Consider the following 69,884-nt stretch of genomic DNA (forward strand, 5'->3'; position numbering starts at 1 on the left):
TCGCCCACCCCCCACCCCACCGCGACCCCACTTGGGTGGAGGGGGAGGAGCGAGTCCGGTCCCACTAATGGGCTCGTGATTCATCGCTGGGCTCTTGTCTGCGCTAATTGGCTCTGCCGGCTGCCTGATTCATGGCAGGGAGCCGGGCTCTGGGGGACCCCCGTGTCCCTACCCCGCCTCCCGCGCAGGATGGCTGCGTGAGGCTTTTAGATCCAGGATCCGTTCCAAGGGACTGCTGCGAGGCATCCATCACCGCTGGCAGACTGGGGCTCCGGGGTGGGGGCGGGGACGCCGGGCCCCCAAGCTGCCCGAGGATGCCTCCGACCCCACCCCAGCCACTGAGGGGCATCCGAGGGCAGCAGGAGCTTGGGCTGCATCTTAGGGAGCCACACGGGGTTATTCAGGCAGGTGTGAGTGGTGAGGGCTGGTTTTCTAGAGCAGGGGAGGTGGCAATCCGTGGGCAAAGGGAAGAATGGCAGGCTGAAGAAAAGACTTGGAAGTAGGTGCCGGTGGGGCTCAATGGGAGCCGAGAACTGTGACAGGTGAGTCTGGTGCCTAACAGCAGAGATGTGTGGCATAGAACTCACTCTGAAGCTTCCTCTAAGGCTGCTCAGAAGAAGACTAGAGACCCTAGGCTCTGTCTGAGAAATTGCTGTGCAACCTACGGGGAAATCACTTAACCCATCTGAGCCTCCACATCTCAGGACCTTTTAGCAGGAGACAAGGATGCCCAAGTACTGGCACTCTTGGGGCCCTACCTCTGGCAGTGTCTTGGTCTAGGCATCCAAGATCCCTAGGGGTATTGTCTGTCATTCATTATAATCCTTAATGACAAAAAGTGTATGGTGCTGCCCGGCCTCCTGCCTGCAGGGACTGGTGGGGGACAGTACTCCCTGGACAGGGACATCCACCCCCATACCATCGCCACCAGAGCATCTCAGCGCACAGAGCTTTTCAAGTTGTCCAAGGCCTCTGATGTCTGCCCACATCTGGGTGGAGGTCCTGGGTGAGGCCACACCCACCAGGCTCAAGGCCACCCTGCTATCCACCCTGAGTGGCAGAAGCAGGCTGGGCGCTGGGCAGGGGAGGCCTAGGGGCTGGAAGGAGCCTAGCCTGGAGCTTCAGAACTATGTCCTGCAGAAATTCATGAATGAACAACTGTCCTGCCGCCTCGGCAGAGGGAGGCCTGGGCTCGCAGCCGGAGATGAATGGAGGAGAGTCCGGTGCAAGGCACCAGCGGCGTCTCAGCTGCTCCAGCCAGAAGCCCAGGCGTCGTCTCCCCTCTTTTGACCCTCAGCCACATCCAGTTGTCAGTGGGGCCTATTGGCTCTCGTTCTAAACCAAACCCGTTTCGGGTTCTTCTGTCTGTCTCCACTGCCGCCAGCCCGGTCCAGCCTCCCCTCCCAGCCCTGACGCTGGCACCTCCAATCCATTCTCCACTCAACAGCCGGATCTTTTAAAGACATAAATCAGATCTCATCCCTCGCCTATGCAAAACTCTCTCGTGGTTTTCTATCACATTCAGCAGAGAATTCAACCTCTTACCTTACCTTATGAGGCCCTTGGTGATCTAGCCTTTGGCTACTTCTTGGACCCGCCCCTTACTCTGGCCTTCCTGTTCTAGTTCAAAATCTAGCCACTTTATTTCCATCTCAGGGCCTTTGCACTGGTGCTCCTTCTGCCCAGAATGCTTCCCCCCACACCCCCGCCCCCCGACACACCCTCAGTTCTGCACACGTCTGGCTCCTTCTTGACCTTCAGGGGTCACTTCAAATGTCACCTCCTCAAAGAGGTCCTCCAGGACTGCTCCATCTGTCATAGCCCCCAGGCATTCTCTACCTAACATTGCAATCTTATGGTCTTCAACCCTTAAAACTACCTGATAAATTCTCATTTATTTGTTGAACTGCCTCTCAGCCCCCTCCCCACTCCACGAGTCCTGTCTCCTGAAGTTTCCCTGCCCTGGCCACTGTGTTTCAGGGATGACTGGGGATCTGCTAGCATTCTGAGGCTTGAATGAAGGACTCACAGGGCAGGCCTTGCCACCAGCTTTTCCCCATGGAACGTTTTTCTTTCTGTATGTGGAAAAGTCGTCCTCCCTGTGTCCTGCCCCTGTAGCTGGACAGCTGGCTTCACCTTGTTTCTCCCTACCTCACCTCGCCCCACTGCCACCCCCTGGCAGGAAATCTGGGGTCAGAGCTGTGCTGGGAGGACAGTCACAGTCACGGGAGGGCAGGGGAGTCCCCCTCCCCTCCGCTCAAGGTCTCTGTGGCTTTGTAATGGGACAGGTGGCTTGTGGTTTTGTGAAGCTGATGGGAGAGGCATCCCAGCAGTGTCCCAGAGCCTAGCACTCTCCACCATGCCACACCCTCCCCTGCGCGCAGGGAGGAGGAGCAAAAGGAGACCGTCTGGAGAGAGGATCTCTGTCCCAACGGGAGTGGCCATGCCTAGCAAGGTCACTGCCGACTAAGCCAGGAAGTCCTTCTAACCTAGTATCCATCCACTCTGCAATCTGAGCTCTCAAACGACCTCCTGAGTGACTCTAATCCTCACATAGGATTTATTTCCCATCCCTGGACCCCGTCATGGAGGAAACTGGAGGTCAGGGGTCAGGAGAGAGGAGGCCAAGTTCGAGTCCTCAGGGCTTAGAGGCCAGGGTCTACAGGGAAAAGCTCTGATCTACGATTAGCAGTACGGCCACACTGGAAAAACACATCCCCATTTTCCAGATGGAAAGACCAAGGCCCAGAGGGTTCCTTCTACCTGTCTAAAGCTGGAGGACTGAGTTCCACCTGCTGCTCCTGCCTGCCCCTCCCCCACGGGCTCCAACTTCTTCAGGCTTCCCCTGTACACCCCACACCAACCCTGCCTTCCCAAGGGGATGTCCCTGAGATTTCTGTCCCCCTGTGCTTCTTCCTCCTTCTCTCTCTCCTCACGAGGGTCAGGCTTTCTGAAGAAACGTGAACTATTTGAACCCTGACGGTGGCCACGGCTGTCTCGGCCCAGTGTAGACACTTGGGGAAGGCTGCTTGGCTCTGTGGCTGACTCATTGACACCTTGACACAAGCGTTCCTTCTCTGAGCCTCAGTTTCTCCATTTGCACATGGCTCCAAGGATGCCTTCTAGTTCTGGGAGTCTTCCTTCTCTGAAGTCCATCTAGCTGGGGTTGTGGGGGAGGGAGGTCAATGCGCGTAATGGGGATGGGGTGCAGAATGCTCATGAAAAGGGACAGTCGGGGCAACAGAGACTGTTACCCACCATGGTCACTCTCTGCTCTCTCTGTAGTCTCTGTCTTTTTTTTTTTTTTTTTTTTACCAACCCTCTTCTTCTCTAATTGGGAGAAAGGAAACCAGGCAGAGGGCTATGGAGGAAAGTAGCAGAAGGATCCTGATCACCCCCCATCTTGCTCTAGCTGCCAGCCAATGACCTTCCCCCCGCCCCCCGCTGTCCACTGAGGAAGGAGGTGTGGCCCCACCCTGGGGGCTCCCACTGATCGGGACACACAGACCCTGCCCTTGCAGGAACCTCAGTCTAGTTGGGGAGGCCCAACCCCAGCCCTCTGGTCCTTTTGAAATCAGACGTCTCCGGGGCCTAAGGCAGCTCTTCCTCAAAGTCTTCTGACTTCAAGACAGGAAGACCGAAGTTGCGCCAACACAAGGAGAGACTTGGCAGCCGCCCCAGCTCCGGGGGGCTCAGAGAGGGTGAGACAGGGGTCTGAGACCACCCTGCGAGTGAGCCACGAAGGCTAGGGCGGGTGGGATAAGCTCACTCTCGGGGGCACCAGGAAAGGGGCAAGAAACCCAACAGGTTGAATTTCTGAAAAATGCACCAGGATCACGCATGTTTTCCCAGCCTTCCGAAGTGTGGTTTTACAATGGGAGACACAGCCCATCAGGGCAGAAGCATGTTTAGACGAAGCGAGCCCTCTCCCTCCCCCACCTCCGCCTGGAAGCTTTCTTTCTGTCTAAGCGAACATGTGATTATATTTATTTCACAGGCCTGGGAGGCCTGATTGTCACCCCTCCCCTCCACCCAGCTGGGGGCAAGCAGATCTAGGCTTCCCCACCAGTGGTTTCTTCTCCAGGAGCTTGGGAGTTGGGGGAAAGGGGTTGGGCTCAGAGAGGGGGGAAATCAGGGGTCAAGCCTCTGCTTTGGGTGACTGGAGTAACTCTGGGTGAGCCTCAGGTTTCTGTATCTGTGAAATGGGGGTGATTGGCTGTCCTGGGGCAGACAGCCTCCGGTGTGGTCCCCACGAACCTCACCTCCTGGTTGTCATGGTCTGAGTCTCCTCCTACATGGAACAGGGCCAAGGGGTGTAACCAGTACAATCTTGCAGAAATGATAGAATGTGACTTCATGTGACTTCTTCCTTATTCTCTCCTAGATCACTTACTTGGGGGGGGGGGGGAAACCAGCCACTATGTTGTGAGAACAGGGGAGCAGCCCTGTGGAAAGGCCCGAGGATGGAGCTGCTGAGGCCTCCAACCGCCAGCTGACCGCGACCTTGCAAGAAACCTTTAGCCAGCACTACCCTGCTAACCTTCTCCCAAATTCCTAAACCACAGAAACTCCGTGGAATAATGAGTGGTGGAGATTGTCTGCGGCCTCTAAGTGGTAGGGTATTTTGTTATGAAGCAGTGGATAACGAACACAGTCTCACAGTCCCTTTCCCTTCTGGCAGGAGCTGCACCAGCAGCTGCCCTCCTTGTCTGGGAGCCCTGGGTCCCTTTCTCCATCTTGCCACCCCCTCCCTGCTAGAACCAGCCGTCTTTAGCTTTCCTCCCCTGTTTCTCGAGCTTGCCTGAGCTTAACAATCAGCTCAGACCCTTGTTAAAAACATTAAGTTAGGGGCACCTGGGTGGCTCAGTGGGTTAAAGCCTCTGACTTTGGCTCAGGTTATGATCTTAGGGTCCTGGGATCGAGCCCCACATCGGGCTCTCTGCTCAGTGGGGAGCCTGCTTCCTCCTCTCTCTCTGCCTGCCTCTCTGCCTACTTGTGATCTCTCTGTCTGTCAAATAAATAAATAAAATCTTAAAAAAAAATAAAAATAAATAAAAACATTAAGTCCCCTTAGAGGATCTAGGTCACCCCAGAGGTCCTTAGGACCCAGCAACTCTGGAAAAATCTAACTTGGGTAGAAGCTCTTTACCCAGCTCTTAGTACACGGCAATTATTCAGTAAATATTTGCTCCAAAGTTCTGTTCCTACCGGTACCCTCTCATGGGATGCTCCATCATGAACACACGTGCCACGGAACAGGAGCTGTGCTAAGTATTGACCTATGTAATTCTCCCTTCTCTGAGCAGGGAGGTGCTAGAAAGCTGTGATGCCAGCATTTGAACCCAGCTTCTTCCCTCTCTGAAGCCCACCTTAACTACTCTCCCTTGTGAAGGTCACTAGGTCTAGTGTCTCTCCAGAGTACCGTCAGAAGCTTCTCTTGCTGTCATACCAGTTGGCTTATCCCACTTTGGCTCTGGTCCAGCCAGTACAACATGCTGGCACCTCCCCCGTGCCAGGAGAGCTCAGCCTGTCTCCCAGCCACTGCCTCCCTATTTCCCACCGGTATGCCCTGCCTCCACCCCTCTTCTGCGTCCCGACCAAACTCATGGCTCCCTCTGCCAGGAAGCCTGCTTGGGTTGTCCCTGCATTCTCTCCTCTGTTTCTGAGTCAGAGTCTGGGTTGCCCACTCCAGCGGGCCATCTGTCCGGCTGCCCCACCCCACCCCTGTCTTCAACCAGGGCGGAGACTCTGTGTGGGGCTTAGATCAGATCAGATGCTGCCCCAGCTGTAGATTAACATTGGGTCAGTCCCTCCTTGATTTCTCTGAGCCTCAGGCTTCTCAGGCTATACTGGGCATCTAAAATCTGCCTTGCACTACTTGTGGTGAAGGTGTGAGGAGATTGGGACTTTGAAAAGCACCCTACTGATCGCAAAGTTCGGTATAAATGCAAAGGGTTAGTAAGTATGAGCGTTTTCCAACCCTGCCTCTGCCTGCCCTACCATGCACAATCTCATACCCTTTGCTACAGTCCAGAGGTTACGTTAGTCCTCCCTGAAACACCCCCAGTTCCTTCTGCTGCTTCACTACCTGGAAGACTCTCCCCTTCTGACGCTGCCTGGCTTTGCTCCTTCACAGCCCAACTTAAGTGTCTCTGCCTCAACAAAGCCCTCTGCTTCTCTCCCTTGTGGAATTAATGCCTTCCATCCACTCCATAGTTGCCTTTACTGTCCTATTAGCCTGCTCATGTCTGCTCATATGTCTGCCTATCCCCAGTGGACCATCTTATTCACCCCTGTATGTGAGCATGCAGCAGGCACTCAATAAATGCACATTAGCTTTGCATTCCCTGCTATACATTCCAGTCCTACTTAATAGCTGCCTGCTGCTTTTCCTTGCAATCCACAAACACTTCCTCTTCCAAATAAGTCTTTAGGATTCACTCCCCACCCCCCCCCCCTCCAAAATCTCTGTCAATTACCTGCCTTCCGCAAAAAGGGACCAAAATGAAGCGTGACTTATGGTCTGGCACTCAGCCTCTCTCCTAGGGCCTGGAACAGACAAGAAAGGCATGGGGAGGGGTGTGGGGTGTGTAGGAGGCTCCAGCACCCCACCCCCACCCATACTGTTGTGCGGATGGGGTGGGGGTGGGGTCAGTGTTTGGTTTTCTGGCATCTCATTTATGCCTTGGAAGTTGGTTTGGACTGTCAGGGGGTCTGGGGAGGGGAGCCAGGCTGGTGGCAGGGGGTGGCTCTAAGAATGGTTTCTGCCATCCCATTGGCTTCCTCCCTGTGCTGAGGGCAAGATCAAACATCAAACGCGGCCCGGCTGGTGCCTGGGCTAATGGAGCTGGACAAGCGTCTTCCAGATGTGTGCAGCTGTTTTCTCCCACTCCCCATCCAGAGTCTTGAGTTGGAGACCCAAGTCTGCGGCTCTAGGTATGAGGTTGGAGAGGCTGGCCTTCCCTTCTCCCACCTGTGACCACAGTTTTCCACTGATGGAGCCTCTCTCACCTTCTTCCATTCCTCTCCTTCCTTCCAAGGAGTCTTTTCATGGCACTGGGAAGTCCTTCTTGCTGTATAATGTTCCTCCTCCAGGCTCTTAGGGACTATCTCCTGGGACTGGACAAAGGTAGAGGCGGAGCAACTCTCTGAAGCAGAGAGGAAGGAAAGAGAGATGCTCTGGATGATTCAACAGGGGGAAATGGGGGGAGATAATGAAATCCGTGGAGCTCAAGCTAATTTGAAAATGGGAGCACTCCACTTCCAGGCACTCGGCCGTCAGAGAGGCTATCAGCCTCTTAGCCGCCCCGAGTCCCTCTTCCCAAATGCTATAAGCGTCTAATAAGGATGTAATACAATTGAATTTATTACAAACTTAATTGTTTACAGAAATTTACCCAGCTGCAGACATGGGCAGGGAAGACTGACCCAGAGGGAAGGCAGAAGAGCTGGAGAAGGAGATGAGGGGAAGGGAAAGGCGTGGAGGATGATGGAGAGATGGGAAGGGAAGCGAAAGAGGAAAAAAAAAAAGGAGAGGGATACAAGGAAGAGAGGGAAGGAGGAACGCTCTGGAGGTTGAGTGAGTCAGTCCTCAGCAGTCCGTGGGACCCCAGCGCCATATTGGCAAGAGAGTGCCAATGAGCCCACAAAGAGGGAAGAGCCACAATGACAGCTCACAAAGGGCCAGGTAGTGGCCTAGTGGGACCTACCACCGGCCGAGCTGGGGGCAGGGCAGAATTTCCAGGATTAACACAGAGTCTGGGCTGCTTCTGGTGCAACTGCTTAGAAGGCTTCAACAGGAAGGCTCACTTGGTTGAGCAGAGCAGCGGGCTAGCTGTTTTGCATCTAGAACTCTCCAGGCCCCTCTGCTCTACACCCTATTGTCCTTCCCCTTTGGCTGTCTACTGCCTCAACGCACATAAACACTAGGGAGACGAGCACTTGTTCATTCATTCTAAACAAATTCAAGCAAGAAGTAGGTGTCAGGCGCTGCCGTGGGCACTGGGGATTCACCAACAGGATGCATAATCGTCAGGGAGCTCAGTCTAAGAGGCAGAGGCCAAGACAGATGTGGACAAAGTCTAGGACAATAGGACGGTAGGAGGAACCATGGAGCCTGGCATGTAGTAGGTGGCCAAGGAATATTTGTTGAGTGAATAATGAGAGCACACTGCCAGGAGCAGAGGGGAGAGAGGGCTTGCTGTCTGTGGAGACTGGCCAGGTAGCACAGAGGGGTGGCACTGGGGAAAGCCCAGGAAACTCTGGGCTCCTTGAAGGCTGTGCTTTAGTCACCCTTGGATTCCACCAACCAGCTCCTGGCACAGAGCAGGCACACGGTGTTTGACATATTAATGATGCATTAGTCAGGAGCTCTTGGGTTGTCAGTGACAGAAAGACATCTCAAACTAGCTTCTGGAAGAAGAAAAAGAGGGAGAGGGAGAATATGGTTCATGATAATGGAAATCTCTGGAGTAGGGTTAGGGACAAGGTCCAGACAAAGCTAGCTGCCGGTGCTACCTGTTGTCCCTGAGCTCCTCTTGGCTCTGCTTTCTTCTCTCAGGCCAACTCAATCAAGCCCTCATTCTTAGTCAGTCTCTCTCCCCAAAGGGTGGTAAGAAGGCTTACAGTATTCTAGCTTAGCATCCCAGATAACAAGAAGAAAGTGCTTCTTTCCCTGAAGTCCCAGAGGAAGCCTGTGGCTGACTCTCCTTGGGTGGCTTTAGTGACATGCTCCTTCTTGAACTAATCACGTGACTAGGGGTATTATATACACAAATTTACCAGGCTTTGGCCATATGGCCATTCCCAGAGTGGACAGAGGGGTGAAGGTAGAGTGAAAGTAAACCTCTCCCATCGAAAGAATTGGAGGGAGGAGGTTTCCCACAGGCTAAAAAGGGCAAAGTGGTGCTAGACCACAGATGTCCATGACGGATGAGTACATGAATGACTGGATAAATGACTTGGGTTTTGAAGGGTGAATAGGAGTTCACTAGGTAGCAAGAAGAGAGAGAGTCACCTTATATGTGTGTGTAGACGCACAGAGTCTGATTTAACATTCTGTTTTATTTTTATTCCTGCCTGCCCATCCATGTCTGTTCCCATCTGTGTGTCTGGATCATCCTGGAAGCCCCAGAGGGCAGGGACAATGTCTGCCACACTCCATCTGGGCACTGCCCAGTCCTGTCCATTCAGACACTTAATCAAGGCTGTTTAGGCTCTGCAGCTACCCTCCCCTGCAAGCAGGGTGCTCTGTCTCTCTTCCAGTAGATCTGGGCTAGGCCAGGCCTCTGTCCAGTACTGGAGAAGTGGGTGGGGTCAGTGAGGACTCAGAGACATGAGAAGAGGATGATGAGGAAACCTCTGTCTACTATCTCTCCCATTCCTCTGGGGCTTTCTCCTTCCACCGATGGCAACAGAAAGTCATTAAAAAGTCATTTGTGAATAGTAAACATAATAATCTGACATTTTAAAGGAGGGTTTTTAAAAAGGAAAAAAGCATGTCATGCAATGGCTCCTTCTGGCCCTTGAGCACATGGCATATTGAATTTGGAGTTCCTACTCCACTTTTTCCCACTTCCTGCTCTCCCTGTGCTGCCCTTTCCTCCTAATTACAGCATCTGACAGCCACTTCAAGGTCACAGAGGGCCATGTCTTTGACTTCCCTGACCCTCTGCCAGGTGGTGGATTAGGCTATGGTCAGCTCATCCACTCCTCCCTTCCTTCATTCCTTGGCCTGCACATTCATTCACCCTCGGCTCTTGAGCTCTTGAACCCAGGCCCGTGCTAGGCGGGCGGAACCCTGGAGGGGTGACAGAGAAGATCCCTCCCCTCCCCACGGGGCTCAGCACCCTGATGGAGAAAGAGAAGGCAATCCCCGACCAACAGCACAGTGTGTCGGTGGTGGGGATCGAAGCAGGGTGCCTGAGGTCCACATGGGGTCCTCCAGGCTAGACTAAAATGGGGGACTTCCCCAAAGAGGTGATTCCCGTGCCAGGTTGTGCTGGTGAGTAGGAGGCAGTGAGACGGTTCCAAAGGGGGACACTGTGGGGTGACGGGGCCGGGGAAGTACACAGGGGACGATGAGCATCATTGGCTTCGGGTTTTCTCTTTGGCCGAGTTCTTCCCCCTCCCCGGCTGCCCTGTCTCCATTCATTGGCGTGCATGGCCATTCGTGCAGCGTCTCCGTTCCTGCCTCCCTCCCTCGGTGCCAGGCACAGGGCCCAGTCTGCAGCCCACACCCCTGTCTCGACTCTGGGGGTGTATCTGCACATGGGGAGGGGAGGATAGGGGACCGAGCAGAAGGAAGGGGCGAGAAGGGAGGTTTTTTTTTTTTTTTTTTTTTTTTGGAAGAAAAGCAGCATTCTGCTTCCTGAGGGAGTCGGGCTGAGACTTGGGGGCACGTCATAGGCCCTCCCCACAGAGCTTGGGGGAACTCTTACTCCCCCCCCCCCCACCCTGACTGCTGGTCCACTAGAAGAGATGGTCCACGGACCTCAAAAGGCAGAGGAAGGAGAGAAAGCTGCCAGGGTTGAAATGACCCGTTTCCAAAGCCTCGGGGGCTACAGTAATGAGAACCAGAGAAGGGGCTAATGGAGATCAGATTGCCAGGGGGCCGGCCCCCAGCAGCCCCCTCCCCAGCTTGCGGGAAGGAGAAGCCTGGGGACAGGATGTAGGTGGGAAAGGGCCACTCTCCCCACCTGGTCCGTCCCTTAATCTCAGCCTGAGTTGAGGGGCTTAAGGCTGGAGGAGCAGGACCAGGTCCCTAGGGTGCAGGTTCCGAGGGTTCCACAGGCAGCCACTCAGTGAGTCGGTCGACAACCTGCCCAACACATGGGACCATCTGGCCACGGAGGACCGGGGCACTCAGAGGGAGAAGAAAGCATGGGCTGCGCCCCTGGGGGCATTCCCAGCCTGAGGGGAGAGACACATCCCGCAAGTCTCCAGTCTGGGGCAGAGACCACAGCCCTGTGGTCTGGACCCCAGTGTGGTGAGCCGGTGGTTGGCCCCAAGCTGCCCCTGCCTGGCAGGAAAGATGGTGTTGGCCCAGAGGCGCTCACAACAGGGGCCCAGATGAGGAACCAGCACTGCTCTAGTAATAACTGGTACTGTTACTAATAATAACCACAGCCTAATGAGGTGAGCACTCCTTTGGGGGCCGGACCCCCCAGGAGGAGTTTTGTGCACACTTGACCGCATCAGTCTTCATGACCACCTCAGGAAGAGGAAAGGGTTGACCTTAAGACCATTTTTGCAGGTAGGGAAGCCAGAGCTCGGAGGAGGGAAATCAAGTGCTCCCAGCTCTGACCTCCATGGCCTCAGCTCCAGGGCCCCCCGGAGCCAGACCCCCCCCCTTGCTCCCCTCTCCTTCCTCCTCTGTCCCTCTATCTCTGGCCTCTGCTTTTTTGCTCCTTCCTCTTGTCTCTTCTCTGTCCCATCCCCTACCCAACGCCCTGTCCCCGGGACTGTCCAGCGGGGCACTAGGTCTTGGAAGGCCATGAGCAGCCCTCCTGCTTGCTTCGGGCCTGCCCTTTCCCCTACAGCAGGGAGCCAGGAGTGTGGGGACAGCCTGGGGGTAGGGAGGTGCTGCTGAGGGACCTGGGTGGGGCACACAGGCCACCCCTCTCCTCCTTGTAGGACACCGCGACAGCCCTGGGAGAGGAAACTTCTGGCAGGTGTTGACAGGAGGCAGGTGGATGTGAGGCTGGGGCAGCTGGATGGATCACAGGCAGAGGGTCACTTACAAGGTGGAGAGGGAAATACCTCTCTGCAGCTTCTCCCTGACAGTCTTCCCTTCCTGCCCTTCCCGCTTCTTATCTTTCCTCCCCCTTCCTTTTATCCTCCTATTTACCTTCTCCCCTTCTCCATTTCTCTTCCTCCCTGCACTTACCCTAGGCTTGCATTTTCTCTCTCTGTCTCTCTCTCTCTCCCCCCACTTCCCCATCCCTCCTCCTCCTCTATCGATCAGTCTCCCCAGCTCTAGCCAACACGGAGGCCTTGGACGGTGCTCACAGTCTTGCTTTAAATTTATTGCCCAGTAAAGGAGGCAGCAGATGGAAGTCTCCACCACCCCACCCCCACCCCTGTGTCTCCTCATCCCAACAAAAGCCAATCTAGACGCGCATGTCGTCCATCAAATGCACCAATATGGGGTTATTTATAGGCTACCCCCTTCCAAGAAAGCAGAGTGTTTTTCCTCCTCGCTTTTCTCTGTGAGCCTTTGCGTCTTAGGAGCGATGGGACGGCTGGATTCATTATTTGAAAAGCTACACACTGAGCTTCCCATCCCTCAGATTCCAGGGTAGGGGGGCATGGAAGTGTCTTGATTGGAAATGAATTAATTAGAAGTGAGGCTCTTCAAGTCTCCGAGTTGGGTTATTTATAGTGTTCGGTTAATTTTGATAATTAACACTGGGGAGGAAAAGCGAGTTCCGGGCAAAGCGGTGCCCGCCAACAGAGACACGCTTCCCGCCCCGTCTGCTCCCCCTCCCCATGCTGCTCCATTTGGACTCTGTCTAAATAGGCTACTCCCTGCCACGGAGTCCCTGGTTTTTCTAAAAGTAGAACGAAGGAGAGAAGGCCAGAGGCTGCGGGACTACTTGCGGTGAATAGGGGCTTCTGAGAAGTGGGGGACCCAGGCTGTTGAGGATACAGGTGTCTTGTCGCCCATCCATCTGGCATCAGGCCAGCGTCCCCTCCTCTCCCAGCCACATGTCCTTCCTGGAGGAACAGGAGCCAGGCTGAGGCAGCCCAGGGACCTAGGAGAGTGGGGAAGGCTGCACTCAAGGGCATGGTTGCCCGTTCTACCAAAGCAGTCGGGACAGAGGAGCCAGTGCACGAGGGTTGATGGACCCAAAGTCAGCCATTCTCTGGCCACCTGGTTTGGAAGAAGAGAAAGCGTGGATCAGGAAGAGATTTTTGGAGACTCGGGAGGTTTAGACTTGGATCCTGAGGACCGCCATCCTGGGAGCAGGATGGACATTTCAACGAGGAAGTGAAAAGGGAGCTTCCGAGTGCCCCCACCTTGCATGGCCAGCTCCAACTGGCCCCATCCCTTACACAACACTGTCTGTTTCTTGTCCCGCTCCTACACCCCTCTCCCAAGGGAAGGTCCTTTCCTTGGACAAGGCAGAGCACATACGGGACCTCCCCTGGGAGCCTTTGCTGAGTTGGTGGTTCCCTAACTTTTGTCAGGTGCAATCCTCAGTGCCGGCAGGGGGCTGGTGGAAAGACAAGGGGAGGGGACTGTGAAGGGCCCAGCTGTGCACGCCCCTTCCCTTCGCTGGAGCTGGGGAGTGTGGTGGGTTCTGGACTGCCCCCAGACACTGGGGTGGTTCACTAGGAAGGGATCACCTTTCTTCCCGGGATAAGGACCAACTGCTGTCCCCTGAGCAGAAGGCAGGTGGGACCACCCAGCTGTACCCAGCACAGGTACAGGAAGTGGTGGGAGGCCTTTCTCTCCGGGCCAGGCAGGCTACCACTGCCTCTGCAGCCTGCTCTCTGGAGCACAGAGGCGGTCTGGAACACCAGGAGGAACTTCAAACGCAACCATCCTCTCTGGCACTCTCAGGAGGGAGGCTCTGCTCTGGGGCTTGCCAAGGGCCGGGGCCAGACCAGAAATGGGATCGGTGACCAAGGGCTGTGGGCTCCTGTTGTTCCTGCAGCCTGTGCCAGCTCCCCCACCACCCTCCGTCCCTCCTCCCCTGCGGATGTTCTCAGGTGTCTCCACCAAATCCCTTCCCCTGCCACTCCTCCCCTTCTCTCCAGCTCCTGATCCCTGATAGGAGGGGGGAGGAGAGAGAGAGAAGGGTAGAGTTCTTCTTCTGCTGGCTTTTCCCTAAGTTCCATCTCCCCATCTTCGTAGGAAAATGCCCTGTGTCCTGGTCTTGCTCCACTTCCTCTAGCCTCCCCACTATAAGCACACTGCCCTTCCAGCCCCATGTGCCTCTCTACCTTTGGATCTGAGGTCCTCTTCCAGGAAGCCTGCCGAGGATGCCCCCACTGCGCTCCCACAGGCACATACACACCATTGTTCTTTTTGATCTGCGGGTCACTGCTGGGTTTGCTTCTAGGTTGTTTGGAAGTTACTTATCCATTGTTCATGTTCTATCCTGCATTCTCTGTGTCAGACCCCACTCCTTCTTGAGGGCGGTGACCTGTTCCTGCCAAAAACTGGGGGCTCCCCAACAATGAGGATTTGTGGAAACGGAACCCCTTCCGCTTTCCACCCCATCCCCACCCTGTCTAGGGAGCAGACCTGTTTGCTCAGCCCGCGTCCCTGCACTGTCGCTGTGCCAAGAGGACTCCAGGCCCCTGCTGCCCTCTGTGGGCGGGGCCTGTGGGCACATGGCAGCTGCGGTGGAGGGTGGAGGTGGGGACTGACCCCGGGCCACGGCAGGCCAACCTTCAGACATCTCTGAGTGGTTTTCCCTCACTTTTTCAGCCTGGGGGCCTTCGGGGAGCTGCTCTTCTGTCTCCAGCTTCCTCTGAACTGAGAGCCCATTTTTAATTAAAGTGGAAAAAGAGCTGAAAATCTGTTCGCATTTAATCATCTTGACGACCTTTTTGCTTAAGAGTTTCCAGCTGAGGGGGGATGTTGGGGGGGTGGGCGAAGGCGTTTCTGGAGACTGGGCCTGGGTCAGAGAGGAGGAGGGAGAGCCTCTTACAGGGATGAATAATGGAACAGGAGCGGAGGTGGCTGGGGCTCTGAGTGCCGACTCAGCACTTTCCTCCACCCATGGGCTCCTCCAGGAGATGGCCCCGCCCGCACCTGCCTCCCCTCCCCAGGGCACCCTGGGGGCTGGACCAGGCTGGGGCTGGACAAGAACCTGGCCTCAGACTCCCCAGGGAGTAGGAAAAGGAGTGGTTGGGGAAGGACCACGTCCCTCTCCTCACAGTTGGGGGAAACCGGCCTGGAGAGGTGCTGTGAGTGGTCCCCGATCACACAAGGAGTAGGGGCAAGCTGAGGGGGGAACGCTGACCTCCGGCCTCCTTTAGCTTGATGTGTTGAAATGGCCCAAAGTGGTCTGTAATCCCCTTTGTTTGCAATGGACCCACAGCATGACTTAGAATATGTTGTGCACTTCTCTGGGCCTCAGTTTCCCCAATTGCAGACGGCTCCTGGGGGTGGCTTCCCCTTCTGAGATCGGAGTCCTGGCCTCGAGTGTATAACTAGGAACACTCTTACGCTCCTGCTCCAGGTGTGAAACACTGTTTAACTGGGGAATCCCTTAGACTGGGAGATCCCTAAGGCCCTGTGTTGCCCTCCCCACCCCTCCCCTCCCCCAGCACAGCAGAGGGGAGAAAAGTGACATTGACGTTCCTCTCTATGTTCCAGACCCACCTCTGCACTCCCATGGGACAACAGATCGCAGCCTAGAGACTTCGTCTCCCTCCTCGGGGTAGGGGGAATTCCAGGACCAGGGATCTGTCTCCTGTCTCCTGGAGTTGCCCCCCCCCCCCAGGGGAGGGCTGTCTCTTCTCTTTCCTCAGAGGGGGCACTCATGATCAGTGGGGTGGATGGAACTGAGAGAGCGGATGTAGGGGCAGTTGGAAACCTGGGTCTTCTGTTCTTAAAAGCCCAGCCCTGTCTCCGGGGTCCCCACAACCTTGGGAAGTTGGGATAGATGGGGAAGGGATGCTCCTCCTTTGGCTCCTCCCCCTTCCTGGGCCCTCTTGAGGGTCTTCCCTAGACTGGGAGACTTACCAGACTGTGCACCCATGCCCTTTACCCTCCCCTGCTGGAAGCCAACCCAGACAATTGCACTTGACCCCACTTCCCAGACGCGCCAGAGAGAAGATAAGCTTGAGCCTGGGATATCTCCTCCCCCAGTGATTCCCGTGGGAATTTTGTAGAGCCCAGGGCCTGACACGGCTCTGGCTCTTATCTGCAGCAGGAAGGCCCCGGAGCCTGGGTCTCCAGTGCTGAAATGTCATCTCACCCCTCATCCGGTCTCCAGCCTGCAGGCCAGAAGCCACCATCAGCAGCAGCATCAAAGAGTAATTGACATCTCTCAAACTCCCTTGACTTTCGGAGCACACTCACTCAATACTCCTTTGACTCCTTGCAGTAGTTCTGGGAGATTAGTATCTCACACCCATTTTACAGATGAGGAGACTGAGGCCAAGGGGAGGGGTGGGGAGGTGGGAGAGGACTGGCCCCAGGTCACACGGCAAATAAATGGTAGATTGGTATCCAAGTCATCTGATGCTCTGTCTTCTTACCTTCCCGCCTGCTGGCTTCACCCTGCTCCAGCCCTGGGGTAAGCCTCCTCAGTATTCCTTCAGAATATCTTGACTGTCTTTGGAAGCAGGATAAAAAGTGAGAAATGTGACTGAATCCTTTAGAACTGCAGGGAAGCTCTGTGACCCTAAAGGACTGGCAAGGAGCAAAGTTGAGAGTCAGGAGCCACTCCCAGGGGGGTGGGAGACTAGGGCGGAGGCTGGAACAAAAGGTCAGGGAGGCTTGGGCCCTAGAGTTAGCAAGAAAGACCACAGGGTACCCAGAATCTCCCCCTGTGCCCTTACTACAAGGCCAGGAACACTCCCGCTCAAGCACTCAGGGATAGCTTTGCCCTCTCTGGGCTTCCTCTTCTCCAAGACACAAAGTCTGGGGACATGAAGTCCCCACCACCTATGTCTGATCAGATCTTGTGATCCCTTGACGAGAGATATGGGTGTGGAACAGGGCAGATGGGAAGATGGAAGCCTTGACCGATTCAAAGGGAGAAAGTATGTCAAAGGAAGAAAGGAGACAACTCTTAAGGAACCCGTGCAAGGGCCTGGGGGTGGGAGCCGCTGAAGAATGTGGGTCAGGTGGGGTTCCTTGCAGGATAGCGCAGCGGAGGCAGGAAGGGAAGGCCGCCCTCTGGTTTCTGAGGCTGGTGCAGGCGGCGAGGGAGGGCACTGCGGCCCAGCCCACTTGGATGCTCGAGTTAATCTAACTGGACTCCAAAATTGGCTAATTTCTCCTGCCCCCTGCACTACGAATGCAGCCCCCGCGGCCAAACTGCACCAACCCAGACCTGGCCCAGGGCCCCACCCTGCCCCCCTCATTGGTCAGGATCCCATGGCAGCCCAGGAGGTGGCCCAGAGGTAATCACTGCATCACGCTTCAAAGCCACTGAGCCAGCTCCTAATGGGGGGCAGCGGGTTTCACTTACCTTGCCTGGCCGCCTGCCCAGGGCAGATGGGATGCAGCTGGGGGAGGCCCAGACACCTCCCCCTCGCTCCCCTCCCCCTCGGAAATTGTCATCCTCTTGCCCACCTCCCTTCACCCCTTCTCTGGTTGGTCTTTGGAACTGAGGGATAGGAGAGATGATTCCCCCAAAGCAGGAAAAGGGAGCACTCACTGAGTTAGCTTGAAATCATGTCTCGGATCAAAAGACAAAGATCATCCCCTGGCTTGTCTCCACCCATCCTACCAGGGGCCCCCCTGCAAGCCCAGGTTCTGTGAATGCGTGTCGGGGTTGGGAGCGTGAGTGGTAGGTAGCATGGAGGGCCAGGGTACAGCTGCTTTGACAGGCAGGTTCCAGCTCCCCAACTCTGGGTGCGGACGGGAGGGGCCGGGATGGAGGGACAGACAGAGGGACCAGGACCTGAGGGTTAGCAGTGGGGCATGGAGGGCCTGGTGTCTCACACTGGCCATTTATGGTACTACTGCTTTCTTTCAGGGGGTCCTGGGGCGAGTGGCTTCTCCGCTTCAAGCCCCAATCGCTTATCTGTAAAATGGCAATGCCAGCATCTCCTTCATGGGAAGACAGTGGGAATTAAAGGAGATAATGTGCAGCGCTCCCCACCCATAGGATGTCTCCATAGACGTGAGTTCTCATGATCTGGTTTTGGGAGGCAGGCTGGTTCCCCGGTAATTGCTGGGGATGTGTACAGGGAGCTGTGAGTGACATCCTGCAGGGGGCCTGGGGTGAGGGGTCCCCAAAGGACTGGAGGACAGGGATCATGGTTTAGGAGCTTGCCTTCCCAAGGGGGAAGGGTGATGGGGGAGGCAGGCCAAAGCCCTCCCATTCTGATGTCTGAAGATGAATTTGGACCAGCACTGCCACTCCCAGCCCTATGTCGATGGCATTGACATTCTCCACTCTCTCCCCTTAGGCTCACGGTTGAGTCCAGGAAGACTCAGAGTGTGTGTGGTGGGGGCCGGGCCCTCTGTATGTGCAGCTATTATAGGAAGTGATCTTGGGGGACTCTCCAATGAGAGTGGCTGTCCCCCAGCTCTGCCTGTCTGATGTCACTTGCTGGTCAGCTCCTAAGAGCCCACTCCCCACGCCCCATCCCATAGCGCTGGCTCTATGTGCTGAGGGCTGGAAACAGAGGGCCGGGTTGAGGGAGAAATTTTGGAAAGACGCTCGTGTGTGGGGTCAGGAGTCACAACCATTAGGGAGATAGACTGAGGCCACCAGCGGCTCCGTAGGGCCTCCGATATTGTTCCAAGGCAAAGGGACAGACCCAGGGATCCTGCACTGATCAGGCAGAGGAATCTCTGCTGGGTGGTGGTGCAGATGCAGGATACCAGGTGATGGCATTGGTGGCCGTGGCCCCGCAGTCGTGGCGATGACGGTGATGGTGGTGACAATTAATTGTGTGGTCACAATAGTGATGGGGAGGACTGTGGGTGTGATAGTGATGGCAGTGATGCTGGTGTCATGGTGACCATGTTGGTACAGGTGGCTGTGATGGTGACAGCCGTGGTGACGATGATGGTCCCCGCAGAGGAACATCCTGATCACAGCCATGCTATCCACGGCATAGTCAGGCCAAGATGCCACATTATAAAATAATGCTTCACATCAAATAACCAGCCCCTGGGACAGCCCATGAGGACTATTCACTGCTGGATCCCCAGTGCCTCCAACAGTGTGGGGCATACAGTAGGTGCTCAATAAATACGTGCCAAAGGAGTGCAAAGAGCTCAAGTCTCTCCTGGTGATGAACACTATGTTGTCTCATTTGTTCTTCACTGTGCTCATTCAAGATCGATCTTTCTTTCTTTCTTTCTTTTAAAGATTTTATTTATTTGACAGACAGAGATCACAAGTAGGCAGAGAGGCAAGCAGAGAGAGAGAGGGGAAAGCAGGCTCCCCGCTGAGCAGAGAGCCTGACTCGGGGCTTGATCCCAGGACCCTGAGACCATGACCTGAGCTGAAGGCAGAGGCTTAACCCACTGAGTCACCCAGGCACCCCAAGATCTTTCTAAAGGCATTCCCACTTGGTGGATGAAGACACTGAGTCTGAGAGCAATGACATAACCCACCTAAGACACAGGGGGAGTGAGTGATGTGTGTGTGTGTGGTGGGGGGTAAAGCATGTAGGCGTTTACAGCCAGGCCTATCTGACTCTCAGTTTGGTGCTCTCTCTCTCCCCCAGCACTCTGCAGCCGCTCTCCCCACCAGCTCTCAGCATTCCATCGTGGTCTTGCACTCAGGCTTAATCATAGAAATATTGCTAATAATAGTAACAATTGCTGTTTGTAATTGTTCGAGTAGGGCTTAAATGATCAAAACCATGGAAATTATTAATAACCCAGGCCCAGCCATGGTAGTGTGGGTCATATTAAATCGTGTTGAGATGGATAACCCTGGCAATAATAGTAACCGGGATCATAAATTAATAACAGGAGTATTTAAATTAATGCCACACTGTCGATACCCTTGGTAGTAAGCAGCTTGATGCCGCTGTTAGTACTAACATTGGCCCTTCCTGCCGTCCATGAACTTGATGGAGAGGAAAGACCAAGCTATAAAAGCTGCTGGAGGAGGAGACCGTTTAGAGGTGGTCCCTGTCTGGGAGAGGGACTCCTCAGGGATTCCTGAAGAAGGGCTAGCTGCCTGGCCTTGGAAGCAGTGGATCGTCCACGCTCATGCTCAAGGACACAGTGATGTCTACTTGTTTTTTTCTGAGGCTGTCCCCTGGACTTTGTTGGATACACAGGAAAGGCATTCATAGGGCAGATTCCGCCCCCCCCCCCACCCAATTATTGAATAAATGAGCTTCAGCCAATCTAGGGAATCACCTACCAACCGCTTAGGTGCTCGCTTCACAAGTGCACTTCATCTTCCGCCTCTTCCTGTAACGTGGGAGGGCAGTACAATTTTTTCCTAACTCAAAACTGAGGTCTGCACATGGCTAAGATCAGGGTGTGGGTATAGGCTTTGTAGACTTGTTCCTTATAAGCTCTCTGTTTCTTGGCCTCCTTGCCAGGGGATCAGGACAGGGAGTAAGTACTGAGGTAGGGGTGCTTCCCACGGAAACACTGGTAGTACTCTCCCTAGGTTGCCAGGGACCCGTGATTGGGACATGCTGTGGTTTCTAGAGCATGGTGAGTATGGTCCCAGGGATGCTTGGATAGTACATGGTACATGGTTATGAGTCTATCCAACCACGTTTCCTTTTATTCCCTTCTACAGGCCTTCATTGAACATCTGCCGTATACCAGGCATTCAGATAAGAAACCATAGTCCCTGTCTGCAGGGAGCTCATAAGCCAATGGAAATACAGTCTAGTGAAGATTATATTGTTGGGGCTGTAAGTGTATGTTTGTGCATGGGTGTGTGTGTTCGTGAATGCGTGCACTTGTGAGAGACTGTGCATATGAGGGCTTGTGTGGAGATGACTGCACACGTATACTTGCATGTATGAATGTATAGGTGAGTGTGTGTTTGAATGTTATAACCACATGTGTAATGAGTGTGCAAATGTGCATGAGTGTGTGGGTGCACATGCATGTGTAGAATGCACAGGTTTACATGAATGCATGAGGGAGGTGTGAACACACGTAGTGGGTAAGCACATATATATGTGAGTTTGAGAGCGGGTGTACTCCTATGGCTGTGTGCACACCTGTTACCCCTTCAAACCCATCTTTTGAGAATTCAGATAACATCCCACCTAAATGTCCCTTCTGCTCACTTTCAGGGTCAGGCCACCTGCTACTTCTCCCCTCCTCTTCTCCTAGGACTTTGCCCTGGGAAGGGACCAAGAGATGAAGGGCGGGGCGGGCAGGGGGCATTCTTGCTGACAGTGGCTGGGTAGGAAGCAGGACCCCCGGGAAGAAGCTGAAGCTGGAGGCAGAAGAAGATGGGTAAGACAGGGAACGCTGTGGGGGGTCTGCAGCGGAGAGGAACAGGAGCCGCAGAGGGGATGCCCTGGTCCCCGAGCCCACAGCATCCGGGAGCAACGCGCACGATCGCGGACCCGGCACTGGGTACCGGGGCGGAGTCTCGAGAGGCTCGGAGGGCCCGGCGCGGAAAAGCGGCCGCGGGGCGCGCGGGCGCGCATCTCCGCGCAAGTCCTCCTCCCTTCCCCTCCTCTGTCCTCCCCTCCCCTCCCCTCCTCTCCCCTGCCCGAAGCCACCCGGCGGGCGGGCGCGGTTCCGGGGGTGGGCGGGCTGGGCGGGGAGGAGGCGGGGCCGCCGCACTGGCTTCTCGCAGCCCCTCCCGCCCGCAGCCAGAGTGAGCGGAGCCTCAGCCAGCTCTGGGGGGCGGGCGCTGGAGCGCAGCGCAGCGCAGCCCTATCCGTCCGCGGACCGGACTCAACTGGAAGCCGAGCGCTGCCGCGGGAGGCGGGCGATGGGGGCAGGTGCCTCCGGCAGCGCCATGGACGGGCCGCGCCTGCTGCTGCTGCTGCTGCTGCTGCTCCTGGGGGTGAGTGCTAGCTGGAGGGCAACCCGCGCCCTCTCCCAGGACTGGAACCCCAGTGGGTTCAGGTTTCCCTAGGGAAAACAGAAGGGAGCTTTGGGATCCCAGATGCTGGGGATGGAAGGCGGGAGAGCAGTCCGCAGCCAGGATCCACGGAGGAGCGTCTAGGGTTCTCAGAGCGCAGGGGCGACCCTGAGGCCAAGGGTGGAGATGCGGGAGAGAGGGGCGCACGGATGCGCGTCCTCAGGTACGGCGGAGGGTGCGTGTGGAGGAGCTGAGAGGGGTCTCTCAGATGTCTGGGTTCTGAAGAGGGCGTTTGGATGCTGAGACCTCGAGGCGACTTTCTTCCTGAGCATCTTGATCTCTGGAGGGTCGTGGGACGGAACCCAGGCTAAAGGAAGAGGAATGGGACCGGGATTAGAGATCTGAGGGGCGAGAGGAGCAGGGGCGGGGAACCAGAGACAAGGAGATAGAACAATGGGGGAGGTCGGAGGGCCTGGAGGCAGAGGGGACCGGGCATCGGACAATGAGGGCCAGCCAGACAATGGGGGGGAGGGGTGTGGGAGGGTGAGCTTCGGGGGGGCGGGGGTCGCCTGAAGAGAGAGAAATGGGTTAGGGAGAGGAGAAAAAGGACGACAGCGAGGGAGAGAGATGCCAGTAAAATGCAAGAGGGCAGAGAAGGGAGAGCGGACCCCAAAGTGGCCGGGGCCACGCCTGCCCGCCGAGGGACAGTGGGACGAGCAGGCAGAGCAGAGGGACGGACGTTTCCCGCGCCTGTCGCGCGCTCTTTCTTGCGGCCTCGCCCAGTCTGGGAACTGCGGCTGGGGATCCGAGGCTGGGAAGGGAGCGCCCACTTCGCCGGGACGAACCCTCTCCTTGCTTCTCCTGCGCCCGGCGGGGTCCGCCGACGCGCTCATTCTGGAGGTTTGAAGCCGCGCGGGGGACCGGAAGGGATGGAGCGGGCATTGTGCCACCGGGTCTGGCCGCAGCCAAGTCTCAGGGTGCAGAGCGCCGGGACTCGAGAGGCGGGGAAGGTCCTGGCGGCGCGCAGCCGGGGGTCGCGGCTGCCGAGGCGGCCCGCAGGGGGCGCTGAGAGGCGAGGGCTGTGCCATCTGCCGCTGCGGGCGAGCCTGGGGCTGCGCGCCGCGCCCCCATTCGGACCCTCCATTAAGTTAAGCCGCCCGAGCTCGGCGCCCGCAGTTCTCACGGGTCCAGCGCCCAGGCGGGTCGGGATTCCGCACGCGCCCCAACCCTCCCCTCCCCCAGCTTTTGGTGGAAGACGCTGGGCACGGACCCGAACGGAGGCGCTCAGACGCCGCGGATTCCGCCTCCGCAGGGGACTGCGGATCCTCTTAAGCATCTAAGTCCATCGCGTAGTCCCAAGATAGTCAGGAGGTGTGACCTGTGTGGGCCCAGGAACGGAGTGCCACGGAGTTTGGCAATAGGAGTCCTCACTCTCCCTGCTGTCTTCATTTTTTTCCTGAGCGTTGCACCCCTAACCCCCATTTTGCAGGGAGGAAGACTGAGGCTCTGAAAGCTTAAACGACTTGGCCAAGATCTCAAAGCAAGTTAAACCAGAGTGCTAGCCAGGCTGTGCCGTGCCTGTTCCCAGCGCGGCACTCCCCATACTCCCCCATGCAGCCCATTCCCCGTAGGGGGGCACCCGGCGCCTTTCACCCGGCCTCTCGGCTGGCGGTGGAACCGTGGGGGCTGGGGTGGGCAGAGACCCTCTCTGGACGCTGGCCCCATCCCCGAAGCTCAGCTCCCTGCAGCTGTCAGTACCTGTGGCTTCTCTGGAGATTTGGGAGGGACTGCGGGCCGGTTTGCTGACTAACGCAACGGGTTAGAGATGCTTCTTGACTGGGGAGGTGGGACTGGGGCGGCCAGCAGTGCGGCCCCCGGAGCGGCGAGGGCGTGGGCTGCGGCCGGCTGCCGGGAAGAGTGCCCCCACCAATAGAGAAGAGGCGAGGGAAGAGGGGAGCTGGGCGCGGAGGGCCTGGGGGCTCGGGAAGGTGGACCCCACAGAGAGCGGGCTCCCCGCAGCCCCCGCGGCGCTTGCCTGCGCTTCGCCGGGCTGCTGTCTGCGGGCTGGCTGTGCGCACCGCGGCGGTCCGAGTTTCTTCCTGCGCCGCGGCGATGGAGTGCTGAAACCGGAGCGCGTCCCGGCGGCTCGGCTGGTGGGCCGCGCCGGTAATGGAGGCACTTTGTCATTCAGACGTCTGTAACCGGAGCCGCCCGGCTGGCTAATGCGCCTAATAGGGATGCAACGAGGGCAGCAAATGGGCGGACAGGAGCGGCCAGGCGCGGGGAGTGGGGGGGGTGCGGTTCCGGGATGGAAATTGGGGTCTTCCCCCACCCCCCTGTACCAGCCCAGGCCCATTCACGCGCCTAGATTCTTCCCGGGGTGTGTGTGTGTGTGTGTGTGCGGGGCAGGGAGGTGGTAATAATAAAATTGGCTGAGCGCCTACTATGTGCCACGCACTGCCCTGGGTAATGTCTTTTGTCATTTAATCCGTGTAAGATCCCTGCAGAGTAAATCTAGTTATTCCTATTTTACAGTTGAGGGAGTTGAACCTCTCAGACTTCCGGGGCATGAAAGCAGGCTTCCCGCGTCCGTGCGTGGTGGCGCCCTTGTTGGAACCCAGAATGATCATCTTGGGGTTTATTCTGTCCTCCGTGGACAAGGTCTCCCTCCCACCCCCATCCCCCACCGCCCTCTCCGCCCCAGCCTTCTAGATCACGGGACAGGAGGACCTTAACCATCACTAGCCCTAAATATTAGATCTGTGTCTCATGTCCTTGGCGCCACTCATTTGGCGCCCCTTCCCCCCACCCATAGTCCCCAGGCCCCTCTCAGACTCTTCCGACAGCCTCATCCTCAGTTAATTAGCTTGTCTCTTACCCCAAATTCAACTGCTATCTAAGGGAATAAAGCGCATGTGCCAGCGCCTCCCCGCGTTTGCATTGACCTCAAAAGACCCTCCACATATTTGAACACTCTCCTTCCCCATGGTGGTGGCTAATGGCTCCATTCACCTAAGGAACCCCTTTGCTGAAACTGTTGTGAATGGTTAGGGCTCGTCACACGGAAGCATTCATAGAGTTTCAAATTCTTTGAACCATTTTGGTGTGTTTTCTATTTTGTCCAATTTGAAAAAAAATTTAAGGTTTTTAAAAGTCAACAATTCTAAGGGTGATTCCACCTTCGTTTTTTGGAAGCCTTGAACTGGCAAGAGGATTGCAAATATTCTCAAAAATGGGATGAAATCATTCCATCAAATTGGAAATGAGTAAATGTAATAAATGTAGATTTCAGGCACAGAGGTCAGCTGATCGCTTTGGAGCAATAAGCCTAAATCCGCGTCATCCCTCCTTGCTTCCCAGCCAGGTAGAGGGCGTAGCATGAAGCCACTTAGCAGAATTGCCCCCGTGAGCCTCAGTTTCCCCAGCTGTCAGACAGGAGTTGAAGGCAGTCTCTCAAGTCCTTCTCCCTCAGCATCTTGGCTTCTGGAGTAGCTGTATGGAGTGATCTCTCCTCTCCCTCATGGGACTGTGATTTCCCTGGGCAGGGGTGGGGGAGGATAGGGTGGGGGTGGGGAGTCGGGGACCATGTCTCATTGGAAACACTTAGCTCAATGTTGAGCACATAGTTGTTAACTAATAAATGGTTATTAATCAATTAACTGAGGAGAGCAATTCCCATTCTCCTTTGGTCCCCCTGCCCTCTTCAGACTCTTCCTGGTGGGTCTTTCTTCATGTCTATCCTGCCCCTCCTCTTAGGCAGTTTCCTCTCTTTGGGCCTGACTACAGCTCCCCGCTTCCTCTGCCTCCCGGCCAGGCTCAGCAGCCCAGCCCACGACAAGACACTTACTTATCTGATAGCTAACATTTATGGAACTCCTCCTGTACACTGGACAGACTTGCATAAATTTTTTCATGTAAATTTCATGACAACCCTGAGCAGTAAATATTACCGATCCAACGTTTTGTATGGGAGAATACAGGCTTAGAGAGACTGGGAACTGCCCCAAAGTCACAGACCGTTAGGTAGCAGGTCTGGGGTGTTTTGAAATAGGACACATAGAACAAGCACAGGAAACACATGGTGACTAATTATGGGGCCTGGAGTCCAAATCGAGGACTTGGGAGAAGAGCGAGGATGGAGGGCTGTCGCCAGGAGAGCAGGCATCAAAGGAGAGGGGCAGGCAGAGGCCGCTGGAGTGCCACGGACAGACCCCCTCAGCTCTCCACTGCTCAGCTCTCTGCTGAGCTCAACCAATGGGAACCCAGCCAGCAGCCACAAACGAGGCAAGAAAGACCTTGGGAAAGAAAACAGAGGGCTCCTGAAGTGTGTGAACACCTTCATTTGGTGTCTACAGCATCTGAAGAGGCAGGTACTGTCACCATTATCTAAAGATAGAGAAACTGAGGCACAGAGAGATTTCAGCGTGTCCCAGGTCACCCAGCTCTGATCCATGAGTCAGAGCCACAGAGGGCCACCAAGGAGGAAGGCAGAACAGCTCACACCTTTTACTCCGAGAATACCCCCTTCCCCTCCCACCCTGTGCCGGCTCAGATCCCACCTACACTCCCGATGAACACCTTCCTGCCCAGGCTAGTTAACACGATTTCTACATCCAGTTTGATCTAATGAGTTAGAATGGTAGGGGAGGGGCTGCTCAGGTCACACTCTGGTGTCGGCAAAAACTGACAACTGATATCTTGACAGGAAGGAAGGAGAGAGAAACACTAAAAAAAAAAGAAAGAAAGAAAGAAAAGAAAGAAAAAAAAGGGCTGAGACAAAAGTGCGGTGGTGATTTGGGGTAAAGAACACGAGGCCTTCACGGCACTATCGCCCAGAATCATCACTGAGTCCCCCCTGAGTCATGCAGAAACCGTGAACATATATTCCAGAATGAGAAGGGTGCAGCCATCGTGGATAACATGAAAAACATTAGGTGATCAGAGCAGCAAATCCTCAATTCTTGGGAAATTCAGCTATCCTGAAAGTCACGCCCATCCTACATTTCCCGGCCAGGAGTTCTAGGTAATTGAGGTCGTTATTGTATTTGCACATTCTGAAATCCCATAAATATTCAGGTTGGGTACCAGGTGCTGGGGCAACTGCGGTCCTGCCCCGCCCAGGGTCTGACCGTCCAGTGGGGGACATTGCAGCATGTGCCTCACAGTAAACTGGGAAAACATGTCACAGGGCTGCTCTGCCTCCTGTGGGAGGTGTGGAGCTACAAGATCACTTCCTTGAAGTGACATTTAAGCATGAGCCTTCAAGGATGAAAAGAAATCCAAGCAGACCCTTCCCGAGTCTCTCTGTCCCTCCTGGGGGAAAGCCTACATCTGGGACACCCCCCGCCCCCACCCCTCCTGGTTTCTGGTCTGCAGATGTTCCCAGACCCGTGTTCCTACCACCTGGGAGAAGACGGTGGCAAATACCCCAGGACCCCCATCCTGTGCTGCCCTCACCCTCCCTGCTGGTCTCCTGAGACCACCAGCTGCCTCCTACACAGATCCCACCTGTCCAGCCCCCTCCTTTTACTGAACCCTGGTTAGACCTCAGAATGTTTTAAAGGACTGGAGGGAAAAAGGAGTATTTTTGGCTATGAGCTTGCCAACATGGAAGCAAGGAATGTCCAAAAGGACCTTTAACATTCTGCTCTAGTCCCATGACCCCAGAGCCCATGCTTCCTCCTGGCACCAAATGGGAGCTGCATGGTCTGAGGCCAGGGAAACAGGCTTTGGAGTTTTATTAGACGTGAAGAATTTTTTTAAGGACTAGAAACATAAAGCAAGCGGCCAGCACTCTCCACCCCCTCCCCCCAAGGGAATCTGGCGCTAAATTGTTCCATCCATGAGCAAAGAGCAAAGATGCCTCGGTGGCAGGAATCTGACTCCCCTTTCCCAGCGCTGTTCCAGCGCTGTTCCCACCGGCTGCATGGGGGCAGGGAGAGGAGAGGGCTGGTGGTTGGAAATCAGACTCTGGTAGAACTGGGCTGCTGGGTGGTGAGAGAAGCCAGCAGGCGCCCCTTTTTCCTTGCTTGGTGCCAGACTCTGGCCAATTGGCCCCAAGTGGACTCTGTCTCTGTGGGTGAGAAGGGAAGACTCAGAAAGGGAAAGCAGAACAGGCCAGGACACCAGGGAAGCATCTGGATTCGAACCCATGACCCCCAGCCTTCTGTCTTCTGCTCTTGGGTAGACACCACTCACTGACTAACATGTGAAACGGTAGAATTAAGGACGCAGAGGAGGGCCCTGCTAGCCTTTGCTAGAACAAGGCTTCCCTCTGCGTAGACAGAGCCCTGCAGCTGTCCCTCCAGGGAAGAGGCATTTTGGCCAGAGTTTAGCTGCCAGGGGCCTCCTTGGTGGGGAGCCCCATGCTGGCCAATGGCCCACTGCTGGGTCCCAGGCTGCCTTCCCCATGTGGTGTGTCCTCAGGATTCCAGAAGTTGCCATCACCCTAAGATGAACTCTGTAGAACGTGAGTGTCAGGGCTCTGACCTCACACCCCCGGCAGCCTGCAGGGGCACCCTGTCCCCGACTGCCTCTCTTCCCCCGGCCCCAGCTTTGATGTGCCTGATGCCTCCGTGGTGAGCTCATCCGGGCCCAGGTGGTTCCAATAGAAGACTTTAGGAGGGGGTGTTTGATCTCTGGGAAGACACCCCCTCTTGCTTCTCTCCCGGGTCTGACCTTCCCATCTATCCCCCCGCCCAGGTGTCCCTTGGAGGTGCCAAGGAGGCATGTCTCACCGGCCTGTACACCCACAGTGGGGAGTGCTGCAAAGCCTGCAACCTGGGTGAGGGGGTGGCCCAGCCTTGCGGAGCCAACCAGACTGTGTGTGAGCCCTGCCTGGATAGTGAGTACGGGGTCGGAACGGTGGGGGTGGGGTCGGGGGAGGGCCTGGGACGGGGTAGGGAGGGCACCAGGCCTGGCAGACACATGCCCACTAGAAGCCTGACAAGGGCTCTGCCTCCTGGCAGAGTCTCCTCCCCACCTCTGTGTGGGCACCAGAATGGGTCCGGCCCAGTATAGGAGGCGAGAAGGGAAACTGAGAATGGCTGAGGAAGTCTGCGGAGGGAGGAGGAGGACCTCACAAGGAGGGATCCCCAGGGGTGCCCCTTCCCAGCCCCCAGGTGGAGAGTCCTGGTAGGGGAGGAGTAGCTGAGGCTGAGACCAGCTAAAAATACCATCTGCGCTGTAAAATCAATGGCTGCCACTTACCCTCAGTGTGTTTGGGGGGAGGGGAGGAGGATCAAGTCCTGGCTGCCCTGGAAACTGACCTTGGGGGATCCTGGGAGCATGTGGCTATCTGTCCCCCCAGCTCTGACCAAGGAAGCAGAGCTTTCTAGAGGTAGCGGGAGCAGGGACTGTCCTCACTGTGGGGTGGTGTTAGACGGGAGAGGGGAGAGGGCTGCTGTGGCCCGTCCTACCTGGGATCTCCTCAGGAAGGGGAGAGAACCGCATTTTCTGGGGCTGCTGCTAAAGGATTCAGAAGGATGGCAGGTCTGGGGGCTGAATTCTGTGTGCTTTTGGTCCAGGCCTCTCTGTCCCTGCTGGATGCCCCCAGCCTCAGCTGCTGCCTTCAGGCCACCGGCTCAGTGCTCCTTTCCTGCCCAGAAACCTCCTCTCTCTGCCTAGTCACACCGTGCCTTCTAGGTGGCACGCATTGCACACCTGGGCCAGTGGGAACCATACCAGATTCTTCTTTAATCGTGATAGGAGCAAGGGTATAGGAACTGGGAACTCTTTTTTTATTTAAAAAATAGATTTTTTTGTTTATTTGAAAGAGAGAGAGAGAGAACACGGCGGGGTGGGGAGGGGTAGAGGGAGAGAAAGAGAATCCTAAGCAGACTCCCCGCTGAGCGTGGAGCTCCATATGGGGCTCGATCCTACAACCCCAAGATCATGACCCCAGCCCACATCAAGAGTCAGACATTTAACCAACTGAGCCACCCAGGTGTGGACCTCCAGGTTCCACCCTAGGAACTAAGAATGCTAAACTCATCTGCCTAGTCTGACATCTGGATTCCTCTCTACCACACCCCGCAAACACACACAGCCTTGTCTATCTGGCAACCCTAACTCCTTGGTGTTCCCATTCTCTGTGCTTGTGGTGGGTCCTGTAAGTCCATCCCATGGCAGAGAAGGGCCTGGGCCTAGATGGAGAGACTAGACATTCTGTCGTGCCTTTGCCACCTTTCCACTTGTCCTGGCCTCCCAGAGTTTCCATCCCAGGACAGGGCTGGCCAACCGTAGGCTACACCAAAACCTCCTCTCTCATTTCCTAGACTCCTGCCCAGGTCCTCTCTGCCCTGGACCCTAAGTCTCCCAGGATGGGAACCCACTCCCTTCTGTCAAAGCAAGAGGTGGGGTAGAGAAGCCCAAAAGAGGGAGGCTCGGGCATCTCCGGGGAACGAGGGACAGGAGCTGGAGACCAGCGAGGAGGTGGTGGCGGGAGTCCTCCCTCCCATTTGTTCCCCCTGTTCCCCTCCCCCCTCCAGCTGTGTTAACAGGCTGCCTTTATAAGCTCACTTTATGGCATTGGAGACCCCAGCGGACATTTCCCTCTATCCTCAAAACGTTTCCACAAGGAAACCCATTAAGCTCCTGCCTTCATTCTCTGCCAAAAAATACCACATTTCCCCCACCCCCCCTAAAACTGTCTCCCAGGAGTTTCCTACTAATTTTCTGTGCTTTCCCATGGGCAGTCCCCCTCCCCAATTCTCTCCCCCTCCAGTGTGACTAAACCCACCCCCTGCCACATGTCAACCAGATAGAATCCTCCTGTTTGTATAAGCTGGACATCCTGCATTTGGAAGTCCTTTCTGCAGACCCTCTCCCTGGGACCCAAGTTCACTAGACTTGCCATTGTCCACTCCGGGGGGCCCAACCTTTGCAGGATCCCTGTGGTGTGTATAGTGCTTTATGGTAGAATTTCATTTATTCCCCACCCCAACCCTGTGAGTGGAGATACTACTCTCTGTTTTACAGAGAAAGAAAAAACTCAAAAGAGGTGAAGGAAAACACCCAGAGTCACAGCTAATAAGTGGCGGAAGCAGGTTTTAGGTCCAAGTGAGCTCCATCCCTGGGAAGAGAGACCCAGGGGTTCGGCCTCTGCCAAGACTGGCTTAAAACTGCTCTCCTTCCAGGCCTGTCCTTGTCTTGTCTTCTCTTCCCCCTCAGCGGCTTTCCTTTTCATTTCTCTCTGCTTTTCTTTTGCATCCGCTTCTCCACTCCTACCCTGAAGATAAGGGCTCCGTGCTCCTGGTGTCTCGGTTCCTTTAGAGAAGTCTGAGATCAGAACCCAGGGCAGGCTTTCATTTTCCTTTAGTGGGATCCTAGTCTTTACTTCTACTTCCACATGCTGAATACACCCTCCTTTCCTGGCTCCCGGTTCCTAAATCCTGCTCTTTCTGCCCCTGGAGCAAGGGTACATCCTTCTGCATTCCGACTGGCACAGAGTTCTGCACCTGGGCGGGTAGGGATGAAGAGGATTTGGCTCTTTGCCTTCCCCTTCCTTGCACTTGGAGGAGAGGACCCCTGGCGTTCCTCCCTTTGTTCTATCAGACATCATAGCCATTAAGAGAGCATGAGTCAAGGGTGAGCTTGGAAAGCTCCTCTTTGTGCCACTGGGAAGGGCAGACGACTATACAGGCAAGTCCTTCTTGCTTTCTCAGCTCCAATCCCTCCTGCTGATTCGTTGTCTGGAGCCAAGCCCTTAAGCAGCGTGGGGTAGCGCCATGGGTGGGAAATTCTGCGGTCTAACCCTGGTCGGGCCACACCTGAGCCCCCACCTGCGCAAAGAGGACTAGAAGGGCAGCGGAGGCGGGAGGCTCCCTCATGAAGGCCCGCCTGTGCCTGGGTTGGGTTGACAGCCCAGTTCCGGCCCCCGGGGAGGGCTGGGTGGGAACCACGCTCAGATTATTCCTTAATCACGCTGGGAACAAGGGTCCAGGGCTGGGAACTCTCGAAGAGTATTTGCCAAGAAATGTACCCGGCTCCAGCTGGGTTACCCACGAAGCCTCACTCTCCAGGCCTCCCGCACCCAGGGCTCCTGGCCACCCCCCCCCCCCCCCCCCGCCGCTCCTCCTTCCCCCTGGGTCGCCTTTAGATCTCACAGATGTGGGGAGGGGGGTGGGTCCCGAAGGTTCGGGGAGCGGCCCCTGCATCCCTGGTGCCCAGGCAGCGGGCGGCGACCTTCCGGGCCCCTGGCTGTCCCGCGCGTCCATCTGCCCACAGGCGTGACCTTCTCGGACGTGGTGAGCGCCACCGAGCCGTGCAAGCCGTGCACTGAGTGCGTGGGGCTGCAGAGCATGTCGGCGCCGTGCGTGGAGGCGGACGACGCCGTGTGTCGCTGTGCCTACGGCTACTACCAGGACGAGACTACGGGCCGCTGTGAGGCATGCCGCGTGTGCGAGGCGGGCTCGGGCCTCGTGTTCTCGTGCCAGGACCGGCAGAACACCGTGTGCGAGGAGTGCCCTGACGGCACATATTCCGACGAGGCCAACCACGTGGACCCGTGCCTGCCCTGCACCGTGTGCGAGGACACCGAGCGCCAGCTGCGCGAGTGCACGCGCTGGGCGGACGCCGAGTGCGAGGGTGAGCGCGCCGGGCCGAGGGCGCCCCCTGGGGGTCGGGGAGGGCCAGGCCGGGGCGGGTGGGGGAGGCCGCCGCCCTCCTTGGAAGCCCAGGTCCAAGGGACCTCCTTTCACCGCGTCCTTCCGTGGGCTGCGTGTTGGGAATGCCTCCAGCCTCCTCCCAGGCCACAGCTACTCCACTCCAACTCAGTTTCTAGGGCTTTCTTCGCCGGTGGCTGCCCTCCCGGGGTTGGATGAGCGGCAGATAAGCAACTTGGAGGTGGCCACTGTGGCCCAGCACAGTGCAGGACATGTCTGACTCTTGAGCAGGCTCTCTGGGCTGGGAAAAGGGCCTTGAGGAGTCTCAAGTGTTGGGACCCTTTGGCTGGGAGGCATGGTGTGGGTCCACAGTGGTTTATGGCTCTGGCACCTTGGATGGAATCTGCTCTGTCACTAGCTGAGTGATGGTGGGGAGGTCACTCTTGTCTCTGGACTTCAGTTTCCTCATTGGTCATCCAATTTTCAGCGGTGTCCCGGTCGTGGATTAGGGAAGGTGACTGGCCCACTTTAAGTGGTGTTGTCTGGGGGCGGGGTCTACAGTGGTTGTTACCCTTCAGCAGAGGATGGTGTTGGACTCAGGGAATGCTAAGGAGGTGGTGGGCGCAGAGGAAGAAGGGCAGCAGGAGACCCAGGGTTCAGGAGCTCAAGGAGGAGATGGGCACACATGGAGGGCTGTCAGCCCCAGGGTGGGGGGTAGGAACTGGTGTGCTCACCTTAGTCGGGCATCGGGTCCCAAGGAGTGCACCTAGTTCCTGGGACAATGCCTTTATTTTCTGTCCATCCCTCGTGCCTGGGCACCTCATTAGCTACTTCCCTTGGGGACCTCTCCCTCAGGGTGCCTTCACTCTAAGCAACCAGTACCTCCTTCAGGGAGCCCCAAGTTTGTGATGAGGTAGACATCCCAGCATTTAGGTCCCAGGAGGTCCCCCATTCTGGGGGAGGCAGCACAGCCTCTGCCTTCAGTCCATCCCCAGTCAGATGGAGGAGACAGATTCCCTGCTGTGGGGAGTGTGGCTGCCTTCTGCATCCCGCTATCCCTGGTTCCGGGAGCTCAAGCTGGGGAGGGTGGTTAAACTGGGCTGAGGCCAGGTGTGTGTGTGTGTGTGTGTGTGTGTGAAGCTTCCTGCATGGGGGTTGGGAAGGGTCGGGGGAATGGGCCCCAGAATGGAGTGGTTCTGGTGGTGATTGCCCTCAGCCAGGAGACAGGCAAGTGGCGTCAGGCACAGGGCAGAGCTGGGAGGGAGATCCAGCAGCTGGCGGGCGGGCAGCACTGTTCACGGGCAAGTCTAGACCAGCCAGCAGGGGGACTTAGTCAGGGGCGCGGTTAGAGCAAAGAAAGGTGGTGGCTGGGGAGGGGAGGGTCCCGCCTTTGGACGTGTTCACAGGTTCCTCTCAGGCACCACCCTAGTCCCCCAGCCATCCTGAAGGAAGAGGGTACCCCCGACGGCTGTGTTTATCCCTGCTCCTCTTCTGTTCTCTGCTCTAGCCTCTGAAGGGTTAAATGTCAGCTGGAGCGGAGGGAATCTTCAGGAAATGGAACTGGATGGTGGTTTGGTTGCCCCCCCCCCTCCAGTACATTGTACTTTCTTGTGTATACATTTCAGGTGTCAACATGGTGACTCACTCAGCCTTGGGGTCTCTTCCTCCCCCTCTCACCCCAGTGAAATTTGGGTTTAGGAGTAACTGGTCCCTCTCTCCACCCCCAAGTCTGACAGCTCCCATTCCGGAAATGGCTGTCAGGACTCGCCAAGGGCTTAGGGGGTTGGAATGCTGGTGGACATGGCCCCATCTGGATCTCATCCTGCTGTCCCCACCCCCCGCTCAGCCCTGCCCCAAAGGGAACTGGAGGGATGAGGAGAAAGTGCCCTGCACAGCCCTGTCTTAAGCCTGGTCTGTCCTTTAATGCCCACTGCCAGTCTTTCCCCTTTGAGATTTCTGGAACCTCTGTGATGGCCTGACTTACCAACACCCCCCAACATACCTTCGGCCGCTGGGGTGGAGGGGGGTCCTAGCCAGTTGTTTCTCAGCCTCAGGGCTCAGAAGTCCCCACCAGCTTGCCCAGTCCCCTAGCAGGGCAAGAAAAAACCCTCCCCAGTCCGACACCCTGTCTGGGCTGCCAAACAACAGGGCTGTGTCTCCACTTCCCGCCCTACCACTGCCCCCCAGGGCTGAGCTGGGGGAGGGGGAAGATGGGGCAGCAGGTGGCAGCCCCCTCCCTAGTGCCAGCCAGATGGATTCCAGATTCACCTCAGGGGGCCTTACCCCTCAGAAGGTGCTGAAAATGGGGGCCTTTCTTCGTCTTGAGCCGAGGAGGCCCGAGAAACCAGGGGCAGCTTCCACTCCGACTTGGGTGGGCAAACAGGGTGGAGCCAGGGAAGAAATGCCTCCCCTTCACCCCATTGGCATGTCCTGTCTGCTGCCTGTCCCTGCCCCAGGCGTGGGAAGTGAGAACGGATGGGGTAGGCAACTTTGCCCAGACGGGTACCCCCAGGCCGTCTGGAGCCACAGCCCCTGGGACAGCCCCTGGCTGGGTGGCACAGTGGAAAATCCCGCCCACTGGTGCCAGGAGGTGCCAGGCTCCCTGTCAGGGAGGCTGGCAGTGCCCACTGACATGAGAGGGCCAAGGTGGGTGGCAAGGCACAGTCCTCCCCGCCACCCCCTCGCCCAGGCAGTGGATAGTATCTTCTTTGGAGGCCTTTACCCCACCAACAGTCGGCTTCCGCCCAGGGAGGCTGGGGACTACCCAATGCTATCTTCTCTGGCTGGCAAGACCACATGGTTTGGTTTGAGGGCCACACAAGACCAGAAACTGGCTAGCCGCTAGCTAAGGGCCAGCTGGAGGGAAGCCAGCCAGCTGGTTACCCTCTACCCCGGCCAAGCCCAGAGTTAGGGCATCAGAGACCATAAGGGAGGCCGGGTGCCAGTTCTTGGGGAGTTGGTTTGCGGGAAGGTGTCTTTCTGTCCAGACCTGAGTACCCTCATCCTTCCTCAGGACCAGGATGACTGGGACTGTTGGGACAAACTGGGACAAGGCAGAGTATGACATTTTCCCAGAGCGATGCCAGCTAGAGGCCTCCTGGTACCCACTCTCTCTTCTGGGTGTGTTTGCCTCCATGCCAGGCTTCCGGGTACCAGGGGAGGCAAAATAGAGTCCTAGGGTCCCAACTGTACCTCAGACGCAAGGGGGCTTAGAGACGGTCTCTCTTAGCATCCCCATGCTATAGATGGGGATTTGAGGTGTTGAGATTCGAAGGGTCTGGTCCAGGGTCACACAGTAAGTCAAGGACAGAGCTGAAGGGGACCCAGGCCCTTGCTCTTCTCTACCGTCATGACTCATAGTCACAATCCTGGCTCTGACCCTCCCTGTGTAACAGCCTGGCGCAAGGCAGGGCCTGGGGAAGAAGGGCTGGAGCCGGTCAGTAGGGCAGGGGAGGGGCCTGGGTGGGGAGCGGGCCCTCACTCCTGCAGCTCCTTCCCCCAGAGATCCCTGGCCGGTGGATTACCAGGTCCACGCCTTCGGAGGGTTCAGACAGCACCGCCCCCAGCACAGAGGAACCCGAGGGACCTCCAGAGCAAGACATCATAGCCAGCACAGTGACAGATGCGGTGACCACAGTGATGGGCAGCTCTCAGCCCGTAGTGACCCGAGGCACTGCCGACAACCTCATCCCTGTCTACTGCTCCATCCTGGCTGCTGTGGTTGTGGGCCTGGTGGCCTATATTGCCTTCAAGAGGTGAGGGGGGAGGGGCAGGGGACAGACAACTGGGCCTCTGCTCTCAAGGAGGGCTTTACCATGATCTTGACCTGAAAATTCACACACTTTTTAGAGTCAACCCCAAACCATCTCATCCTCACCACCTGCTGCCCCTCGCCGGGGGTGGAGGGGTGGGGGGGTGATTCCTGTCCTGTCTGGCACCAGCACCACCCCGCTCCCACACTGCTCCCCTCCCTGACTCCCCGCCCCCAACTGCACACCGAGCTTTCTTTACCAGCCACCTGTGCCATCATCCCTCAAACCTCATTGCCCGCCAATGACCTATGTCCTCATGGGTCTCTTCCGTCCCATGTCACATTGGGGATGTCATCAATCCATCAATCCATCCAGAAATTCAAGATGTGCAAGAACTTCTGGAAATAGTTTTATTTATTTATTTATTTTTAAAGATTTTTTTATTTGTTTGAGAGAGAGAGAGGGAGAGAGCATGAGCTAGGGGAGGAGCAGAAGGGGAGGGAGAGGGAGAGAGAGAATCCCAAGCAGACTCCACGCTGAGCGCAGAGCCTACGTGGGGCGCCATCTCACCACCCTGAGATCACTACCTGAGCCAAAATCAAGGGTCAGACACTCAATGGACTGAGCCATCCAGGCGCCCCTGGAAAGTGTTTTAAATGTTCCAGTGCATTTTCCATTCCTAAAAAGAAAATCTTCAAAGTAATCCATGCTTGTTTGGGTAAATGCAAACAAGACCAATGTCTTGTAAAGCAAAAAGTAAAAGACCTCTTTTATCTCTCCAAATCCTACCTCTCTCCTCATTGGAATCTGTTTGGAATGGATCCTTTCCAGCCATTTTCTGTGCCTTTATAAACACATGTACATAAAACTTTTTACAGTTAGACATAAACACAGAGAAGGGTGTTTTTTTTTTTTTTTTTAAGCATCAGTGGGTTCCCACTCTCCATATTCTACAACTTACCTTTCTACTTAATCTCCCTTGGGAGAGCTTTCCCCAGGACATTTGGATTATCTGATTGTTTGTAAGTGTTCACTCGATGTATGGATGGATCCTAATTCATTTGAAGTCTTCTTTTGATGCTCGTTTGACTTATTTTCAGCTTTTTCTTATTGCTAATAATAGCAGAGGAAATCCTGGTGCATATCCCCGCACACATGTGGGAGTAGTTTAGCAGGGTAGACTGGGAACAGTGGAATTCCGGAGAAATCACTGGGCGCACCATGCATTGTGCGAACATTCATGGAACCCTTGCGGTGTGCACCGAGCCCTGAGACCCGGTCTGCCCGCACAGTGCTTCTGGTACAGGCCAGGGGCGGGCGGAGATGGAGAGGAAAAAGAACCTTAGGTGGTCTAGTGGCTCTGCTTGGGGGGGCCTGCTAGGGCCCCGGCCCCCACACATCAGAGCACAGATCCCTGAGGTCCCTGGCCTGTGCGGGCCCTCGTCCCCTGAGCCTGGGCCTGTCCTCTGGCTCCAGGTGGAACAGCTGCAAACAGAACAAGCAAGGAGCCAACAGCAGGCCCGCGAACCAGACACCCCCGCCGGAGGGAGAAAAGCTTCACAGTGACAGTGGCATCTCAGTGGACAGCCAGAGCCTGCATGACCAGCAGCCCCACACGCAGACTGCCGCAGGCCAGGGTGAGCAGTGAGGCTGCAGGGAGGGGGAAACTGAGGTAGGAAGGAAAGGAGTGAGTGAGGGTAGACTGTTGGAAGGACTGCTGGAGGGGCGGGCTCCCAGGGAACAGGGCCTCTGTGTGGGATGGGAGAAGCAGGCAAGTAAGCAATCGAGGAGGAGAGGTCTTTCCAGTGGAGAGATGTGGGAGGGGAGAGCTTTGGACAAACCGGTGCATCCAGACTCATCAAGCTAATTGTGCCCCCTAGGGCTAATTACTCCCCAAAGTGGCTGCGATTAGCCTCCTGCCCTAGACTTCTGGGGAACAAGTAGTTAATGATGGGCCCTAATTAGTGGCCCAGAGCCCAGCTCCAGGACACTTGCTGTGGTGGAGTCTGGGACTGAGTGTTGTCCCTCCTCTGCCCTGCCATCTCGCCCAGTTGCTGGGGGGGAGGGGGGGAGGGGGTGCCGGGTGAGATGGCAAGGGTAATGCTGACGCTATGGGCAAGAGAGGAGGCGAGTCAGCACCCCTAGACCCCTCTGCGGCCCTGCCCCCCATCCAAGACCTCTGCCTCCAGGCCCTGGGTAAGGCTTCCTCCTCCCTCCCCCTACCAGGGAGGAGAAATCCTCAGCCTTTCTTGGGTCTTAGCCCAGGGGCCCCCATGCCCGCTGTAGGGAGCAGGGGGTGTGGCAGGTTGCCTCTGACGCCCCCCTGGTTCTTGGCAGCCCTCAAGGGGGATGGAGGTCTCTACAGCAGTCTGCCACCAGCCAAGCGGGAGGAGGTGGAGAAGCTGCTCAACGGCTCTGCGGGGGACACCTGGCGACACCTGGCTGGTGAGCTGGGCTACCAGCCGGAGCACATAGACTCCTTCACCCATGAGGCCTGCCCCGTCCGAGCCCTGCTTGCCAGCTGGGCCGCCCAGGACAGCGCGACGCTCGACGCCCTCCTGGCGGCCCTGCGCCGCATTCAGCGAGCCGACATTGTCGAGAGCCTGTGTAGCGAGTCCACGGCCACGTCCCCTGTGTGAGCCGCCCCCCCAGAGCCCCTGCCCTGCCCCCACATTCCGACGACTGATGCTCCAGCCGCCCCCACAGGCCAGCGTCAGAGCTGAGCTCCTCTGGGCAGGGCCGTGGGGCCCAGGCCCCTACACCACTGCCCTGTCCCAGCTCCTGTGTGGCCCCGTCGCTTCTGATCACTCTTTCCGGTGCCAGAAGGGCCCCTGCTGCCCCTCTCACCCCTGCCCCTAAGCATCCCATCTGCATCTTCTGCTCCCCTCTCCCCACATTTCGAGGTGGACCAGCCCTTCCCAACTCAGCAGGTGTCAGGCCTGGGGGGCTGACACCAAGGGCGGTCTTGGGGGTGATGACAAAGCCCCAGAGACTCAAAGGGAGAGACTGAGGAACCAGAGCCATGGGCTCTACACTGTGAACTTGGGGAATGAGGGACCATCACTGTGGCCTACGTCCTCCCTCAGCCCCCTCACCCTACTCTCTGGCCCAAGATGAAGACAACCAGAGGCTTGTCAGAGCTGCAAGGGGGTTTTCAAGTCTAGTCCTACCCCCTTGTTTCATGTCTAGGACAGACAGGCCCAGAGAGAGGGAGCGACTTGCCCAAAGCCACCCAGCAATGGGGAAGACAGACGTGGGCTGGCCCCCCGCTCTCTGAATTAAGGGGTGCAACCTTCAGGTTTTCTTGAGGTTAGAGAGCCGGCTGAGGGGTTGTGGGGGGCAGGGAACCCTCTGGGAAATGTCTCAAAGCCAAATCCAGTGTGCCCTCCACCACCTCCAGGCCTGTCCAACCCCTATGGAGATGGGAGGCTTCGCCCAAGTCCTGGTGGACTGATCCATCACGGTCAGAGGTGGACTTGATGGAGCATGGTTTGAGGTTTGTGGAAAAGGATGCCGCTCCCCTTTGCCAGTCCCGCTCGGGCATGCCAATGTGGTGTCCACGGTGTGGCCCAGTGTGCAGGTGGCTTCCATCCCAGCACAGACCCGGAGCCAACATAGGCAGTGTCTTCTCCTAAAGCCAGGCCTGGGGGTCAGGGACTAAGGACCCCCAACCTGGAACAAACACACACACACACACACAGCAATCCTGCTTTTCTCCCCAAGTTTTTTCTCTTGGGCTGGGACCGGATCCTGCCCAGGGCAGCTGCCAGAGAAGCACTGAAGGGATTTGAACTCGGCTTGCCCTCTTTCCTCGCCCCTGGTTTGGCGGGCCAAGGAAGGCTGAGGCTTGAACTGGCGTCTGGCTTCCGAGGGCCTGCACGTGGAGGAATGCTCCCCCCATCCTTCCTTTTCCTGCGAGCCTGGGTTTGGCTGGGCTCCGACCGCTGCAGAGAAGAAAAGCGGACCAGTGTGGGAACGCAGCAAGAAGGAATGGAGGGAGACTGTGGCCCGCAGAGGGCCTCCCCACGTTGAGAAGACCCTGCGAAGGACTGTTTGTTCCCTAGCTTGGTGCCAGAAAGGGGCCGTGAGGTCTCACGAGGTCCCTCCTGGCCTGTTCTGTTTTGCTTGACGTTGGAATGAGTGTGGCGCCCCTCTATTTAGCATGACCGAGCCCCGAACCCCAAGCAGGGTGTGCGTGCTGACAGCTACCCTAGCCCCAGCCCAGGGTTTTCCCAGCTCCTTGTAAGGCAGTGGGAACATTGTAAGTAGATGGCATTTCTGTGACCTCAATCTGACAGGAGGGAGGAGGGAGCTCACCTGCTGGCCCCCACCTGCGCACCTGGAGAGCGGGACAGGATCTGAGTGTATTTATTTTCCTCCCCAGCAGCTGGGGAGGGGGTTGGGGTACCGCAAGTATGTTTTAGCATGTGTTTGGTTCTGGGGCCCCTTCCGCCTCCCTTTAGGCTGAGATGAAATCCTTTTCGCCACCTAGCTGGGGGCTGTGAGCCCCAGACTCCCTGTCACCTCCCCCTTGCATCCTGTGTAATCATTTCTTGGGCCTTCCTAAAACCTACACATAAAACATAAATGATGAACATTATAATAGCAAAGAAAGAAAGCCAGTGCAAAGAGATTTTCTGGAAATGCATGTGATTGGAGCCAAGTGGGGGTTGTGTGTGGCAGGAGGGACCCAGGTATACTTTCTGATTTCATGAGTTCCTGTCCTATTGTTTCTCTCCTGCCCCCCACCCGCACAAAATGGGGAGTGTTCATAGAAATCGAGCAAATCCACATGTGTAGCCATGAAGTTAATTTAAGTGGGATAGGGAAGGCATGGGGGCCCTCTGCCCCCAGGTTTTGGCGAGAAAAGTGAAAATGACCATGCAGGAAGCCGGCCAGCTGTGAACTTGACCAGATGTCAGAAGTGAAACTGACCACAGGGGAGCCAGAGGCTGGGTAGGAGGGCCGGGTCACAACCCCACAGCTCCCAGCCACCCACATGGCCTGGGAGCCGCACACTCACACCCACACACAAGCACACACACAGGGTCTGGCTCCAGATGGCCTGGCAGGAGCCTGGCTGCTTGGCCTGCACAGAGGCAGGCCCCTCCCTTGTGGCTCTCGAGGGGGGCAGGTCCCAAACCCGGCTCCTGGCAGCCTGGCTTCCCAGCCCTGCCTGGCCCGGGAGTGGCAGGATTCCCGGCCCCAGGCCTGTGCCCCTCTCTAAGGCTGTTCCGGCAGCTGGTCAGAGCAGCTCAGCCTCTGCTGGGCCCTTGGCCGGGTCTTCTGGTGGGGCTGGCTCATGGCTGCTGGGGAAGGCCACGGGAGGCTTGCTCTTCCCAGAAAGAACAGAAAACAAATCTTCGTGGTCTCAGGATCACGCAGGAGCCAGCCGGGCCCCAGCCAAGCCCCAGCCAAGGATTAGATGAGGGCAGAGAGTGGGGCTACCTTCCATCTCCCACCACCACCCCCATGTCTGTGAAGGCTGTGAAGAGCGCCTGTGGAGGAGGGTGATTCGGAGTTGATGAGAGAGACGATCTGGTACTTGGATAATCCCCAGCACGATGAGGGAGACAGGCTGTGTCTTGAGGTAGCCTTCTGTCTGCTGGAAAAAACACAGCCCTGGACCTTGGGTACCTCTCCTCTGATGAGAGAGGTACAACCCCCGCCCTCAGAGGGCCCCCATTCTGTTGGGGGGAAAATACCTCTAATTTGGTGGGGGAGAGCCAGATGCTGCCTGTGGGAATAAGGGAGACCCAGTCCCGGGATCCCGAGCAGGAGACCGCAAACAGGGCCTGGGTGGTGTGCCGTGCCATGCCAGGGGTGAGTAGGGCGCTCAAGTTGGAGACTTGTCAGAAAAGGGATATTGAAGCTGAGCTGTTACCGAGAGTGGAGTCAACAGACTGGGGGAGGAGAGCGTTACTGGCAGAGGACACAGCTCAGCAAAGGCCCCGAAGAAAGAGCAGAGCACATGCGGGCGTGGCGAGGCTCCTATGCCTGGAGCCCAGAGAGAAAAGGTCAGCGGGGCCAGATAGGGAAGGGCTCACAAAGAGACAGGCTAAGGGGTCTGGACTACGTTCTGAGAACACTGGGGAGCCACGGAGGGATTTTTAAGGGGGGGGGTGTCCCACAGACAGACTTCCTCTGAGAAAGCCCTCACTCTGGCTGCAGTTCGGAGGCTGGAGTGTGGCAGAAGAGGCGGGGAGGTGGAAGTCAGTGGCAGCCTGAAGTAAAGAAAGCCTCAGCAATGGTGAGAAGAGGCCATTCAGAAAAGCTCCTCAGAGCACACAGAATTGGGAAGGGGGGATGAAAAGGGCTCCCACTGACCTAGGGTCCCCGGGGGCAGTGGAGCAGAGAGCCTGATAGCCATCATACCACGGATTCGCACCCCTTTCCCCCAGCACATTGCAGAGAAACCCTCTCTGCCCTCCTCCACCCTAACCTCCATGCCTCTTTCTCTAATTCCCCCACAAGGGCAAAAATGCTTATCAGCCTCTCATCTATAATGTGGCCCTAAGAGAGGTGCATGAGGACCCTCCCAGCTCCTCTGCACTCACTGTCTTGCTCCAGCCATCCTCATCCTCTTCTGGGATCCCCCTTCACCGGCCCTCTTACAATTCTTCAACCTTCAATATTCCATTTGGCCACAGGGCCTTTGCACGTGCTGTTCTTTCTGTCTGGAACACCTGCTCCTTTTTTCCCAAGTGCTTCCTTGGGGAGGCTCTCACCATAATCTAGACAAATCAGGTTTCTTGATTCCACATCCAGAGGACATCGTGTTCTACTCCTTTTCTTCAGAACTCTTTGCAATCAGGGACCATTTGAGCGATTATTTGATTACTATAAATGCCAGGAATCCAGAGACAGGATCTGGTTTTGCTCACCTTCTAATCTTCAGCACCTGGCCTGGCATAGAACTGGTGCACCCAACAAAGATTTGTGGAATAAATGAGTGAATGTGCTTTAAAACAGCACTGTCCAATAGAAATATTGGATCTACATGATTTTACATTTTCTAATAGCCCCATTTATAAGAGTGAAAAGGAACAGGTGAGATGAACTTTGTATTTTATTTAGCCCCATAGAGACAAAGGATTATTTCAACATAAAATCAGTACTTTTAAATTATGAATGACACGTGCTAAAATTTTTTTCCTACTAAGTTTTCAAAATTCAGTGTGTATTTTATTCTCATGGCCCATGTCAATCTGGACTAACCCTGTTTCAAGTGCTTATAGCTGTATATGTGGCTGGTGGTCATCGCACTGGGCAGCCGGCTCTAGGGGGTCACACCTCCCAGAGTAGAGACTCATTCGGAGCCTCTAATGGGCTCCAAGGACCAACAGAGGCTGCCTTGCTTCTTCACACGTTACCAGTCCCCTTAGAAATGAGGCTTTTAGTTCTCCTCTTCCACCCCCAACCCCTACCCCCATGGCCTCTCTCTTCTCTGCTCAGGCTGGGAAGCCTCCCTTTATCTGTTTTATTCTCTAGGCTAGAGGATGCGACCCTTCATCTTTGCCCGCCCATCAGGGCTGCCTGTCTTCCCCTAGTGCCTCCCTTCCCTCTTTCATCCAGTTCAGTGAAGCCAAGACAAGATTAGAAGCATGTGAAAGTCCTCTTCATTCAGTGAGGAGGGGTGCGGCACCGCTACGGAGCCTGGAGCCCAGTGCTCCAGGGGCCTGGGCCCGAGCCAGGGTCACGAGGAGACATTTCCCATGATGCTCCAGGCTTTGGGGAGGAGGGGGTCTGCTGACCATATGCCTAGGGGGCCACGGCTCATCTGATAATGTAAAGCAGATTCTCCCCAGCTTTGTGGCAGCTGGTGGGCAGAAGGCCAGGGGGACAAAACTGATCCCCCAGGCTTCTGGGTGCAGAAGAGCAGGCACAAAGGGGGCACCTTTGGCCTCCTGCCCCCTCTTTTCTGACTGCCCCCGACACCTCTGCCCTTACGCGGACCCTCCCAGCTACGCCAGGCTCCCCACAGCAATCTGCCTGCTCTGGGCTCTCTCTAGCTCCTGCAAAGTCCCCCAATTCTCAGCACATGGCCTTGATGGTCTCTGGGGCAACGCCCTCATTCATACAGGGACCCAGTATTCTTCCCAAGGGAGACGCTGACAGGGAGGCACTTCTCATCCCCACGTGCAGGGGGATTCCTCCCAGGCCCCACTGAAAGCCCCACTGCATAGTGGTCTCCATTTCCACACCCCAATTCTACCCTCTCAGTCCTGCAACTACATCAGAAGATGCCAGGAACATTTTCCTGGGGGAAGAATACTCAGGAACATTCCAACTCTCACCCTCCATCCCTCAGGGCCCTGCATCCAACCCTCTTCCCACAGCATCCAGGCACTTCCCAATCCCCATGCCTCCCTCCCTCCAATCCCCGCTCTGGCTGTTTCCAGCAATGTTCCCAAAGGGCTCCTGGGAAAGGTAAGACAGGGTCTCCTCCCTGCTCTGAGGCTCCCTTTGGAAAAGTCTGGGAATCCTCCCGTCCCCCTCCCATATTTGAGTGACTCATAGAATCTGGTGGTCCTTGTGCGTCATCCAGCAGGAGCCCAGCATCCCCCTGAGAAGCCCTCCGTGCTCTCTGGCCTGGGCTTAGGGCTCAGTGTCCACATTCCAGGGGCCCAGCCCTACCCTGGGGCCTACAGCTTCAATCAGCAGTCCAGATGGTTCTCATTCTACTCCTACAGACCTTGCGATGCCAGCAGTCAGCGCCGGACGTGCAGGCCAGGGGTATGGAACAGCCCTGCTTCCATGGGTCAGGCTTGGAGCCCAGGGAGGCCACACGGTCATGACCTCCCGGAAGATGGTGCTGACAGCCGGGAAGCTGGCCACCTGGGAGCTCCCCTCTCCTCGCCCTGTGTACCAGTTCAGATTCTTGTTGCAAGAGGGAGAAAACCCAACCCGGGGTGGGGAAGGTCTAGGTGTGGGGCCGGCTCAAGGCCACAGATCGGTTCAGAGGTTCCAATAGAATCCCAGGACCTCCTTTCTTCCTCTCCATCTCTTGCTTTCATTTCCTTCTCCGGATGATTCCCTTGTGGTGATAAGGTGGCTGCAACAGCTTTGGGTCCAAGCCTGTGGGAATGAGAATGCCTAAGTTCTAGAATCCCCCAGAAGGTCTCCAGGCGTCCTGGGTTCCAACCGGCCCATCCCTGTGGCCATGGAATGGTGATCACTGATTGACTAAGGTGGGGTCACACTCCACCCCGAGGCAGGAGTGTCGCTCCTCTTGATGCATGGGAATTGGGTTGGGGGGCAGAACTGAGGTACAGTTACCAAAAGGGGGTAAAGAACAAATGTAGCCCCAACCTAGCTCAATATTTGAGTTCCTTCCTCCTTGCCAGGCAACCGGAACGAACCTCCACCCCCAGACCCAACTGCATTTTTCTAGTAAGAATCTCCAGGAAACAACACCGACATTGTGGTCAGGGGCAACCAAGAGACATTGGGGTCCTAAAGGTGGAGAAAGTCCTCACGGCTGCAGGGACCTGAGGGGGAACCTGGAGGGGAGGCTTTGACCTGAGCCTTGAGGGATGGTCAGGATTTGGATTGTGGGGGGTAGAAAAAAAGGTGGTGAGAATATTTCAGGCAGAGAAAACAGCTGGAAAAAAGACCAAAGAAAGAGGAACAAGGAGGACTCAACTTTGACTGGCATAAATAATAATGGGAACAAGGTGAAGATCAGGCCAGAGCTAGCAGGGACCCCAATGCCAGCCTGAGGAATTTGGACTGAATGGGCAACTACTGTGGTTGTTGAAACAGGAGAATGTTCTGGAAGAACGTTCCGGAACATTCTGGAAGAAGAGGCAGGAAGCCTCACCGGGAGACTGGTGCTTCAGGCACGAGAACTAGCGGTGGGGAGGAAAAGAGGGGAGGAACTCAGGAAATATTAAGCAGGGAGAATGACCTCGTGCTGGCACTGGATCAGATGGGAAACAGCACAGCAGAGCAGAGTCTCCGTGACTCCACGTCTCCAGTTATGGCAGCCAAGGGCACTGATGGGGCTGTTCATCGAGTCGGCAGCCTTAAAGGAGGAGCAGGCTTTCGTGGAAGATCTTGCATTCCCTGTTAAGTTGAGAAGCCTGGGAGCCATTCAGGGGAGAAATGCAGGAGGCATTTGGTTATATATGTCAGGAGCAGGGAAATTCCAGGGCTAAAGTGGAATGTTTTTAATCCTCTGCCAGCCATTGGGTGAGGTCCCTGCTGGACAGAGGGAGGGTGCCCAACAGGAAGGAGACAGAGATGATCAAGAAGGGCCAGTCGGTGAATGCTTGGACCTTGGATCATCAAGAAAGCCTAAGAAAGGAGCCAGTTACCAGGAAGAGGGACAGGTGATCCCCAATACCAGTGCTATGGGGACACCTGGGACGGAGGGGACTGGGATGAGCCACTGGATTGGTGGAGAGGTGCAGGAGACAGATGGCAGTTGTCAGAGGAAAAGGGGGCAGGGAGACAGTGGAACCCCTGTATGGCTTCTCCTAGAAGCTTTGCTGTGAGGGGAAAGAGATGCACTTTGCCTGGAGGAAGGATGTCGCTATGGGGAGGAGGAGGAAGGACGTGATCTCCAAGGTCAAAGAGGGCTGACCTTGAGCCATCCCTCTTCTCTTGGACTCCAAAGCCTGGCTCCATCAGCCCAGCTCCCCTGAGTGATGTCCCACAGCCTCGAGGGGCCAGGCCAGCAAAGGGGAGTGTGCTTTGGTCCTCAGGACCCTTCCCCTCTTGTTGCCCCAACCGTCTCACCCTCCATCCCCCAGCCATTCCTTGGTCCCCCTCTCATCCCTCTCACTGCCCCAGTGCAGGATTAATTGGCAAGAGCCAGAGCCTCTTTCTCAAGGAGCTCCAGGTTCAGTTGAAAGGAAGAGGGAGATTGTCAGAAAATCTACATGGAATAGGATCCTGGCAGGAGAGCCACGACCCAGATCCCTGGTCAAAATGCCACCTCGTTTGAGACTTTGTAAGCAGCCATTGGGCTCTGTGAGTGTCTCACTCACAGGGGGATGACTGGCTGAGAGCCAGGGCAGGAGTGAGAAAGCCGACAGCATTCACACTGGATTCATGCAGAAGCCACCTGGCCAGCTCTGGGCACCAAGGCCTGCCTCTTCCTGGGGTCACACATGGGCTGGGCACGTGCCCAGAGAGTGCCACATGCCTGTCAGGCTGAGGCCTGCCTCGTGCCTCTCCAGGGAAGCTGCCAGAAGCCCCGGAGCAAATGACTCAGGCGAGGGGCGGGCCAGATAGGGCAGCCTGCCCTCCCCACCCCCCGAGTACCCCCAGCACCAGGTGCAGGCTAGTCAAGGGAAGGGAGAGCGAGCATGGGTGCCAGGGATGGGGGCTTGGCCTCCCAATCTGGGAGCATACTACCCTTAATAAGAAAGAAGTGGGCTTGTTGGAGTGGCCTAGAGTCTGTCTCGACCTGACCCACACTCAGAGCTGGTGCCTTCGATGCCAGGCAGCCCTCTGTCAACAGAGTCTCCATCGTGGAAGGGCTGGCACAAAGGACAGGTCTGGGGAGACAGGGAGCCTGGAGGGGGACTGAAATTCAGTCAGAAGGATGGAGGGTGAAAATAAGCTGACCCCATTTCGAATATTTCCAAAGGCTTGTTCCCCCTCCAGGATCCCCTGCCCCCTCCCACAGAGTGGCAGGGACAGCTGGAACCCACCAGGGGAAGAAGAAAGGGGATCCCAGTTCAGAGCCTGATGTCTTAACCCTGATGTCGCCACCGAAACCCCCTCTCCTCCATGCCCAGCCCCCCACCCAGGCTGCAGGAGGCCGGCGCCACTGGGAGCCTGGCTGGGAGCCACATAGGCCAGCCCTGGTGGAGGGGCGGACCGACACGGCCACCCTCCAACCTTGTGCCTGGACCCCTGTGCATGTCTCCACCTGCGTGCTACTCTGCCAGTCACTCTGCCTGTCACTCTGCTGGTCCACGGAGACTCATCGGGATTAAAGACCTTAATTTGGGATTAATTAATTAACTAATTAATTTCGGATAAGTCTGCCCTTTCGAGACACCCCACCCCTCCCAACACTGGGCTCTGCTGGATCTCGCTGGGCAGCCCTACACGAACTGTCCCTGAGTCCCTAAAATGAAGGCTCCAGGGCCCTGCCAGAACCCTCCTCCCACCCTTGCCGCAGCTCATTTTGGCTCTGTCACCCAAGGGACACGAGTGGAAAGAGTGTGGGTTTTAGAGTCCCATAGTCCTGGGTTCAAACCCCAGCCTCGCCACTTCCTAGCTTAGGGCTCTTGGGCCCAGTGGTTCGCATCCTGGCAGAGCCTTTGTTTCTCAGCTGTAAAATGGGAATAGATGGTACCCACGTGGGAGATTTTCTGTGAAACTTAAAGTTAATATATGGGAGGCTAGAGCTCGCACAGCCCTGGAGCCCAACTGAGCCATCACCAGCCCGACTCTGCCCTTCCAGGCCGTTTCCCACCCTCAGCCAGCCTTGCGTTCCCTGAGGACAGGCTGGACTCCCCTCTTGAGGCCTTTATTGCTGTGCCTGCTGCCTGTGGGGGCCCTCTCCCCAGCCCTTTCCTACTCTTCCAGGAAGCCCTCCCGACCTCCCTCTCCCAAAGCCTCCAGGATCTCCTCAGCGCTTTGCATACAAAGGACCTTACTCCAAGTGGGCTCCTTGCTTCCTAACTTTTATTAGATTTATATCTTCATAGCTTTACAAAATCTTTTATTAAATTTGAAGCTGATTCCTCTTGGCAACCCTTCCCATCCTCACTGTGAGCCCCTCCCCCTAGCGCGTGGGGGGCCATGAGGTGCCCCCAAACCCACAGAGTCTGATTGCCTTCCTCTTCCCTGGAGAGAGCCCAGCCCACCTCCCTTCAACCTGCCTGGACCCACTTCCACATAGAGACCTCACACCAGGGCCCTGCCACTCAAGGGGAAGCTGAATGGTACTTGGCTGGAGAGAGAACTAGCGAGCAAAGAGAGAAGCACATTAACTCGGGCGGCCCTGTGATTTAATCCAGCTTGACACGGTTTGCAAAAGCCATTCATGGTTGTCCCTCTGGCTCCAGCCTGGCCGGCAGCTCTCGCCTTCCCCCATTCTTGGCTGACAATGTGGAGAAGGAGAAGCCAGCCACAGACACCCTTTTGCAAGACAGACGTAGCCTGCGCCTCCGGGCTGGAGCTGGAGGAGGGCTGTGGGTGGGGGCGGGAAGTAAAGCGGGGGGACAGTTCGGAGTTTGGCTGCATTGACAGGGCAGTGGAGACTAATGCATCAGACACCTGTCTGCTTTCCGGACTGCTCTCCCCCACCAGACCCCCGACACAACCCCTTTTAGAATTTTACTAAGGTCCCTTCATTTCACCTGAACTGTAAACTCTTCGGGATCAAGGGACTGGCTCTTCCTGATCAATCCCTCACACCTCGCGCTGGGCAGGACAGACGGCTATTTGCACAACCACCCCACTAAACAGATAAGCAAACTGAGGCTCAAAGAGTATAGTGACTCTCCCAAGGTCATGCCACGGATGTATAGCAGAGAAGGGAACCCATCTGAGAGGTTGGCCTTGAAATACCCTCTGGGCCCTTGTCACCGTCCCCTGGGGGAAGGGGTCTTGAGGGCAAGGTATCTCTGCAAATGAACTCCCAAAGGTCAACAAGTTCTGGAGGATTCCAGGGCAGAAAGCAGGCTCTTTGGCCTGCCCCCAACCTCACCAGCATGCACCCTGGTTCTCCCAAACTGACCTCCAGCTTAGAAGGCCCTGAGCAAGGTCACTCGCCCCTGACCAGAGGAGCTTCTGTCTGGTTTTGTAGCAAACCCCCACTGCTCCCCCTTCCCATGTTGCCCTGGTTCTATGGGGAGGACCCAGGACCCCTGTGGCCAGCGAGGCCCAGCCCGTGGAAGGCTATGCAGGGCTCTGGTCCCCAGGTGCCAATCAGTCTCACACTCTGAGCCATCCCTGTGTAAACAACAAAGCTCTGATCTCTCGCTTCTGCCTTAGATCTAACCTCAGTGCCTTCTCTTTAGAGCAGATTTTAAAAACTGCTAAGTAGCCCCCAGACTGATGGGAAAGGCATGATTCTTGTCCGTGATCAACTCCCAGTCTGATGGCAGAAACAGGTCCCCCACGGAGGACAGCACAGACTGGTGGGCATCCATGCGGGGGATGGGGGAGGCAGAAGGAAGGCCACAAGACGGACTGGTCAGCAGCAAAGAAGGAGAGTTGGGTTTGGGGGAGTGTTTTTGGCTGGAGGAAAGGCCTGAGGGAGAAGGGGAGGCTTGCGTGGGTGGGGGCAGAGGCCGCCTGCCAGGACCAGCAGAGGGAGCCCAGGTTGGGGGTGGGTGGGCAGGCTCCGGGCCCTGGGGGCCCCAGATCCTGGACTGAGCTCCCGCTGAGAAACCTAAGCCTGGGGGCCCTCCCCCTTCCCAAGGCTCCGGTGCTAAAAAGCCCACGACATTTACGACTTCAGGAGGGTAAAGAGCCTGAGAAACGAATCGCAGACCATATGGATTTGTTTCCTGGGTTTTAAAAAAATCCCTCTAATTAGGCCGGGAAAAGCCATTGGCCTCTGTCTTGAGGCCCCTGGATTCAATTACCGCCCAGCTTCCCCAACTCGTGCGGGAACCCTCCCCACCTCCTCCACGCGCAGGGTCAGGGCTGGGTGCACTGAGCAGGGTGGCCGGAGGGAAATGGGGGGACACAAGGTTTACATTCATTTCTGATGATTCCATATTATATCTCAACCTAGCACCCCCTCAGTCTCCTCACCCCTCCCAACCCCCTAGTCTCCCCCAGCCCCTTTGTCTTCCCACCAGTCCCCTGCTCTCCCCACCCTAGCCCCCTAATCCCCTCCAGCCCCCACCTCCCCACCCCCATCTGCTAGGCTCTGGGAGGACCAAGGTCTTGGGACAGGACCTCCTTGGATTCTCTATCCTTCTGCCAGGAAAAGCTTCTTGAATCAGAAGAAGGAATCTTTGAGCAAGTTGAGGGCTGTAATTATGGGTGCTTTAAAAAAAAAAAAATGTTTTAAGAGTTGGTGTAATACCTTTTCCATAATAAATTTAAATAAGCCATGAAAAAGTCCCTTACTCCTCCACCTGTACTCTGGATTCTCTCACAGTCTGCCCCTGTAGTCTATAAACACTCTCCAACTTCCCTCATCCTATAAACACCTTCTCTGAGCCTCACCACCCTCAGGCCTCTGTCCTCTCACCTTCCCCGTCAAACTCCAGATTTTTGGAGAAAGACATTCCCTCTGTCCTCCCTCTTACTCTCAACCAATAGCACCATGCTCCTCTCCCACCCCAGCTGGCCGTGGGGCCTCTGGAGACCCACCCTCCCAGCATCTGAGGAAGGGCCTCACCTTCCCTGGGCTGTTGTCCTTCCCCGACACAGTTACCAGTCCTCAAGATCAGAGCTTCGGGGTCCCCTTCTGGGCCTTCCCCTCTCTTGAGACCATGCTCTCTTGTAGCTCATAGAATCTACTGCCATGTCTATTACCACAGCCCCCCCACTAAGCCTGGTTTTCTGGTTACTTACAGATGCCAACATCTCAAACTCTGCACGCTCAAAATGCAACAAGGACTCCTTCTTTATCTGCACTGCTCCTCGAAAACCAAACCAACAGTAACACAAGCTCCACCCTCAGGTGCGCTGTTCATTTTTGTATAATTAATAGACCTTTTTTCTTTTTAGAGCAGTTTTAGGTTCACAGCAACATTGAGTGGAAATACCAAGAGCTCCCACCTGCTCTCTGTCCTCGCAACACATGTCCGTTCCCATGATCTGCACCCCACGCTACACGTGCGTTAGACTGGGTAAACCTACACAGACCCACCAAGTCACTGAAAGTCCGTGTCTACACTAGAGTTCACTCTCCATGTTGTACAGTCTACGGGTTTGGACAAACATATCATGACATGGATCCCCCACTGTAAGTATGGAGAAACTGCCTAATCATCTTCCAAAGAGGACGAGCCATTTTTGCCTTCCCGCCAGCAATGAATGAGAGTCCCTGTTGCTCGGCATCCTCCCCAGCATTTGATGTATCTGGGTTTTGGATTTGGGCCGCTCTATTAGACGTGGAGGGGTGTCTCATTACTGTTTTGATTTGCACTTTCCTCGTGACCCATGATGTGGAATATCTTTTCACGTGCTTGTTTGCCATCTGTATTGCTTTTCTGGTGAGGTGTCTATTCAGGTCTTTTGCCCATTTTGAATCAGGTTGTTCATTTTCTTACTGTGAGTTCTTAAGCGTTCTTGTATATTTGGCATAATGGTTTACTGGATGTGTTTTTTGCAAGTATTTTCCCCTAGTCTGTGGCTCATCTTCAGCTCATCTTCTTGTTCTCTTGACATTGCCTTTCACATAGCAGAAGTTTTAAATATTTTTTTAAAAGAGTTTATTTATTTGACAGAAAGAGACAGCGAGAGAGGGAATGCAAGCAGGGGGAGTGGGAGAGGGAGAAGCAGGCTTCCCACTGAGCAGGGAGCCTGAGGCGGGAGTTGATCTGATGACCCCACAATCATGACCTGAGTTGAAGGCAGATGCTTAATGACTGAGCCACCCAGGCACCCCCAGAAATTTTAAATTTTAATCAAATCAAGCTCATCAGTAATTTCTTTCTTGGGTTGTGCTTTTAGTGTTGTATCTAAAAAGTCATCAGTGGCACCTGGTTGGCTCAGTCAGTGGAACATGTGACTTGATCTCAGGGTTGTAGGTTTGAACACCACATTTGGCATAAAGATTACCTAAAAAGAAAATCTTTTAAAAAATTTGTTTAAATAAAAAGTCATCACTATACTCAAGGTCAACTAAGTTTTCTCCTGTGTTATATTCTAGGAGTTTTACAGCTTCACATTTAACATATAATCCTACCACCCATTTTGACTTAATTTTTGTGAATAATGTAAAGTCTGTCTAGATTCATGTTTTGCAAATGGTTGCCTCTGTCATTCCAGCATTATTTGTTGAAAAAACACCATTATATTGCCTTTGTGCCTTTGTCAAAGATCAGTTAACTGTTTTTTATTTGGTTCTGTTTCTGGGCTCTCTATTCTTTTCCTTGATTTATTTCTCTATTCCTTTGCCAATACCACGCTGCTTTGCTTACCATAGCTTTATAATTAAGTCTTTACGTCAAGTATTATTAGTCTTCTTACTTTGTTTTTCTCTTAATATTGAGTTGGCTATTCTAGGTCTTTTGCTTTCCACATTAAATTTCAGAATCTTGTTGTTGATATCCAAAAAATAACTTGCTTATATTTTGATTAGGATTATGTTGAATCTGTAGATCAAGTTGGGAAGAACTGAGATCTTGACAAAACTGAGATTTTAGTCCATGAACATGGAATGTCTCTCCATTTATTTAATTCTTCTTTGATATCTTTCGTCAGAGTTTTGTAGCTTTCCTCAAATAGATCTTATACATATGTTGTTAGATTTATATCTAAGTATTTCCTTTTGGGGAATGCTAATGTAAATGGTGATATGTTTTTAATTTCATCCATTGCTGACGTATAAGAAAGTGATTGCCTCTTGTATATTTTTTTAAAAGATTTATTTTAAAGATTTTATTCGTTTATTTGATAGAGAGACAGAGATCACAAGCAGGCAGAGAGGCAGGTAGAGAGAAAGGGGGGAAGCAGGCTCCCTGGCGAGCAGAGAGCCCGATGTGGGGCTCGATCCCAGGACACTGAGATCATGACCTGAGCCGAAGGCAGAAGCTTAACCCACTAAGCCACCCAGGCACCCTTTTTAAAAGATTTTATTTATTTATTTGACAGACAGAGATCACAAGTAGGCAGAGAGGCAGGCAGAGAGGAAGGGGGGAAGCAGGCTCCCTGCTGAGCAGAGAGCCCGATGCTGGGCCCCATCCCAGGACCCTGGGATCATGACCTGAGCCCAAGGCAGAGGTTTAACTCACTGAGCCACCCAGGCACCCTGCCTCTTTTATACTAACCTGTGTTCTAAAATTACTTATTGGTTTCAGGAGTTTTATTGTCAGTTCTTTCAGATTTTCATATAGATGATCATGGCATCTATGAACAAAGACAGTTTGATTTCTTCCTTCTCAATACCTTTTATTTCCTTCTCGTCTTGCAGTAGCTAGGACTTCTGGGACCATGTTGAAGCACGATGATGAGAGAAGCATCCTTGCCTTGTTTCTGATCTCAGTGGGAAAGCTTCCAGTTTCTCAATGTTAAGTATGATGTTAGCTATAGGTTTTTGCAGATGTCTTTCTCTAGTGGAGGAAGTGCCCCTCTATTCCTAATTTACTGAGAGGTTTGCTTTTTTTAAATCATGAATGGGTGTTGAATTTTGTCAAATGCTTTTTCTGTAACTATTGATACAATCATGTAACTTTTCTTGAGCCATTTGCTATTATAGATTACATTAATTGATTTTCAAGTACTAAAGCAGCCTTGCATATCTCAGATAAATCCTACTTGGTCATGGTGTATAATTCTCTTTACACATTGCTAGATTTGATTTGCTAATATTTTCTGAGGATTCTCACATCTGTGTTCACAAGAGATATTGGTCCATATTTTCTTTTCTTGTGATGTCTTTGTCTGGCTTACATATTTGGGTAAATCTGGTCTCATGGAGTTAGTTACTAAGTATTCCTTCATCTTCTGTCTTCAGGAAGAGATTGTAGAGAAATGGTAAAACTTCCTTAAAGGTTAACGTTCACCAGTGTGGCCCATCTGGCCCGAGTGGTTTCTGTTTTGAAAGATTGTTGTTGACTCAATCTCTTTAATAGAGATGGGCCCATTCAAATTGTCTATTAGTTCTCTGCTCTTAATTAATGACTCTTCTATCCACATGGGCTTAGGGTCTTGGTTATCATTGACTCCAACCTCATCCCTATTTCTAACTGCAAACTAAGTAGCAACTACCTTGGTTCAGGTCTTCCTTCCATGCTCCAGAATAACCAAGAGTTTGGAAGCCAGGTTCTAGGAGACTAGAAGGAGACAATGTTCTGACACTACTACTTACAAGCTGTGTGACCTTCAACAAGACACTGAACCTCTCTGATCTCAGTTTCTTCAGCAACCGACTCTTGGTTTCAGCTCAGGTCATGATCTCATGGGTTGTGGGATGAAACCCCACATTGGGCTTTGTGCTCAGCAGGGAGTCTGCTTGAAGATTCTCTCCCTCTTCCCCTTGCCCCACTCACACTCAAGCACTCTCTCTCTCTAAAACAAATATATCTTTAAAAAAAAAAAGATTTTACTTATTTATTTGTCAGAGAGAGAGAGAGCACAAGCAAGGGGAGCAGTAGGCAGAGGGAGAAGCAGGTGTTCCCCCGAGCAAGAAGTCTGACACGGAACTCGATTCCAGGACCCTGGGATTATGACCTGAGCCGAAGGCAGACACTTAACAGACTGAGCCACCCAGGCACCCCTGAATAAATAAATCTAAAAAAAGAAAGAAAGAAAAAGAAAAGAAATGATCAAACTGCTTTCCAAAGTAGTGGTACCATTTTGCATTCCCACTAACCGTGTATGAGTCCATTTCCTCTTTGTCCATGTTGATACTTAGTATGATCAGTTTCATTTTTTTTAAAAAAATTTAGCTGTTAATAGATGTGTAGTGGTATTTCACTGTAGTTGTAATTTGTATTTCCCTAATGACTAATAGTGTTGAACACTTTTCATGTACTTATTTGCTATCCATATATCTTCCGTATCAAAATGTAATAGATGTTTTTGCCACATTCTGCATTCTTTCTTGAGATCTCTCAGCCTCCTAAATGATTTTTAGAATTCGCCTATGTGGCTCTTCACTCTTTATAAAGCTCTGTGGGTTTGACGAAGGCACAGTGACACATCTGCCGTGACTGTTGTTATAGTTTCTTCTCTCTAAAACAAAACCCTCTGTGCTTCCACCATTCAAGCCTTCCTTTTGTCCCCCACAAACTCCCTACAAACATTGGTCTTTTCACCGTCACCATAATCTTGCCTTTTCCAGAATCATATAATTAGAATCACATGTAGCCTTTTTAGACTTGTCTCTTCAACTTAGAAATATACATTTGAAATTCATCCATATCTTTTCTTTTTTCAGTGAATAATATTCCTCTGGAGATATATATATATAGATAGATAGATAGATAGATATCTCCAGTTTGTTTATCCATTTACCCTTTGAAAACATCTTGATCATTTCCAGTTTTGGGCAATTATAAGGCTGCTAAAACATGTGTGTGGACATAAAGTTTTCAAGTCAGTTGGGTAAATGCTTCCGAGTGTGATTGCTGGATCCGATCTTCAGCTGTGTAGGAAACTGCCAAACTGTCTTCCAAAGTGACTGTACCACTTTGCATTCCCACCAGCAGTGAGTGAGACTTCCTCTTGCTCCCCATCCTTACCAGCAACTGGTGTTGTCTGTTTTTAAAATTGGAGCCATTCTAATAGGTGTCTTGTTTTTGTTTTAATTTGCAATTCCCTAATGACATACGATGTTGAGTATCTTCTCCTATGTTTATTTGCCATCTGTGTATTTTCTTTGGGGGAGGAGTCTGTCCAGATTTTCTGCCCACTTTTTAATTGGTTTGTTTGTTTTCTTGTTGAATTTTAAGGCTTCTTTGTATATTTTGGATACAAGTCACTTTTCAGAAATATGTTGTGCAAATATTTTTTTCCCAGTCTGTGGCCTGTCTTTTCATTCTCCTAGTAGTGTCTTCAAAAAGAAGATTTTTATTATGATGAAGTTCAAGTTAACAAGTTGCTTTTTCATGGATCCTGGTTTTGGGGTCACAGCTAAGAAATCTTTGTCTAACCCCTGGTTATAAAATAAACAATATTTTATTAATATTGATCACTAATATTTTATTTAAAAAATTAAAAATACATTCTCTTGTGTTTTCTCCTGGAAGTATTTTGTTTTCGTATATGATGTGATATGTGGGTAAGTTTTTTATTTTTTTTTTGCTTTTTGGTTTTTTGCACTTAATAGATATCTACTTGTTCTAGCACCATTTGTTGGAAAGACTGTCCTTTCTCCACTGAATTGCGTTGGTTCCTTTGTCAAGAATCTGTAGCCCATACACATATGGGTTATTTCTGATCTCCATTCTGTTCCACTGGTCTATTTGTCTATCGCCACACCAATATAAACACCAATGATTATTATAGCTCTATAATAAGACTGAAAATCAGCTAGTGTTAGCTCTCCAACTTTGTTCTTCTTTGTTCTTTTTTTAAAGTTTTCATTTATTTGTTTAAGTAGTCGCTATACCCAACATGGGACTCGAACTCACGGCCCTAAGATCCCAAGTCACATGCTCCACTGACTGAGTCAGCCAGGTGTCTCTGTTCTTGTTTAACAGAAGCAGGTCCAGAGCTGAGCACTTGGTCCAGGGCTACTTATGCCCCGTTCCAGAGTATCTCCGCAACGCTGCACGGGTTGTGAGCTTTTCCAGTCCAGCTGGTGGGAACAGACACTATTGCCAAACAGGCACTGTTGTCTCCTCCTTTCAGAGGAGAGATCATCTTTCTCAGCCTTGGGTCATTTCCTCACCCATGTGCACTGACAGATACTCAGCCGAATGCTCAAGGGGTCCCCTCTGCAGATCCCTTCTGTTCAGACCTCTCCTCTGGGGTACTCTTTCCTGCCAACTCTAGACACCGAGTGCCTTGCTCCCCCCCACCCCGCCCAGACTCTCACTTCTACCCCTCCTCTCTGGGAGTCCCCCCCCCACCCCCCACCCCCCGCCTGGATCCTACTTTGGTCTCCCCTCTGGGCCACAGCCTGGAAACCCTCTCCAGGCAGGAAGCTGGGGGATCAGAGGGCCCAGCTTGTTGTTTCCTTGTTTCCTCTCCCTCCGGGATTACTGTCCTTCATTGCCTGACCTTGTTTCACACATTCTGTCGGCCTGGTTGTTTTGGTTGTATCGGGAGGACAAACACAGTCGCTGTTACTCCGCCCTGGGCAGAAGCTAAGGGATCTTAAGGTCTCTTCCAGCTTGAAAGCTTGCAGTTAATTAAGACTCCTGGCTGATCTCCCTGTGCCACAGAGGTCTCTTTGCTAAGTCTAAGGAGACCCTGCCAGGGCGCAGGAGTGGGGATGGACTGGGCAGGGCGAACTTGGTGCAGGGCATGGAGGCGGGGGTTGGGGGGGGCGCGCTACAGGCAGGGCGTCTGGGGAGACAGGCAAGTAGGAAGCAGGAGAGCAGCCCCTTGGAGGAGCAGAAAGGGAGGGCAGAACCAGGCTTTCCTGGGCCCAGAGGTGCTGCTTCCCTCCAGGAGGCTGAGGGGAGCCCCAGATGTGTGAGAGGCTTGGGCCTGGAGATCTCACAGGAGTCGAGCTCTCACTGAGCCCCGTGTGGTATGGAGGACTGGGGGGCAGGGGGACAGCTCATGGTAAATAATTTATTGTGCCCCTGAAGTTCTGAGGTGGGGGATGGTGTGGCCCTATCATGTCAGCCTGGCAACTTGCTGAAGTGCCCCCCCCAGAGATTCGGGTTCAGTGGGGGCTGGGCCTCGGAGCCCCAGGTGAATCTGCTGTAACAGGGGGTCTGGGACTCTGGCTTGAGAAGCACTGTTCCAAGCAATGGGCCTCTGTCCCCCCACAAGTTGCTGGGAACCTAGCAGGCCGGCTAGTCTCCATGCTCTGGGAATCTCCCAGTCAGGAGCCCAGTGGGAAATCAAGGTCTGGAGTGAGCTCTGGCTGATGGGGAGGGAAGGAGCCCAGGCAGGCAGAGGTTAGCCTGCAGGGGAGGCTGTCGGCACCCTTTCAAGTCCCTGGTGTCCTGGGCTCCCTCCCATCCCAGATCTTATCTCTGGGTGCCTGTCCCTGGACAGAGAAAGTTCCGGGGCACCTCTGGATCCCTGGGGCAGGAAAAGGGGCAGATCAAAGGGCAGACGCCCTAACAAGGGAATCTGAGATGCCTTCTTTGTCTGCATCCTGGAGAGGCCCTGCCTGAGACAGGATGGATGGGAGCCCTGGGCCACGGGCTGGGGAGGAGGGCGTGAGCAGGAAACTCAATCCTGGGGTATTCACTGTGGACAAAAGGAAGCTTTTGAAGAGGGGGTCAGGCTCCTCTCACCAGCTGCTCTGGCTGGAGGCTTCCGGCAGGGTCTTAGGACATCTGGGTCAGGTTCTCTTCAGGGGCAGAGAAGACCCAAAGGGGGTGATGTTTGCACCCCTATTGGTTGGGGACCCAGGTCCCTCACCCCCAGGAGGAAGCCTAGCAGCAGAGCCAGGAAAGGGGTGATGCAGCAGGAAATAGACCCCTCCCAGATTCTCCAATCTCAGACACCCCTGACATCCTTGTCCTTCCTGGGAGACCAGACCAGCCACTTGGGTGAAACACTATCCCTAGGCTCTGGGCTCCCCCACATCTGGAGCCCCAGCTGCCGACCCACCATGGAGGCTGTGAACTCTTCCCCCGAAGCCTGCCTGGTCCCAACAACAGGAGAAGAGCCGAGGGGAGCAGCAGCTGTCTGAGCGGGGCTGTCTGGGCCACAGGCGGGCGCCGGGGCTCTTGGGAGTCGGGGAGGCCAGAAGAGGGGAGGAGCCGTGTTTCACCTGCCGCTGTGGTAATTTGGGGGCTTACAGTTGGTGTTAGGGTTGGAGGTGGGTTTGGGATACAATTAGCCTTATCCCAGCTTTTCGTGTGAATTCAAGGAAACCCAGAGATGAGGACCCCCAAACCATGTACCCCACAAGTCCCCCACTGAGACCTATTGGACTCCACAGAGGCTCACTGGACCAACACCCCGGTACTGCCAGGCCGGGTCTGGAGGTGGAGATAGGTGGGGTCTGGGGCAGGGCACGGGGTTCCCTCATCCCTCTGGCATTGCTCCCTGAGGTCATTTATTCTCAAGGCCCCCAGATTAGTTGCCGAGTAACGAAGTGCCACGAATTTAGCAGCTTACAAAAACAACGCGCATTTGTTATATCATGGTTTCCGTGGGTCATAGTCTGGGTCCAGCTTCACGTCAGGGTCTCACAAGGCTGCGGTCAGGTGCTGGCCGGGCTTCACTCCTTCCTGAGTTCAAGTTCTCTTCTGAGCCCCCTCTTTTCTTGCAAGAATTCGGTCCTTAGGCTATAGGATCAGCTGCCTCCTGAAGGCTGCCCTCAACTCCTTGCCATGGGGTCCTCTCCCTACAGGGCAGGTTACTTCCTCAAGGCCAACAAGAGGCTCTCTCTAAACCCCCTCTTAAGAGCTTTCACCTGATTAAGCCAGACCCACCCAGAACCAGCTCCCTTTTGATAACTTGAAATCAACTGATTTAGAACCTTAATTGCATCTGCGAAAACTCCTCACCTGTGTCCTACTTTATTGGCCAGAAGCAAGTCTCAGGTCTGTCCATGCTCAGGGAGAAGGGATTATGTGAAGGTGTGATTCACTGGGCATCCCCCTAACCTTGCCTCTGCCACACCACCGCTGAGGGTCTCCTTCCACAGACCTCTGCCATCTCTGGGCTGTGTGACAGTAAGCGTACCCCAAGCCCAGGGAAGGGGGCCAGGTATGAACCCTTTCTTTTTTTCGATGTCTACTCAACAAAGGGCAGTTGAATGTGCACAAGGCATGCAGATTGGTGAGGCCGCATGATGCAGCCTGGTCGCTAGGACCCTCATCCTCAAGGGCGAGGCCAACGCCAAGTACAGAAGTCATTTTATACCTTTAGGTACGTCTGGGAAGGCTTCTGAAAGGAGGGATACTCTGAGCTGCTTCCGGTAGGATTTTGAAGGTGGCCAAGGTTGGGAGTGGGCAGGGCAAGGACTATTCTGGCAAAGGGACAGCTTGATAGCAGTGAATTTGGGGAACAACATGGCTGCTGAGCACAGGGCTTCAGATGAAAAGATCAGACCGGAAAGCTGAGATGGAGGGCTGAGAAGATACCAGCTGGGGAGGCAGCAGGGAGCCTCGAATGTGAACTTCAATGAACAGGGACACTTCCTGAGAGTCCCACCTCCCTCTCTGTGTTGGGCCCCCACTACGAAACAGACACTGGGTGCGACACTGTGAGCCCAATGCTGACTCAGCAGAGAGGGGACCTCAGGGATCTCAGACGAGTCAGGGACACGGACATTAACCAAATCATCAGTTACACCTGGAATATGCGCTAGGAGGTGTGGACTGGCTATCGTAAGAGCAAGGACCTGGACCCTGACCTAGACTGCTGAGTCCACTGAGGCTGGGAGTGGGTGAGGGTAGCCTGTGTGTCACACCCCAGCAGCGCCAAGATCACGGGAGAGCGCCTAGCCTGCTCTCCCACATGCCTCTTCACTCTGAAAGCAGACTGTCCCTAATGCTCATCGTCTCCAAGCAAAAGCCACCAACACCGCTGTGTGCCCAGCTCTGGGCCAGCACGCTCGCTCCCTTTGCCTTGACACACAGCGCTGTGTCCTCAGGTTTGGGGAGCCCCGCTGTGCCACCGTGACAGCCCCTGGGGGGTGTGCTCCACTGCCTCGTAGCTCTGCACACCCAGACCCAGATGTTCTCATGCCTCGTCCTCCCAGACACAGCCCCAGACGCTGCACAGCTGGCCAGCTGGCCTGTGGGACAGAGGGCCTACCAATAGTCCTGGGAAGAAGGGAAAAGAGGGGACACCTCAGGCAAACAGAGCCAACTCTCTGAGCCAAAGCACACACCGGTCAGAAGCCTGAGCAAGCAGGCTTTGTGTGTTTGTGTGTGTTGGGGATGGGAGGAGATGTTTAACCCCTTCTGTCCCAGCACGGCTCCAAGGAGTCCCCCACAAATTCATCTCTGCCATTCTCCTGCCTCCGGCTGGATGTCCCTACTCCTTAACTGGGAGTTAAGTCCTGGCAGACTCTTGGGGCTGGACAAGGAGAGTCTTTCCTTGCTCTCCAGCAAGCAAGCTCGCTCATTCACTCCTGTTTACAAAAACAAAGCACAGTTCTGGTCCCCCAAGGAGCCAGGGTCTGGAAGTTCTTTCTGTTATCTGACCTTGCTCCCACTCCACTGGGGTCACAGCTGTCCATCCGCTATGGCAGCTGCTGGCCGCCCCCCTCTCATCTCTAATTCCCCTCAGCCTCCAACCGGAGAGCTAGGAGATGGGTCCAGGGACAGGAAGACCAGAATCAGTGGGGGCCGGATCTGGAGGAGGCCCCAGGGGCAGCACACCCCAAGGGCGCTGCCTTGATCTGGGGTCAGCACAGCATGGTGGGGGACACCTGGGCTCCCACTGCAGCCCCCCAGACCGCTGGCGGCATGTCCCTGGACAGGCAGCCGAGGTCTCAGCTACCATGTCACCGTAAGTGCTCCATCAGCCTCCTCCGCCATCCTTCCCACAACAGCAGTGCCCGGCTTTTCCAGGCAGAAAGATAGCCCGAACCATTGCGAATTCATACTTGTGGGGCCGAGATGGACCCTGATCGTGTAAGCAACCAGCAAACCAGATCATCCCAGACCGTGACAGGTGATAGGAAGGAACTCAGAAGGTGGCGAGCAGAGCTCTGGGTGGATTGGTGAGAGGCAGCGTGGGGTGGGCTGGGTGTTTAGAGGGAAGCTGTTGGCCCCTCTCTCCAAGTCTGTGTCCTTGTGTGTGGACAGAGATTTGCAGGCGAGCAGACCCCAGGCCCTGCGTCCGAGACTTTCAGGTCCTAAGGGATACCCAGAGAGACACAGGTTACGGGAGCCCAGGGCAGGTAGGGGGACGAGTGGGGCTTGGGAACCACTGTGGAGAACGTGGGGGTTGGGATGATAGAGGTCCTGTGAGGTTGGGTGTGAAAGGCTCTGAGTGTCAGGCAAGGAGTTGGGATGCTCCTGGGGTCAGTGGGGAGCCATGGAAGGTTTGAGGTCCAGAAGGGACTATTCCAGGTGCAGGTTTTGGAAGGACCACTCTGGCTTCAGTGAGAAGAAAATGGAAGGGCTGCTCTCCCCCACCCCAGGGGGTAGGGGGAACCAGGGAGCCCAGGCAGGGGCCACGTCTGTGTGTTTAGGAGGAATCAGTAGCTCCTGGAGACTTCCTGGACCGGCAAGGGGAGCCACGGGTTCCCTCCAGAAGCCAGACTGGGACTCCACTTGCACTGTTCCCTTCATCACCTCTCAGTGAGAGTTCGCGGGGTGGGGGGCGGGGGCTGGTGCAGACACAGCGTGAACAAGTCGGGGATGAGGATCCTGCAGAGATCCCAGCCAGTGTGGGAGACACACATCACACAAACCACACAGGGAAGGATGACTTAATGCATTATTTTTTTTTTTAAGATTTTACTTATTTATTTGACAGAGAGAGATCACAAGTAGGCAGAGAGGAGGGGGGCGGGGATGCAGGCTCCCTGCTGAGCAGAGAGCCCGATATGGGGCTCGATCCTAGGGTCCTGAGATCATGACCTGAGCTAAAAGGCAGAGGCTTAACCCACTGAGCCACCCAGGTGCCCCGACTTAACACATTATTAAAGGAAAGTGGTAGGACTGTCTGCTCTAGACCGAGGCTCCTTGAGGGCAGGGGCTGTGTCTCCCCTTCACCCTAGAGATCTCTGAGGTCAGGGCAGTGAGCCTGGAGGCTCCCTACAAGGGGGTGTGCCTCCTGCCAGGGCTGGGGTTGGTCCAGCCACTGGGCACCCACCCGCTCCCCACTCCTCCCAAGAAGCCAAGGGACCGAAAAGAGGGGAGCGGGTTGTGTCCTGCCATTTCCTGGACGGAGTTTGCGGCTGGCTGGGGTGGCAGGGCCCAAACCCCCACCTACCTCGGCACACTTCTGGGGTGTGACCAGGCCTGGGGACAGTCAGCTGCCCCCAGAGTCTCCCCCAGGATTCAGCCCTACTGACCCCCTGCCCTCCCCGCTGCTATAAGCTGACCCAGTTGCTGATTTCAGGCGGGGAGCACTCCATGGGGCACCAGGCTGAGACCACAGGTCCACAGTCACTGCCGGAGCAGCCTGAGGCCAAGAGCAGGGTTGGAAGGAGACGGAGGAGAGGTTGCTAGAACAAGGAGGGTCTAGGAACAAGTTCTGGGAGACACGGCCTCTAGCCTCTCCCCTCAATTCCTATGGGCCCCCGGAAGGCCCTTTCTGTCCTATTGGCCTGCTTTCCCAGGCCTCGATGGGCTTAGGAGGGTCGCTACAGTCCCTTCTGGCCCTGTCCACCCCCCCCTTTTTTTTAAGTGACAATATATCTTGGAGAACTGCAAGGTCAGGAAACCTCATGTGAGAGCCCCATGACGCGAATGAGAGGAAGGGCTCTGGCATAAGAGATCTGAGGCTGATACTATAAAGGACTTCTGGGAAGGAAGGGGTAGTACAGGTCCTCAGACAGGCCCTGTGTCACTGCTTCCCAGGGTCCCACCTGGCTGAATAGCAGGAGGGACCTGTGGCCAAGGCAACATCGGGGGAGGGGAGGATGTCTCCAGGCAGGTCTGGGTCCTGGTCAGCCTGGATTCCCTTCCTGGCACTCTGATGTTTGTCCTTCGACCTTTGGCTTAATCATGCCCCTCCCCCACTGCAAGAGTTAGGATTGGGGGGGCCCTCCCACTCTCATCCAGTGGACCATACAAGGCTTCCATCTTCAGGGCCCCCAGTGGAAGGGAAGAGAACTGCCCCGGGGAGATAGGATCCAGGAGTCAGACAACCACAAACCCCAGACTCTGGAGACAGCTGGACCCCCCAACTGTGTGTGAACCTGAAACTGGATCTGGGAGGCCGAGATGGCAGCGGGCCCAGCAGTGAGTGCAGTACAGGGGCCAGGACCCCCTGCCCCTCGCTGCTGCCCACCCCACTTGTCTCTAGGCATGTACAGGGGTGTAAGGGAAGGGGGATGGGTGAAGGCCTGCTGCAGGCTGTGCACACCTGTGGGCCGATGTCCGGGTACCCGTGCTCAGGCCTGGGGGACGGGGGTGCCCCGGTGAATTGTTCTAGGTGCTGGAGCAGGCTCCCCATGGAGACTGCTGGGCGTGGGCATCTGGGTGCAGGTGTGTGCACTGTGCATTTTAGGATGTGGGCCCCAGTGAGGTGGGGAACCTGGGCCCACTGAACCCCCATGAGGTTGGGCTGACTGTTCTGCATGCCCTCCCTGGGTCTGGGGTCCCCTGCACAGAAGGGGGGGATCAGAGGGTTGTGTGATGCTTCTTCACTCCATCTCTCTGTGCTCTAAGCTTCAGAGAAGGCCCCGGGGCCCTGGTCGCCCACCTCTACGCCTTCTGTCTGCCCTTGATCCCCATCCTGGCGCCCAACAACTGTGTCTGACCATCGGATCCCGTCTGGGCCAGCTGTCACTGTGACATCCATTCTCCTCGGAGGGCTGGGAGCGCCCACCCAGCTCCCAAGCCCCCTCCCTCCCACCTTTTCCCCTTCCCCCTTCCCACAGCACTCCCACAGCTGGGCATCAGGCTGGGGGCACCTGGGAGCCTCCCGTGGCCGTGGAGTCTCTGGGGTTCTGAGCCTTAATCCCTGAGCTGGAAGAGACCAAGTGACAAAGAGCTCTGCTCCCAGCACCCCCAGAGCCCCACTTCCCACTGCCCCTGCCCTGAGGACCCCCCCACCTCGGGGCCTCAGCACTGGCAGGAAACACATCTGATCATTTGCATATCACTTACATCTGATTTACATGTGCCTCCTGGTTAGTCATTTCTAAGCAACCCGGGCTTCTGATCTCTAAGAAGGTGGAGCCTTCTCTAGAGGTTTCCTTCTCTCCACCCTCTCCCCCCATGCAGAAGCGGTCTAAGGGAGAGTCACACACACACCCCCATAGCCCCAGTACACCTGGCACACGTGAATAAGTGCACGACACACACAACTGAGCTTCAACGAGGGACTGGGGCCTGCACTGTGGGCTGGCCACAAGACCCCCAAATGGGCAAGACTGCCAGGGGTCCTCACGGGAGGCAGCACTCATCAAGCAGCTATTTTTAGGGGCGCCTGGGTGGCTCAGTGGGCTAAGCCTCTGCCTTGGCTCAGTTCATGCATCCGGGCTCTCTGCTCAGCAGGGAGCCTGCTTCTTCTCCCTCTCTCTCTCCCTCTCTGACTACTTGTGATCTCTCTCTCTCTGTGTCAAATAAATAAGTAAAATCTTTAAAAAAAAAAAAAAAAGAGGCTATCTTTAGTCACTTTCCCACCCGTGGGTCCCCAGGCCATTGCCGTCAGGGCCCCAGCCCTGCAGCTGGAACCTTGTCCCCCCCTGAGCTATAGCTCTGCCCCCACTTTCTGGCTTAACGGGGGCCGCCCCTCCCACCCTGCCCAGACTTTTGTCCTAGCAACCCTCCTTGGGTGGTTCTGCCTTGGGACCAGAGTCACCCTGCTCCCCACCAAGAACACCTTCCTGCCCTCCTCCACCATAAATATGCCTCTGTGCCTCTGCTCCTGCTGCTCCTTCTCCCCAGATGCGTTCCCCCCCACCCCCACAGCACACGCCCATGCATCTTTTAAGTCCTCCCTCAAATGTCACCTCCTGGGTGAATCAGGCAGAAGTCACCAAACCTCACCCCACAGCTCCAGAGGCCTAGCAGAGAGGGCTGGAAAGATAGGGCTGGCCTGGGCTTATCCGTATGGGGACGGTAGAGGGCTTCGGGGCCTGCAATCTTCCGTTTGTAAGAAGGGGGCTTGCAGACTGCATGCAGAGCACTTGGGTCTGATTTAAATTTTGCTTATTTTAGGGGGAAGAGCGTGTGCACCCAGTGTCAGACAATGCTGCTTCCACCCCCTCTGCTGTGAGCCTTGGGCGAGTGTCCCGACTCCGGCCTTGGTTTGCTAATCTGTAACATGGGCTCACCGCGGGGGGTTTTGAAGATCAAACAAGAGCTTGAACATTTAGGGTCTGAATTCTCATTTCATCAAATAGTATCAACTAATTTAGCTCCAAAGATTTTTGTTTTAAAGATTTTATTTATTTATTTGAGGGAGAGAGAGAAAGAGAGAGAGCCAGAGAGCGAGCATGAGCGTGGGGAGGGGTGGATGGAGAAGGACAAATGGACTTTCTGCTGACAGCAGGGCTCGATCCCAGGACCCCCGAGATCATGACGGGAGCCAAGGTCAGACACTTAACTGACTGAGTCACCTGGGTGCCCCTGGCTCTAAGGATCTCTGCTTACTTCTCTGTCTCCCCACTGGACTGGAAGTTCCTTCCGAGCAAAGGCTCTGTCTCTGTCTTCAGAAATGAAGATAATACCAGGACCAGCTTCGTTCCCTTACAGTGAGGGTCCGGTGAGTTTACCTGGGTACTACTCACTCTCTGCTCTGATGGTTATCACTTCATACTCTACCCTGTGTGACTGAAGATACTGTTACCCCTACTTTACAGGTGGCGAAAGTGAGGCCAAGTGCATAAGGCTGTCCTTGCTCAGATTTGAGGCTGAATCATCGGACGGAGTCTTCACCACGGTTCCCTCCTGCAGCTCCATTGCCGAGACAGTTCCGCCCAGGACTTGCCGATCCAGCTTCTCTACTCACGCCACATCCTTCACTGTGTCTCTAGGCCACACGGGCAGGAGGAGCTTCATCTGGACTCAGGGACCAAGGACAGTGTAGGACGGAAGCTGCCCCTTGGTCTGATTCCCAGAGCCAGCTGAGGTTCAGCCGCATCCTGAGAACTCCACGTGGAGAGGGGGACACAGGAGAGGGCCTTGGGGTGTGGGGTCTTTGTCCACACTGGCCCAAGGTGCTGATGGGTCAGCTCCTCCCCACACATTCATTTGGCCTCCCAGTCCTGAGCGCCTGGCGAGAGAGACACTCTCCACTTCACGTGTCATATGGCTGGGGTTCCTCCCGGGAAGTTTGCCCTGGAATGTGTTTTCCTGAAGCCCCACCAGCCAGGCGTCATTCACACCACCGGACCACGAGAGACCCTGGACCCATAGCTTAATGGGGGCCCCTGTCCTGCTGGGGAGTGATCCTGGGGACCACAGAGGGCCAGGGAGGCAGGGTCATGTGGGTTTCCCTTTTGGCAGCTGGGCAACGGCCAAGCCAGAGTGATTTCTCTACATCACACATCAAGTCTGGGCCTGCTCAGCCCCTGGAATCAGTGGGAACCCCCTTTCCTTAGCTCACAGGCAGCGGGAGTCCCCCAAGTTCTTCTGGGCACCTGGTCTACCTATGTGCCAGCTCGGCTCCAGGGAGAGTAGCAAGATGGCCAGAATCCCAGGAGGGACAAATGAGGCATCTGAGAGGCCGCACCACTTGCTCTGATCCTGGGACAACGCATGTCCAAGAAGCCAGCTGGGTCTGGGTCGGCAGAGCCAATGAGGCATTAAATAGGGAAGGAGGAACTTTCCTGGGACGAGATGAAGCGAGACACGGCAGTGAGAGGCTTGCAGCTCAGGGCTGATCCTGCCCACAGATGTCGGAGCTGGGGCCCAGCCAGCTCTGGATTGGAGGGTGTGTGTGGTGGGGAGACCTCCAGGAAGGGAGAGGAGACCAGAGATTATTAGATGCAAGGGGCATGGAAGGAATGACTTCCTGAGCCCTTCAGCCTCCAGATCCAGCCTGCCCTCTGCGGCCCAGGCCCAGAAAATCGGAAACCGAGTCCTGTGGACACTGGCGTGATCAGGGGAGCAGAGACAAGGACCCATGGATGGGGAGGCTGTAGATGCCAGAGCACACCCAGGGCCTCCGCCCGTAGGGAGCGGCTCTGGGTCGCGCGGAGCCCGCTAGGTGCGGCGGCGCCGCAGCGCCCTCTGTTGGCCGGAGGCGGAAGCTGCCCGTTCTGAGCTCTGTCTTGGGTCGGGGGATCAAAGCTGCTGCGGGCTGGGCCCAATGACGCCAGTTCTCTGAGTCCCAGGAGTCAGCGCCATCGATGAGGCCATCCAAGCTGGGAGAACCCTGGTGACTTCTGTGTCAATCCCTATGTTATTGTTGAAAAAACTGAAGCCAGGAGAGGGGAAATGACTAGCCCTCACAGGGGCTTGGGCCAGGGACTGGACTCTGGGACCAATCTTGTCCCAGGGCGTAGTGCTGAGGGATGGTCCCAGATTCCCAAGTCACCCCCACCAGCCATGCTCCCCACCAACCATCCCAAATCAACTCACCTCCAGCTGACTCTAGTCACGCCTCCCAGTTCTTCCTCTGCCTCCCACCCCTTCCACCCAGACCCTCCCTATAACAGTTCTAGAAATTAACGTGTCCCCAGACCCTCTTCTGCCACTGTACCCTCCATCCTCTTCAGCTGACCCCAATCCCCAGCCTCAGGAGACTCCCTGTGCCTCCACCTCCGACACACCAAACAATTTCCCACGTGAAGCCTTCAACTTTTTTCTTGTGTTTCTCCAGGAAATGAAAGCTTTAATTTATTTCCTTTCTTTTTTTCTATTAACTTTATTGGATTTTCTTTTTAATTAGAAGCCACAGTACGACATGTTCTTTGTAACAGCTTAAATAAACCAGAGGGATCTAGAGAAAACTTTGATAATCTCCTCTCTCCCTTTCCAGCCCCACACCTCTGAGGTCACCAACATGGTTGAAAGAGTGTTGTCTTTGTTTCTCTAAGGCCATTTGCTCAACAAGTAGGAAGCAGTGAGACCCACCACAGTCCACTGCCTGCCCTGTGAGAAACCTGGCCTCCTAGGGCAAATCAGAGAGTGATCAGGATGTCCACTGCCCTCTCGGGGCTTTACATTCCAGAGGGGGAGGGGAGGCAATAGAGAGGGAGTGAGAATCTTCCAAATGGTGATGAACTTTCTGGGGGCAATAGTGGCGTGATGTCTGGAGGTGATGGCTTCTGGGACAGGCACCAAGCTGCTGCTGGAGGTGGGCTCTGTGGGAAGAAGGGCTCCCTGAGGAGTACATTACCAGTGGATCCCCACTTGAGGGCGCTGGAGGCCACTGTGAGGGGTGTGAATGTTATTCTAAGGTCACCAGAAAGCCAAGGTCAGCAGGACTGGGTTGCGGGTTGTGAAGGGATTAGAGAAAGCTGTCCCTGTCTTCTGGGGAGGCAAGGGGAAATAGCAAAGTGCAACAGCGCGGTGCGGGGCGGGGGACAGGTGTCTTGC

The 69,884-nt window shown here is 55.0% G+C and overlaps 1 protein-coding gene across 1 annotated transcript; it reads left to right on the top strand.

Moving 5' to 3' along the window:
- The first annotated feature begins 21,447 nt into the window (after window positions 1-21,447).
- On the top strand, window positions 21,448-40,734 carry NGFR (nerve growth factor receptor). Its single transcript, XM_059149317.1, has 6 exons — window positions 21,448-21,653; window positions 28,374-28,515; window positions 31,899-32,258; window positions 35,778-36,030; window positions 37,504-37,664; window positions 38,365-40,734. Exons 1-6 carry the CDS (start codon window positions 21,579-21,581, stop codon window positions 38,664-38,666), a joined length of 1,293 nt encoding a protein of 430 aa, XP_059005300.1. The 5' UTR covers window positions 21,448-21,578; the 3' UTR covers window positions 38,667-40,734.
- Window positions 40,735-69,884: the final 29,150 nt, after the last annotated feature.

The sequence above is a fragment of the Mustela lutreola genome, chromosome 15 (assembly GCF_030435805.1).
Source record: "Mustela lutreola isolate mMusLut2 chromosome 15, mMusLut2.pri, whole genome shotgun sequence".
NCBI lineage: Eukaryota > Metazoa > Chordata > Mammalia > Carnivora > Mustelidae > Mustela > Mustela lutreola.

Excerpts from the sequence above, each read along its gene's own strand:
- NGFR (XM_059149317.1), top strand. The coding sequence starts at position 21,579 with ATGGGGGCAGGTGCCTCCGGCAGCGCCATGGACGGGCCGCGCCTGCTG. Across the intron at positions 32,259-35,777 it reads GGCGGACGCCGAGTGCGAGG|AGATCCCTGGCCGGTGGATT; the intron begins GTGAGCGCGCCG and ends TCCTTCCCCCAG. Across the intron at positions 36,031-37,503 it reads GCCTATATTGCCTTCAAGAG|GTGGAACAGCTGCAAACAGA; the intron begins GTGAGGGGGGAG and ends CTCTGGCTCCAG.